Consider the following 60948-nt stretch of genomic DNA (forward strand, 5'->3'; position numbering starts at 1 on the left):
ATTAGCATTTTTATTTATAGCTGGTGGTGTTTTCAATGTGCTGATAAAAACATAAACATTATAAAAACATATGTTAGTCTTTCAGCTTTTAAAAGCAACTTAAAATATTCATTCTTTGCCTATGATAAATGTTGTCTTCCCATTCTCTTCCTAACTCTTCATCCTTGCTCTGCTAGTCTTATGGGACTCTGCAGACAAGAAATCTCCATATACGAGAATCATGGAATAAATGTTCAAGCCGGGGTACCTCAGTGTCACAGTCCTCTTCACCGGGGAAGATTTTCTAAAGCCGCTTTCTTAGACTATCATAGAACTTCAGAGTTGGAGGAGATCTTATATGTCAGTTAGTCTGATTCCTTTCTGGTTCTTGATTTTCATCTTCAACAGCCCATGATAGAGAATATCTCTCCTACCAAGATTTCATTTCTGGATCGTTTCTCAAATTTTGAAATTAAAATCCCTACGTTTCTTATCCATTGGCCTTCTGAGGAAACCTTTTAATAAAAGGCAAGAAAAAGGCAGATGGTATAGGAAATTTTAAGTGCTAAGTCCGACAACCCAGAAATGTCGATGAGAACAGAAAAATGTCCCAAGGCCAGCTCTCTCTAGTCAAAGGATAAAAAAGGGGCTGTCTAGGAAGAACAGTAAACAATGGTAGTAGACAATAACCTCTCTGCTCCACCCAAGTATCACAGAGAAAACCATGGCTACAACTTACCTCTGTCAGCAAAAGCCAAGTGAAGAATACTGACTTCCACCCCTTCCTGACTATAACAAGTTCCCCTTATCATGCGTGTTAGAGAAGGTGCAGCGTGGAGGCAGGACTTTCATCCCTGCTCTGAAGTAACCAGCGTCCCTCTCAGTGTCAGAGGAGGCCTTATGGAGAGCAACACCAGTCTTCCCTCTCTTCCCAGTCAGAGAGGTGTCCATGCAGGTTTAGTAGGGAGCTTGAATTCCTGCGCTTGTTCAGCAATAACGAGGAATTCTATCCCTACTCTGGGCTGTCAGTGGAAGCCGACTAGAGAACCTGCATTTCCACCTCCACAGGACAACAGGACTTCATCCTTCTTTGTCCACAGACGTATCAGAGGAGACTGATTGCATCATAAGATTTTTAAAAGATCTGTAGTCTCACTGCATAATACCCAAGATGTCCAGGGTACAATTTAAAAATCCCTCATCCTATCAAGAGCCAGAGAAACGCCAACATGAACAAGAAAAGACATTCAACAGACATCAAAACTGAGATGACACAGATGGTGGAATTATCTGACAAGGGTTTTAAAGCAGTCATCATAAAGATGTTTAAATAGCCATAACACACTTCTTAGGTGAAAAAATAGAGTTTTAGCAAAGAAAAAGGAGGTATAAAATTAAAACCACATGAACTTTTAAAGTTGCAAACCAGTATTAAGAAACTTTTTTTTATTCAATGATGACTTTAACATCAGAATGTAGAGGACAGAGGAAAGAATCTGTGAACTTGAAAACAGAATAATAAAAATTACCTGAATTGAGTAATGGGTAGAAAATAGACTGATCAGCATTAAATAGGGTTAAACAGAGCTTCAAAGTCCTGCAAGATTATAACAAAATATCTAATATTTACATCATGGGAGTCTCAGAAGTAGAGGAGGAAGAGGGAAGGCCTAGAAAAATAATGAAAGAAAATAATGAGGCCCAAATTTGGCAAAAAAAATATAAGCCGACAGACTCAATAAACTGAAGAAACCACAAACAAAATAAAGTAATCTGTGCCAAGACACAACCTACTCAAATTTCTTATAGCTAAGGATTAAAAAAAAAAACAAAAAAACAAAACTGGAAAACAGAGACAACACCTACCTTTATTGGAAAAGCTATTGGAATGACAGGACATTTCTCACTAGATACCAGCCCTGAAAGAAAAGAACTATCAATCCCAAATTCTGTGTTCATTGAAAGTATTCTTAAGAAATGAAGGCAAAATCATAACATTCCCAAATGAATGGAAACTTAGAGAATTTTTCACCTAAATATCTACTACAGTGGATAACTAAATGAAATTTTTGAAACAGAAGGGAAATGATGAAGGAATCTTGGAATATCAGAAAGACAGAACAATGGTAAAATTAAAATTTGGGGTATGTAGACTTTTCTCCTTTTGAGTTTTCTAAATTGTGTTTGACAATCCAAGACACTTAACATTAATAATTGCTAATTGAACTGAATATGTGTATTTATTGAAAATCTGCATATACAAAAATCCAATGTTTTAAAAAAAAAATTCAAAGAACTAAAATGTTGAAGTAAGAGAACTCTAAATCTGAGAGCCATGAAGCATAGTATTGCAGTTCAGCTGAAGTATAAATATTTAGAAAAGGAGTAAAGAGTTAAAATTTACTGGCTAATAGTGTAAAGAAATTGTAGTGTTTGCAAAATGCTGAAGAGGACTAATGACTGATCTGAAAAGGGCTGAAAAAGACATGCAAGCTATACACTTGCAACTATTAACTGTAACCTGAGATTCAGTTCCCTGAACTCTAAAACAGCTGTGTTGGACCATTTCAAAGACCATTTAAAATTCTAAGATTGTAAGTTTTGTCCCCCAGAGAATGGAAAGCATCACGTAGTAAAATGAACTGCTGATTTTGTGAGTATATAGCTATGCACAGTAGTTGAGAAGGTAGGTTCAGTTACAACCTGAAAAAGAAAAGGTTATTTAAACTATTTAAACATCCTGAGAAATCTGTGTGTAGGTCAAGAAGCAACAGTTAGAGCTGGACTTGGAACGGTGGACTGGTTCCAAATCAGGAAAGGAGTACATCAAGGCTGTATATTGTCACCCTGACTATTTAACTTACACGCAAAGTACATCATGAGAAACGCTGGCCTGGTTGAAGCACAAGCTGGAATCAAGATTGCTGGGAGAAGTACCAATAACCTCAGATATGCAGATGACACCACCCTTATGGCAGAAAGTGAAGAGGAACTAAAGAGCCTCTTGATGAAGGTGAAAGAAGAGAGTGGAAAAAGCTGGTTTAAAACTCAACATTCAAAAAACAAAGATCATGACATTCAGTCCCATCACTTCATGGCAAAGAGATGGGGGCACAATGGAAACAGTGGCAGACTTTATTTTCTTGGGTTTCATAACCAATTTAGATGGTGACTGCAGTCATGAAATTAAAAGACACTTGTTCCTTGGAAGAAAAGCTATGACCAACCTAGACAGCATATTAAAAAGCAGAGACATTACTTTGCCAACAAAATCCATCTAGTCAAAACTATGGTTTTTCCAACAGTCATGTACAGATGTGAGAGTTGAACTATAAATAAACCTAAGTGCTAAAAAATTGATGTTTTTGAAATTTGGTTTTGGAGAAGACTCTTGAGAGTCCCTTGGACTGCAAGGAATTCAGACCAGTCAATCCTAAAGGAAATCAGTCCTGAATATTCATTGGAAGGACTGATGCTGAAGCTGAAGCTCCAATGCTTTGGCTACATGCTGCAAAGAACTGACTCATTGGAAAAGATCCTGATGCTGGGAAAGACTGAAGGCGGGAGGAGAAGGGGACAAAAGAGGATGAGATGGTTGGATGGCATCACTGACTCAATGGACATGAGTTTGAGGAAGCTCTGGGAGTTGGTGAAGGGCAGGGAAGCCTGGTGTGCTGCAATCCATGGGGTCACAAAGAGTCAGACATGACTGAGTAACTGAACTGAACTGACTGATTTAAACTAGTGATGAATCACAATAATGAATGTATCTGCTTCCTTCCATCTCCACATGTTCTTTCCTAATATTAATTCATCAATCATGATCTAGTCTCTAGCAGTAGTGTGCTAGATGAACTGGCTCTCAGGAGTCAATTGTTTAAATGCTGGAGGGGGTGTAGAGAAATGGGAGCCCCCCCCCCCTACACTGTTGGTGGGAATGAAAACTGATACAGCCATTATGGAGAACAGTATGGAGCTTTGTTAAAAAAAAGCTAGGAATGAATCTACCGTATGATCCAGCAATCCCTCCACTGGGCACATATCCTGACAAAGCCATAATTCTAAAAGACACACATACCCCAGTGTTCATTGCAGCACTATTTATAATAGTCAGGACATGGAAACAATGTAGATGTCCATCTACAGATGAATGGATAAAAAGGTGGTATACACACACACACACACACACACACACACATATATACGTACATATAATGGAATATTACACAGCCATTAAAAGAACAAATTTAAGTCAGTTCTAGTGAGGTAGATAAACCTAGAGCCTGTTACACAGAGTGAAGTAAGTCAGAAAGAGAAAAGCAAATATATATTAATGCATATATATATGGAATCTATAATATGGTACTGATGAAACTATTTGCAGGGAAGGAACGGAGATGCAGAAGTAGAGAATAGACTTGCGGGCACAGTGAAGAAGAAGAAGAGAATGAGACGAATGGAAAAGTAGCATCAGCATACATCCACCATCACATGTAGAACAGGTAGCTGGTGCGATGTTGCCACGTAACACAGCCTGGTTCTCTGTGATATCTTAGAGGGGTGAAATGGGGAGAGGGGAGGGAGTTTCATGAGGGGGATGTTATGTGTACAATTATGACTGATTTGCATTATTGTATGGGCAGAAATCAACACAACATTGTAAAGCAATTTTCCTCCAGTTTTAAAAAAATTTTTTTAAAGAGTCAAGTGTTAAATACCAACGAATTTTGCATGACAGTCGTTAAACCATTGGCAGCAAAAAGTGACCGTGGTGGGAGGATTTACAGCACAAAAGTGGGCAAACATTAAAACAACAGAGGATTTTATTCAGAGAACTGTTTACACCACAGAACAGCAATTCTCCTTGCATAGGCTAGAAATGTACTCATGTACCTCCAGCCTCGTCTCTCACCATGACTTCTGTCCATTCCCCCACGTTAAACTCTTCCACAATGCTCAAGATACGCAGACCTGCAAACACTCCATGCTCCCTCCCTCTTCTCTGCCTAGAACGCCCTCTACCATCACAAACACAACCATCCTAACTGAGCACCTACCGTCATCTCTAGGCCCGCTATAACCACACTCCGCTCCATTTTCCCTAGATAATAATTTCTTGTGATTAGATTTTACCTACTCCAGGAGACTTACCCGGCCTCAGCTGATTGTGTTAAGTATGGTCTGTTTTCTCCCACACTACTCAGCATCATCTTTTTATACCACTTTACGTTGTGTCGACATTCCTTGTTTACTTCTCTGCGCCTCTAACTAAAGGATACGTTCCTTGGAATTAGAGACACAGAGCTTGTGATTTAACACTGCATCCTCAGCTTGTTTGCAGTAGAAGGCACATCGGGATTGTTGAAAATTGTTTTTGAGTTAAAACTTTACTGACACATTTCAGACCGGTATTTGCTTCTCAGTTCCATCATGCTGCTGCTGCTGCTAAGTTGCTTCAATCGTGTCCGACTCTGTGCGACCCCATAGACGGCAGCCCACCAGGCTCCCCCGTCCCTGGGATTCTCCAGGCAAGAGCACTGGAGTGGGTTGCCATTCCCTTCTCCAATGCATGAAAGGGAAAAATGAAAGTGAAGTCGCTCAGTCCTGTCCGACTCTTAGCGACCCCATGGACTGCAGGCCACCAGGCTCCTCCGTTCATGGGCTTCTCCAGGCAACAGTACTGGAGTGGGGTACCATTACCTTCTCCACAGTTCCATCATATCCCATGGTAAATGTTTCCAATTATATGACTGGAATAGGTTGGAAAATAGGATTTGCTATGTGGAAACTCACTTTAAATTCAATTTCATTAGCACAAATCCATTTCATAAGGTGAAATATGGCTCATCAACTGCTGATAAATGAAATGTGCCTGGCATATCAATAAACAAAGATTGTCATGGTCATCAGTGATTGCAGCCGCCACTCCACAGAGAGCTGGTGAGCCCGGAGGGATCTCAGGAAGAAAAGATTACCTGCCATCTAGCAGCCTTCATAGCTTCCCTCATAGCTCAGCCGGTAAATAATCCGCCTGCAATGCAGGAGACCCTGGTTTGATTCTTGGATTGGGAAGATCCCCTGGAGAAGGGATAGGCTACCCACTCCAGTGTTCAGGCCTGGAGAATCCCAAGGACTGTATAGTCCATGGGGTCACAAAGAGTTGGACAGGACTGAGCGACTTTCCCTTTCATCAGCCATCTGACTGCAGTCACTCCCTGCGTGCGCTCTGAGGAAAAGAAACTCCTTATGTGAAGAGGATAGTGTGGCCCCAGAGAGCTGGGGTGCGTATCAAAGGAAAGATTTCAGTGAGCCCAGACTCCTGCATCTTCCCATAGACAGAAAAGTGCTAAACTCCTTCACTTGGGATATCTGCTTTTCTTTAACCGTAATCTTTTGATGTTCTGGACTACTTGTCCTTTGTTGCAAAGCTCCTATATATCCTAGCACCCCCTTCACATCCTTGGAGTAGTTATCTTGGGTTTGTTTGAGATGCTGCCTTCCCAGGCTTAATGTCCTAAAAATTCCCACCAAATAATACATAACTATCAACTTTTAGGTTGTAAATATCTTTAGTTGACATTACATATGCTTGGAGATATATTCATGTCTCTTTGCATGCGTGCGTGCTAAAGTCTCTTCAGTCATGTCCTTAATGCATATTTATAGATAAAGCTCTGCCTATTCATCTTCAAATACATTTTAAACAATGTTCATCATAATTAACATTGTGATTATTAGCACTTTAGTTATTTTGCATTTCCCTGGCACCAAACACCATAGTCCTGGATGCAGTACCTCTGAGCATATTCTAATTGTTGCCCATCTATCTGCTAAAATACTTCTTTACTGTTCATCATTGCTTTTCCTGGGCACATACATGATTTTTAAGATAAAAATATGTTACTAGCATTTTCTTACAGGGAATTAAAAGCATAAAGTAAAAGCTCTCAGTCTGATTTAGTCCTAACCATTCCAAAGTGCTATTATTCTAAGAAACAAAATTATAAAAGAAATCAACTTTTGGATTTTCCCTGGTGCCCAAGAGCATTCTTTTTATTTTATGATTTATTTTTGGCTGTGCAGGATCTTTGTGTCTTTTCTCTCGTCGTGGCAAGCAGGGGCTCCTCTCTGGTTGTGGGGCATGGGCTTCTCATTACAGCGGGGTCTCTTGTTGCAGAGCAGGGCTCTGGGGGGCATGGGCTTCGGTAGTTGTCACAAGTGGGCTCAGTATTTGCTCAGTATTGTGCCCTAGAGCACAGGCTCAAGTTATGGTGCTTAGTTGCTTCGCAGCCTGCGGGATCTTCCTGCATCAGGGATCAAACCCATGTTTCTTGCATCGGCAGGTGGACTCTTCATCACTGAGCCACCAGGGAAGCACCCTGAGAACATTCTTCACGATTTATTTGCAAAAGACACTCACAAATGTGCTGCAATAAAATTTGGTTTGTGTGAGCTGGTTCTCTTTGTTTGCTTTCTGTTTGTTGTGTTACCGATTACCTTCTTTGACCCTCATTTTTGTGGTGGTCTTGCTGCTGCTGTTACTTGCTAAGTAATGTGTGACTCTAGGAGTCCATGGACTGTAGCGCGCCAGGCGCATCTGTGCAAGGGATTTCCCTGGCAAGGATAATGGATCGAGTTGCCATGTCCTTCTCCAGGGGCCTGTCCTGACCCAGGGAGCGAACCCACATCTCCTGCTTCACAAGTGGATTCTTTACTGCTGAGCCACCAGGGAAGCTCATTTTTTATCTTTCATGAAAGCATTTTTCCCAGGCTGCTGCTGCTGCTGCTAAGTCGCTTCAGTCGTGTCCGACTGTGCAACCCCATAGACGGCAGCCCACCAGGCTCCCCCGTCCCTGGGATTCTCCAGGCAAGAACACTGCAGTGGGTTGCCATTCCCTTCTCCAATGCATGAAAGGGAAAAGGGAAAGCGAAGTCGCTCAGTCGTGTCCGACTCTTAGCGACCCCATGGACTGCAGCCCACCAGACTCCGTGAGAGATTTTTACTTCATGTCTTGGCAGACTGGAAATGGATATCCTAAGATTCATTTACTGAGACTGTGCTCAGCTTTCATTGTCACGAAATATTTCTAAACCACTGTGATAAGCAGACCTCGTGCATGTACGCAAGCTCAGCTGCTCACATCGTGTCCAACTTGATGTCTTCTTCCTCTGTAGATGAGGAGGTGCTGCCACCTCTGAGCACTAGGCCCCGTGTCCTTGTTCCAGTTTGCATGTGACAAGGGGAGCCCGACCTTGCAGCTTTGTTCAGCCAGCAGCTGCCAACAACTCAGGTGAGGTCCTGATGTTCTAAAGAGAATTTTGGAGAACTAAAAAAGATTCACACAGAATACAGCAAGACAGAAAGTGAAAGTCACTCAGTTGTGTCCGACTCTTTGTAATCCCATGGGCTATAACCTGCCAGGCTCCTCTGTCCATGGAATTTTCCAGGCAAGAATACTGGAGTGGGTTGTCATTTCCTACCCCGGGGGATCTTCCTGACCCAGAGATCGAACAGATATCTCCTGAATCTCCTGTATTGGCAGGCAGATTCTATACCACTGCACCATCTGGGGAGCCAAATAGACCTCATCTTTATATCTTAATTCACGTTGGCATTGCTTGCAATGAATAGGTCAAAAGATCATTCAAAATATCGTGTCTAGTTAATGAACTGTGATCTCTGAATGAAAATTAACAATAAACATCCAATAATTACACAGCAACAAAAATTAACTTGGAATTTTGCTACGTAAAGGGCATGGGAATAGTTTCCCCAGTCAATTATAATGAATCAGGATTAAAGAGTTTTAAGATAAGAATCTTGAATCTAATTGAGTACTCTAATATTACTATATTAATCACTAACTACTTGACCCTGCTAGTACCCTACCAGGCACTTTGCCTTAGGTTTCTTTTTTAATTTTACAATACCATGAGACAGATATCACCATTTTACCATTTCAGAACTCCTCTTAACCAAGGTCACAAAATTAATAAATAGTAAAATCGTGATTTTATACAGGTCTTCCTAGCTGTAAAGTCTCTGCTTTTCCTATCATCCTGTGGTTCTTAATCAGCGATACCTGTTTTCATTTAATGAATACGTAGTACCAGTGTAAGATGCTGATATTCTGAAAAACTCCCCATAAACACACAAAAAAACCTCGTCAGACTGAATTAAAAAATCAAAACCCAATAATATGCTGTCCAAAAAAGACAAACCTTAGATTCCAAATCTACAAATAGGTTGAAAGTAAAATGGTAGAAAAGCATATAAAATGCAAACAGTTGAACAATAAGAGAGCTGTAGTGGCTATATTAACATCTGATAAATATATTTAAAAATCGTAAATATTACAAGAAATTATTTAAAATATTTCAAGATGTTTTATAATGATAAAAGTCAGGGATATATCACCATCATAAATGTACATGTATTAAGAACAGATTATCTAAATACATGAAGCAAAAACTGAAAAAATTGAAAGAAGTAGATAACTGAAAAACAATAGCTGACTATTTCAATAACTCATTCTCAATAATTGAGATAGCATCTACATAGAAGAGGAGAAGGACAGGGGGTGGGGGAGAGAGAGAGGGGAGAAGAATGAAATTTCAAATTCAGATTGGAAAAAATATATATATCTTTATTGGCAGGTTAATTACTCAGTATGTAAAACCCCAAGGAATACTCAAAAGTACTAGAACTAATGAATGAGCTTTGTAAGGTTACAGAATATAAGATCAAAGTACAAAAATCAACTGTATTTCTACATACTATCAACGAACAATCTGAAAGTGAAATTTAGAAAAAAATTACATTTGCAACAGCATCAAAAGGAACAAAATATGTAGGAATAAATTTAACCAAAAAGGGCAAGATTTATAGACTGAAAACTGCAAACCATTCATGAGAGAAATTAAAGAAGACCAAAATAAATGAAGAATTATTCCTTGTCAGTGTAGTAGTAAATTCAATATTATTAAATGATAATTCTTTCCCATGTTGATCTATAAATGCAAATTAACCTCTGTCAAATTACAGCAGGTTTTTACGTAGAAATTGCCAAGTTGATCTAAAATTTCATAAAAATGCAAAGGATCTATAAGTGCCAAAGGAATTTTGAAACAGAAGAAAAATTGGAAAATTTAAAGTGCCCAATATCAAAACTAACAATACGGTTAACAATAATCAGGAAATCAATATATACATTGGCATTAACAGCAGTGGAACAGAAATGAGTATTTGGAAATAAATCCTTGTAATTATAATTGATTAACTTTCAACAAAGTTGTCAAGGTAGTTAAATAGGAAAAGTCTTTTCCCGTAATGCTGGGGAAATCCACATGTAAGTAAATAAACTTAGAGCTTTGCTTTATACCATACACAAAAATTAACTCAAAAGAATGTCCATCAATTAATGAATGAATAAAGAAGATGAGGTGTAAAAACACACACACACACATACACACACACACACACACACATACATATATATAAATAAAATGAAACATTTTTCAGGCACAAAGAAGAAGGAAATCTTGCCATTTGAGATAACATAGATGCAGATTGAGGACATTTCCTAAAAGAAATAGTGAGACAAAGAAACTCAAATCCTGTACGGTCTTAATTATATGTGTTATCTAAAACAAAAAATAAACAAAGCACCAAGGTCATAGATATGGAGAACAGATTGGCGGTTGACAGATATAGGGGTGAGTTTGAAATGGGTGAAGGAGGTCAAAATTTGCAAACTTCCAGTTGTAAAATATGTCCTGGGGATGGGGTGCAGTGTTACAGCATGCTGTCTGTAGGTACTTCATATCTGAACATTGCTAAGAGCAGATCTGAAAAGTTCTTACCACAAGAAAAAAATTTGTAACTATGTGTGGTGATGACCGTTAACTAGGGTTATTGTAGTAATCATTTCACAATATATGCAAATATCAAATCATGATGTTGTATACCTGCAACTAACATAATGTTATTTGTCAATCATACATCAATTTGAAAAAATTAAATTGAAAATTAATTTAATTAATATATTAAAAATCAATTTGAAAAAAGTATAGACCTAAATGCAAGAACTATAATTTAAAAGCTAACAGATAACTGTGGAGAAAAATGTTATGACACTGGGTTAAATAAGTATCTCTTAGATACTACCCCAAAACATAAGCAACAAAAGAGAAAGAATCATTAAAAACAAACTTTTGCACTTCAAAAGACACCAGTAACAAAATAAAAAGGCAAGACACGGACTGGAGTGAAATGCTTCCCATAGCATACCGACTGGAGTGAAATGCTTCCCACAGCATACCGACTGGAGTGAAATGCTTCCCACAGTATAACTCGCAACAGACCTGTATACAGTGCATACGTAACAGGAAAACAACCAAAGTCACAAAAGAAAAAAGGCTTCAATAGACGTTTCACCTCAGTAGATGCATGCCTGACTAATAAGAACATGAAAGATACACAAAATCAGTAATCATAAGGGAAATGCAAAGTAAAACTACAATGAGATACCACTACACGCTAACTAGAATGTCTATAATCAAAAAGACAGACAATAGCAACTGCTGGTGAGTATGTGGAAAAGTAAGATCTTCATGTATTGCTAATGGGAAGATAAATATAAGTGATACTAATATAGCCATTTTTGAAAACAGTTTGGAAGTTTCTTTAAAAAGTTAAATCTATCATATGTTTTTGCAATTCTTTCCTAAAAATCCACCCAAGGGAAATTAGAACGTATGCCCCTATAGAGTTCTGTATACCAATGTTCATAGATGCATTATTCATAATAACCAATAACTTGAAAGAATCCAAATGTCCACTAACTAGTAAATGAACAAACAAAATGTGCTTTATTCATACAAAGGAATAGTATTCGGCAATAAAAAAAAAGAAGAAATATTGACCTGCTACAACATGGTTGAACCTCAAGAATATTAGAAGCCAGCTGCAAAAGACTACACACTGTATGATTTCATTTATATAAAATACCAAGAAAGAGAAATTTACAGAAAAAAGCATATCACTAATTGCCTGGGCTGGTAGAGGGAAAGCAGAGATTTACAATAGGCTTAGATACATTCAGGCCTCCTGTTGGCTCTGACTGCAAAGAATCTGCCTGCAGAGGAGGAGACCAGGGTTCGATCCCCAGGTGGGGAAGATCCCCAGGAGAGGGAATGGCAACCCACTCCAGTACTCTTGCCTGAAGAATTGCACGGACAGAGGAGCCTGGCAGGCTAGTCCATGGGGTCACAAAGAGTTGGACACAACTGAGCGACCCACACTTTTACTTAAGATAAATTCAGGAAGTCGGGGGAAAGTTTAAGTATTGAGGTGGTAGATATACACTCTGTAAATTCATTAAAAATCACTGGATTGTACACTAACAGTTGGTGAACTTTATGGTATATTTCAATAAAGCCATGAATCTGAAAGTGAAACTGTTAGCTGCTCAGTCGTCTCCAACTCTCTGTGACCCCGTGGACTGTAGCTCGCTAGACTTCTCTGTCTGTCCATGGAATTCTCTAGGCAAGAACACTGGAGTGGGTTGCCATTGTCTTCTCCAGGGGATCTTCCTGACCCAGGGATTGAACTGGGTCTCCTGCACTACAGGCAGATTCTTTACTGTCTGAATCACCAGGGAAGCCCCAATAAAATTATGATAAATATTAAATGAGCAAGGTTCTTCAACCTTGGCTGCACATTTGAATCATTGGGGTCGTTTTAAGATATACTCATGCCTGGAGACCTTGCTGTTGTTCTTATCGAGTCACTAAGTTGTGTCTGACTGTGGCATGCCAGGCTCCTCTGTCCTCCATTATCTGCTGGACTTTGCTCAAATTCATGGCCGTTGAGTCGGTGATGCCATCCAACCATCTCATCCTCTGTCATCCCCATCTCCTCTTGCCCTCAATCTTTTCCAGCATCAGAGTTTTTCCAATGAGTCAGTTCTTTGCATCAGGTGGCCAAAGTGTCGGAGCTTCAGCTTCAGGATCAGTCCTTCCAATGAATATTCAGGATTTATTTCCTTTAGGATTGAGTGGTTTGATCTTCTTGCAAGTCCGAGACCCCTTATTATGATATAATATTCTTGGGATCAGGGCGTAATTAATTTTTTAAAGCTTTTCCAGTTATTTAAATGTTCAATGGTTGAGAACAACTACAATAAAGGCGTGTTCTTCCTTGAAGCCTTAATATATGGTATTCCAACTCTCTATTAATCTATTCAACAATTTATAAAACATTCATTACATCTCAGGCACAGTGTTTGACACTGAGGAGACAGAAAATAAAGAAGATCTCATCTCTGTCTCCATGAACTAATGAACAAGAAAGATGTACAATCCATTCATTATAACAGTATGATAAATTTTATAACAACAGTAAGTACAATGTTAGTGGCAGTGCAAAGAAAAGAATAATCAAACCTAAATAATGAAAGTAAAGGTCAAACAAAAATATACAAAGCATAGAGTATTAGAGGAAAAACAAGTAATTCAGTATAGCTGGAAAATTGGGGAAAGAAAAAATATATTGAGAGAACCTATAAAGGAGGGTACAGCAAAATTACGGAGCACATCAGACTATACAACGGGAAGCCAGTAAGAGAAAGGCCTTCAGAAAGAGCACTCTATCAGCATCATAAGTAATGAATTGGAAGATTTTCACTTCTGGTCAAGGTGGAGCAATAAGACCCAGATACACACACACACACACACACCCCTGTAAAAAATCAAAACTGTACAAAATATATGAAACTATAGATTTCAGGACAATTGGTGACCAGGCAACAAAAAACAGGCATCCCTGAAATACAGGAAACAAATGAAGTGAACTCAATCATTGCTTCAGCTTACTGCCTTGGAAAAGTTCTAGTTCATGGTGTTCATGGTACAAGGAATCCAGGTAGAGTCCAGAAGACTTCTCAGTTGAGGACACAATGCCAAGAGTCTGAAGAGAACGACATAGATCAAGTTTACAGGCATGAGCACTAGAGAGAAGAAAGCTGCACACAGAGAGAACTCTGGAAATCTGCAGAGTCCTCTTTGGATTCCTGCTGAGTACTGACCAGCACATGCATTTGTGCTTGTTGTTCAGTCACTCAGTTGTGTCTGACTCTTTGTGACCCCATGGACTGCAGCACGCCAGGCTTCCATGTTCATCACCAACTCCCGGAGTTTTCTCAAATTCATGTCGATTGAGTCGGTGATGCCATCCAACCATCTCGTCCTCTGTCATCCCCTTCTTCTCCTGCCTTTAATCCTTCCCAGCATCAAGTTCTTTGCATCAAATGGCCAAAGTATTGGAGCTTCAGCTTCTAATAAATATTCAGGGTTGACTTCCTCTAGGATTGACTGATTTGATCTCCTTGCAGTCCAGTGGGCTCTCAAGAGTCTTCTCCAACATCACAATTCAAAAGTCTCAATTCTTTGGCACTCAGCCATTTTTATGGAACAACTCTCACATCCATACATGACTACTGGAAAAATCATAGCTTTGACAAAAGTAAGTCTCAGCTTTTTAATATTCTGTCTAGGTTTGTCATAGCTTTTCTTCCCAAGAGCAAGCATCTTTTAAATTCATGGCTGCAGTCACCATCTGCAGTGATTTTGGAGGGCCCCCCCAAAAAAAAGTCTCTCACTGTTTTCACTGTTTCTCCACCTATTTGCCATGAAGTGATGGGACCGATTGCCATGATCTTTGTTTTTTGAATGTTGTTTTAAGCCAGTTTTTTCACTCTCCTCTTTTACCTTCATCAAGAGGCTCATTAGTTCCTCTTCACTTTCTGCCATAAGGGTGATGTCATCTGCATGTCTGAGGTTATTGATATTTCTCCTGGCAATCTTGATTCATGCACAAAAAGAGTGCATGAAAATACTCTAGGAAGCAGGAAGTAAATGTTCAAAAGCCCTGGAGAAAAGAAAAAAGAAAATTTTGAAGAGCTAAAAGATTCGTGCATAATACAATAAGGCAGAAAGTGAAAGTCGCCCAGTCGTGTCCAACTCTTTGCGACCCCATGGACTGTAGCCCGCCAGGCTCCTCTGTCCTTGGAATTCTCCAGGCAAGAATACTGGCATGGGTTGCCATGCCCTTCCCCGGGGATATTCCCAACCCAGGGATCAAACCCAGGTTTCCTGCACTGCAGGCATATTCTCTACCACCGGAGCCACCAGGGAAGCCCAATCCACAGTAAGGCAAGTGCGCTGGAAAGAGACGAGTCGAAAAACTCAGGCATCAGACTTTACTAATAACTTCAAAATTCTTGAACAACACATACTTGTTTCACTTATTGACTAGCTATCCATTTTCAATACCCTATTCCATTTTTTAATGGCTGATTTTTTAATTCATTGCATGTATTGATGAGAATTTTCCATACTTCTAAGTGTTACAAAAATCTATGGGAAAAAAAAGCACAATTACAAATCCAAAGATATTATAATGGGTTTCTTCTAGTCAAGTATTAATTCAGATTAAAATCAAATGTGACAAATTTCCTGCCCTGTTGTTAGCCAAAATACTTCCCTTTATCTGGGCCTTTAAAGCTACTTTATAAATAGCTATATAATCCAGCTGAGAGACCAGACAGAGAAAATACAACACAGTAATCTACTCAAAGTTACTCAACAGAAAGAATTATTTTCTCTTGGTGAGAGACTAAGAGAGAAAAAACTGGCAATATCCAAATCTGTAGGAAGCTGCTGATTGGGTAGTATTCACAACAAGGAAATATTGAAGAAGAAAAAAGGCAAATTTCCTAGAAAAAGGAGACTAACATGAGCAAAGAGTTACTGCACATATGCAGGTGGGGTGTATGTATGTGTGTGAGGCTGGAAAGTTGGAAATTATGGGAATGTGTAGCAGTATCAATGTAAGACTGAAAACAAATTGTATGGGTCACAGGTCTCTGGATTCTAGTCTGAGAGATTTAAATTCTAGTCTTCACAATCTATAGATTCAGTGCAATCCCTATTAAGCTACCAATGGTAAATTTCTCACAGACCTAGAACAAATAATTTCACAATTTGTATGGAAACACAAAAAACCTTGAATAGCCAAAGAAATCTTGAGTAAGAGGAAGGGAACTGGAGGAATCAACCTTCCTGACTTCAGACTGTGCTACAAAGCTACAGTCACCAAGACAGCATGGCACAGTACAAAGACAGGAATATAGATCAATGGAACAAAAATAGAAAGTCCAGAGATAAATCCACACACCGATGAATACCTTATCTTTGACAAAGGAGACAAAAATATACAATGGAGAAAAGACAATCTCTTTAACAAGTAAATGCTGGGAAAACTGGTCAACCACACGTAAAAGAATGAAACTAAACACTTTCTAACAGCATATACAAAAATAAATTCAAAATGGACTAAAGATCTATATGTAAGACCACAGACTATAAAACTCCTAGAGGAAAGCATAGAACACTCTCTGACATAAATCACAGAAATATCCTCTATGACCCACCTCCCAGAATAATGGAAACAAAAATAAACAAACGGGACCTAATTAAACTTAAAAGCTTTTACACAATGAAGGAAACTACAAGCAAGGTGAAAAGGCAGCCTTCAGAATGGGAGGAAATAATAGCAAATGAAACAACTGACAAAGAATTAATCTCCAAAATATACAAGCAGCTCATGCAGTTCAATACCAGAAAAGCAAACAACTCAATCAAAAAGTGGGCAAAAGAACTAACCAGACAGTTCTCCAAAGAAGACATACAGATGGCTAATAAATACATAAAAAGTTGCTCAACATCACTCATTATTAGAGAAATGCAAATCAAAATCACAATGAGGTATCATCTCATGCTGGTCAGAATGGCCACCAACAAAATGTCTACAAACAATAAATGCTGGCAAGGGTGTGGAGAAAAGGGAACCCTCTTACACTGTTGGTGGGAATGCAAACTAGTACAACAACTATGGAGAACAGTGTGGAGATTCTTTTAAAAACTGGAAATAGAACTGTCATACAACACAGGAATCCCACGGCTTACACACTGAGGAAACCAGATCTGAAAGAGACACATGTACCCAATGTTCATCGCAGCACAGTTTACAATAGCCAGGACCCGGAAGCATCCTAGATGCCCGTTGGCAGACGAATGGATGAGGAAGTTGTGGTACATATACACAATGGAATATTACTCAGTTTTAAAAAAGAACACATTTGAGTCAGTTCTAACGAGGTGGGTGAAACTGGAGCTTATTATGGAGAGTGAAGTAAGTCAGAAAGAGAAACACCAATACAGGATATTAACACACATGTATGGAATTTAGAAAGATTGTAATGATGATCCTATATGCAAGGCAGCAGAAGAGACACAGGTGTAAAGAACAGAATTTTGGACTCTGTGGGAGAAGGCGGGGGGTGGGATGATTTGAGGGAATAGCATTGAAACATGTATATTACCATATGTAAAATAGATGACCAGTGTAAGTTCAATGCCTGATGCAGGGCAGTCAAAGCCAGTGCTCTGGGACAAGTCAGAGGGATGGGGTGGGAGGGAGGTGAGAGGGGCGCTCAGGATGCGGGGACACATGTGCATCTGTAGCTGATTCATGTCGATGTATGGCAAAAATCACCGCAATATTGTAAAGTAATCATCCTCCAATTAAAATAAATTAATTAGTGTAAAAATAAATGAATAAATTCTAGTCTTCATGAGATTGGATAGCCACTGAAATTTTTTAAGGCAATTAACAAACTTCAGGTTCAATATATCATTGATTTAAGGCATATGATTATCATGCATCAACTTGCCAATTGTAGAACACTAGTTGTAAGATACATCACAGTATCAGAGACTGTAAAATATGAAAAAAAATGGAGTGAAGTCCTGACTGAAATTTCAGAGATGGTAAAGTATGGCCAAAAAAAAAAAAGGTGGAATTTGGGACTGATTAAAATTGTTAGCAATTGAAGAAGCCTGGTAACTTTGGATGTCTACTCTAATGAAAAAAAAAAAAAACTTGGTAAAATCTGCCTTTCATGTTTTAGATCCATTTCTCTCCATAAATCAAGGTGTCAGAAGTGTGTATAATTTCCTCAGTTCTTCGCAACAAAGATTTGAAAGGGCAGACCAGTGTTACAGCTTGGTTACAGCTCAGAGCTTTATTCAGTAAACAAAGGATAGTACACCCTCAAGGTGTGAGGACAGGCCAACCCCGAAGGAGAGGCCTCAACACATCTTGCCTCCCTCTTTTTATACATTTTTCTCTCCCCCCTGAGCCTGCCCTATGCAAATTAGGGCTGGCCAGGAAAGGGGGTGTTCTTTTTTCACCTGAGTTTCTCTCTCTGGTCCTCGCATTTTTCCTTTGTTCCCTTTTCACAGGCTTTCCCCTTTCCTTGTCTTTCTTTTTAGCCACCGCCATTTTGGACTCCTTTCTCTTTTCTAACTACCTGACACTCCCTCCTCAAGAGATAAAAGGCCCAATCTTGGGGAAATGGGGTGTCAAGGTCTCTCTGGCTACTTCTTGCTGAGCTGGGATGGCAAGGGACGTTGGGCCTTTCCGTCTTGCTAGTCTCATGCCTCAGAGTCCTTAAAGCAGTGTCCATCTAAGGGCAAGTGAGTTTCCTTGGCTAAGACAAACCAAAGAGAAATAATAGCGTAGTCCAGACCAAATGCAAAAGTTATCCTAAGAAAGCTTATCTTCAGAGACTTAATTTTGGGGTGTTCTTTAGAATGGCACTTATTTGTAGTCCCGAGTAGGTATCAGAGATCTCCCAGGGACTGGCAGGTCCATCACATGTCCTCTTCAGCTTTCTTCCATGGCTTGACTCATGAGTAGTGAGTCCAGGAGTCATGTCCTGGTACCTTCACTGCTGTGGGGGTAGAAAGTATTAAAGGTAGGGGCTCTTCTGCATGGACTGGAGTTGGGCCTTTAGGAGCCCACCTTTCCAGACTTTAACTAGGACCTGAGTTCCTGGAACATATAGTGGTGGCCCTTCAGAATCTTTGGGTCCTGTTTGACACCCCATAAGCATATTTATTGTTGGAATTGCCCAACAGCCATGGTATAAAACCAGAGGGTCTGAGCCTCCGGGTCTAGGAAGAGTCTGAAAAAAAAGTTCTCCCATACAGCATCTCGTAAGGGCTAAGACTGACCTGTTTCTTAGGGGCAATATGGGTTTCTATCACTGATTTTAAGAATTGGTTAGCTCTTTCCACTTTTCCTGAAGACTGAGGTCTTCAGGCACAATGGAGGTAATAAGTAGTGCCCGATGCTTTAGAGACCCCTTGGGTGACTTTAGAAGTAAATGATGTCCCATTGTCACTTTGTAGTGACCTGGGCAGGCCAAATCTTGGGATAATTTCATGGAGCAGCTTTTTTACATTCTCCTCAGCCTTCTCAGTCCACCTTCAATCCATCCTGTGAATGTATCTATCAAGCCTAGTAGGTATTTATGTCCTTGAGAAACTGGCATCTGGGTAAAGTCTACCTGCCAGTCCTGGGTGGGTTCCTCACTGTTGTTGGATGGGCTAGGCCAGCTGGGGCCTTTGAGTTTCTTGAGGATTGTTTAATTGCCAAGTGGGACATGAAGAGAATACCTGCCTTAGAGTCTTTTGGAGGCCTGATCCTCTGAAGGACCTTTTTAGTAATCTTTGGAGTAAATGAACTTCCACTGGATGTTCCCAAGCCAAAAAAGGAACCTCTCCTTTTGGAACCACCCCAAATGATCTTCTTGAAAGCCCTCACTCTTAGCTTTACGAGTCTCAGCTTCAGTATATGAAGGAGTTTCTGGCAAATTAGTCTGTGGAACTAAGGTGGCAGCCCCTATTAGGTCATGGTTCTGTAGCGCTGCTCTCTTAGCTGCCTGATCAGCTGCTTGGTTCCCTCGTGCCACTTCCATGCTCCCTTTTTGGTGTCCTTTACAGTGGGAAAACCTCAGCGAGGAGAAGGACTGCCTCCAACAGTCTAAGGATTTGATCAACATACTTGACTGGGGACCCTCGGGTGGTCAAGTGGCCTGTTTCTTTCTAATGCGCAGCAGGTGCACGTAGCACCAGAAAGGCATACTTGGAGTCAGTGTAAATGGCTACTCTTTTTCCTTTTCCCAGATCTAAAGCTTGAGTCAGAGCCACGAGCTCAGCCGGCTGGGCTGAAGTAGCTGGTGGTAAAAGTTTAGCCTCTATGGCCTCAAAATTGGAGACGACTGCATATCCTTTTTCCATCCAAGACAAAGCTGCTTCCATCAGTGAACCAGATTTCCTCAGGATTGTTCAGAGAATCTTCCAGCAATCCCTCTCAGGGTTTTGCGCAGGGGTCCAAGGTCTCTAGGCAAGACTGAAAGGGGAGAGAGCCTTCACGGGTAGGCAGGAGGGTGGCTGGGTTAAGCACCTCACACGGGAGTAGAGTCAGGCCTGGATTTCCCATCAGCGCTACTTGGTATCTGAGGATCCTTTGATCAGACATCTACAAATGGCCTCGCCTGTTCAGGAATTGTTTCACTTGGTGGCTAGTGAAAATAGTTTACCTCCAAGAGAAAGTTTTGAAGCATCTTCTACCAGGTCTGCAATAGCTGCAAGTTTTCGAAGGCAGAGAGGCCAGCCTCGCGTGGTTGAGTCGAACCTCTTGGATAAGGAAGCTACTGGTTGGGGCTCACGTTCCAACCTTTGAGTTGACATTCCCAAGGCTATTCTTTCTTTTTCGTGGACATATAGATGGATTGCTTTCACTGGGTCTGGCAACGTCAAGGCGGGTGCCTGGATTAAGGCCTGTTTTAGTGTAGCCTCTGCCTCCTTTTGAGGAAACATCTTGTCCCTTTAAGCATTCATATAAGGGTTGGACGATTAGGCCATAGTTGGGTATCCAGATTCTATAATACCTGGTGAGCACCGGGAATACTTGCAATTATTCTCAAGCTATGAGAGAGGGAAACTGGAGGATTCCTTGTACTCGGCCAGAGGACAGCCTCCTTGACCTGTGTGTAATCTGAACTCCCAGGTAAGTGACCCTTGATTGGACCATCTGTTCCTTAGCCAGGAGACTTTATATCCCCTCTCAGCCAAAAAGTTTAGAACCTACATTGCATGTTGATGAGCATTTTTCTCACCTGGAGAGCAGATTAGTAGGTCATTTATATATTGCAATATTTTCCCATTAGGTCCCAGGTCCAGATCCAGAAGATCCCAACTAAGAGCCTGTCCAGCCTGTCCAGGTGGGGGCTATCTATGAACCCCTCAGGTAATACTGTCCAAGTCATTTGTTGGTGTTTTCTCCTGGAGCCTCCCATAGGTTTTGGTCTGTCCCTATTGGAGAGGCCATAATGGGCTTTTCAGTAGTAACCAGGAGCTGTAGGGCTCTAGGGGCTGAGAAGCTTCCCATCACAAGGGTGGTCCCCAGCTTAGTGAGTATATCTCTTTCCAATAAGGGAGTAGGGCACTCAGGGACCACCAGAAACTGGTGGGAAAATATCTGTCCATCCCAGCAACAAAGAAGTGTTCAGATGCACTTTTTATAATTGCTTTTCCTGTAGCACCCCAAATGCTACAGGTCTGAGGGGAGAAGTTTCTGGAATAGGAGTTCAGGACAGAGTAGGTAGCCCCTGGGTCAACCATGAGCTTCTCAGACCTCCCTGCTACATCCAGTTGCACCCTGTTGCCAGCCCCGTGATGGTTATCTGTGACAGGTGGACTGGATGGAGCGGGCCGCTTCAGTCCTGTTGAATCATCGTGAGGGAGGGGTTGGCACCTGACCTTGAGGCTCTTGGGTCCTGAGGACAGAGAGCTGCCCATGTCTCGAATGATGACCTTTGTAATAAGACATTTTAGGAGACTTCCCATGATTTGGACACTCTTTGGTGCAATGTCCCTTCTGTCTACAGATTAGGCATTTGTCTTGTGCCCTGTCCTTCAAGGACTCGGGGTTTGCCATAGGGCTTCCCTGGAGGGCGGCCAGCATCTGGGCATGCCTTGTCTCTTTCCTTCTCTCCCTCTCCTGGGCCTTGGCCCCCCTCTCCTGTTCTCTATTATAAAAGGTATTGGTGGCTGTCTGGACCATCTCATCTAGAGGCAGCAGGGTCCTGCTGCTGTAGCTATTGTAACTTTATCATTATGTCTGATGTACACTGGGACAGGAATTAGTCCTTTAAACTCACCTGTCTCTTGTAAGAGTCTAGGTCCAGATTGGTAAACTTTTGGAGGGCCTCTTTTAGCCTTTTGAGAAGGCAATGGGATTTTCATTGGACTCCTGAGTTACTGCTGAGACTGGGCACAGCATCACAACTAATAGGCTTCCTACTATTTCCATGGGTGAACTTCCTTAGGGGTGAGTCTCTCTAAAGCTTATCCTACCCAGTATTACTGCAACCTGAGAGCCAGGTGTCCCTAGGTCAGGGTGCAGATCTCCAGGCAGGTTGAGGCAGGTCAACCTCCTGGAGATTGAATCCCTAGGCAGGTCGAGTCTGGTTACCTCCCCGGAATTGGGTTCTTGGGCAGGTTGAGGCATGTTGACCTCCTAGGATCCCTGGACTGGCAGATCCCCAAGCAGGCTGAGGCATGTCAGCCTTCCAAGGACCAGATCCCTGGACAGGTCGAGGCAAGTCAACCTCCAGGAATCCCCAGGCTGGAGTTGGGTGTCCCCGAGGTCTCCAGCATGACTAGTGCTGGGTAGGATTAAGGGGTTGTAATCGTAACTCATTGCTGGTTTGCCCACACTGGAAGGAAATAGATACCATGATGGAAACCAATCCAAGCCTATGCCCTGAAACCGTAAACCTGGTAAAATAGCCACAAGCCTAATCCTCTTATTGCTCTGAGGGAATGTGAAGTCACTGATTTCCTTCCCTAGTCCTCTGTAAGAGCGTTATAGGGTGCCTCCAGTGGCAAACATTTCATTGTCACAGACCCATTCTAGGTAATAACAGAAGTAATGATAAAGGAGTAGGTTATCTGGTCCTGATAAGAATATTTAAATAATGGGCTGAGTGGAATGATGTTGCCTATGGAGGGGGTAGGCTCGTGGTTGTAGGGGTTGAGCCAAAGTGGCCTAGGGACAAAACGATAAGAGACAAATGTTCCATAAAGTGGAGTGGAGATTTGACCCAGGGAATATGTTTGTAGCCTTAGAAGAAGGATGGTGAGGGTTTGAGCTCAAATGGTCTGCAGGGCTAACCCCCAAAGTGGCAAACAAACATTGTACCTGGAAGCCCAATCGCCCTTGAAAGTTTGCCACCAACCGATGGACTGGTAGCAGGCATTGTGTGCCTGGCACCCACCCTAGTGGGTCAACTGAGAGGTGCTGTTGTCACATATGTGGGAAACATAGAAGATGAAGGCCTGAATCTCTAGAGTGATTGGAAATTATACAGTATTTCCTTCCCAAGGGCAAGCCATTTTCTAGTTTTCCCACCAGAAAATTGCAGAGGCAACATTGTTCGCCCAGACGGGGTTTGTGAAAAGAGCATCCTTTCTAGAAATAGAAAGCTGATGACCTACCCAATACTTTGCAAACAAAGGCATAGATGGAGGGAGGAGCTGAAGGACAGGGGGAAAAGCAACGGGAAGAACGTGCTGAGGAATCCCCTTCATAATTGCCTGACCTGTGCCCACAGTTTTCATTGGCCTGATCCTTGGCACAAGGGAGATTAAGGACAGAACCTGCACCCACTTGGATAACAGCTACTGGGACACAGTGGTTAGTGGTGTAACAGGAGGGAAAGGCGCAGGGCACAACTTTCGAAAGAATGACGTAGCCCAAGGGCACAACACAAACCAATTAGAATTAAATGTGTTGAAGATGGCAGACAAGTCAACTTTGACTAGATCTCGATCTGCAATCAGCAAGCTAAATGACATACCCAGAGGCTCCATCACAGTTTCAAAGCACTGTTGAAAGACCAAGGAGTGGGCAGTGGCCCAATTTCAGGAAATTTCTACCCCTTCCCCAAAATAGTTGGAATGATCCTCCCACTCATTAGCATATGAAATTACCCAGCCCATAAAAACTAACCATGCCACGTTTCACAGCCGCTGCACTCACCCTCTGCAATAGCCAACACTCTGTGGAGTGTGCGTCTCTCTGAATCTGAATAAATCCACTTCTTACCTGTCACTTTGTCTCTCACTGAGTTCTCTTGGCAATGAAACAACAAGAACCTGAGTTTCACTAGATCCTGAAACTGGGTACCAAGGGCTTTGGCTGGGTTCGAGTCCTAGCCACGTGGGTTCAGTTCCCTGAAAGGTTGTTGCTGAGTCCTGAAAGATGCCGTGATTCTTGGCCTTCGGAGAACAATTCAATCCAGGGCCTGCGGTGAGGCCGCTCAGAGCTTTTGTGTAATAAAGTTTTATTAAAGTATAGAAGAGATAGAGAAGGCTTCTGACACAGACATCAGAAGAGGGCAGAAAGAATACCCCGCTGCTAGCCTTGAGCCAGATGCTATACAGCTACTAGCAGTCTGCTAATTAGAGAGAGGAAATGTCTCAGAACTCAGAGAATGGCACCAGGCCCCTCACCCACAACATGCCTGCTTGAAGGGTGTTCAAGGAAACAAGAAAAGAGAGATTGTAAAGGAATTAACATATGCCCTTTCAGCCATAGGGGCGAGGACCCCCACCTTAAATGGAAGTTTTCTGGATTCTGAGACTGAGCCGTGTAAGCTTTCTGTCTCGTTTGTTTTTGCTGTGCCGGTTTCCAGCACGCTGGGCTTCTTGTCACTTCCATGCACTGGGTTTCTGTCGCGCTCAGCTTCCACCTCGACAGCTTTCAGAGTTGGGCTTCTGCTGCGCTTGGCCTCCGCCTCGCTGGGGCCAAGCTGGGGTAGCTTCAGAGGGCCAAGCTGGGGTAGCTTCAGAGGGCCAAGCTGAGGTAGCTTCGGCCAAGTCAGATCTGAGTCACAGCTCCAGCTATGTTGGGAGAGTGTGTAATTTCCTCGGTTCTGTCTCTCTGCAACAAAGATTTGAAATGGTGGACCAGTGTTACATCTTGGTTACAGCTCGGAGTTTTATTTGGTAAACAGAGGACAGTACACCCTCAAGGCATGACGGGAGGCTGACCCCAAAGGAGATGCCTCAACCCATCTTGCGTCCTTCTTTTTATACATTTCTCTATTCTAACTACCTAATAAAGGGACTCTATGTCTTTGAAAAAATGAAATCACAGTTAATGCAAATTATTTGTTGCAGCATTTACAGGTGTTTGTAACTCAGGAGTTTAGATGGTGCATTTAGTGAGGTCAAGGACTTCAGGATTATCTGAAGTAGGTCAGATAGTCACCAAGAAAATCATATTTGCTCAAGGCCACAGTCTGTACTCGTACACTAGATGTCTATTTAGCACTGTAAACTATCTATCACAAAAACACCAGACCAAGAAGAATCACAAAATTACAGAATTGAAGAGCTGGGAAGGGTCAGAGAAATTATAAAATCAAAATGCCCCCAGTTCTCACAGCCTGCCATTGGACTTCTACATTCTTTCCTGCTAAACTGTAACCCCCATGAGGACAGAGACTGTCTTTTTCACCATCATAGCCCCCTGAATAATATATGATCAGTAAATATTTTTGAACAAGTAAATGGGTGTTCTTGTGGGGGAAATTGTGCCAGCTATATCCAGTAGTGGCGCTAGTGGAAAAGAATCTGCCTGGCAATGCAGGAGACATAAGAGACATGAGTTTGATCCCTGGGTTGGGAAGAACCCCTGGAGAAGGGAATGGCAACCCACTATAGCATTTTTGCCTGGAGAATCTCATGGACAGGGGAACCTGGTGGGCTATACTCCATAGGATCTCAAAGAGATGGACACTACTGAAGCAATTTAGCAAGCATGCAAGCTTTCATTAAAAGTGGGAAGTTCAGAGTCTTCCCATTTGCATAGTGAATTGGAGCCACTGAGGCCTGAACATGAATGGAGATATGGCAACTCAGTACTGTGAACTGGGAAATGCATTTTAATTACCCCAGGCATTTTCTTTTTGCAAACAAATTGCTTCTGTTGTTATGACAATATGGGATCATGAACCCATTCACCTTAATGGTGGGTAATAAGGCCTATAAAGCTAGTCATAAAAATGCTTTGTTTGCAGTGCTGTTTTTAGAAACTCCTATCTTATGGAAAAATCTTTCTCATTATTGAAAGCTTTTTAGTTATTTAAGAATCCTGGAAATGAAAGGATTCCCATGAATTTAAGAACATCCTTCTTACCTTAATTAAGGAATCAAAGTATTTGAAGACAGTGGTAAGAATTATTTCTAAATCTACTTAAAATCTATATAAACTATACATTTTTTTGCTGGTACCATAAAGTAGAATTTAATCTGGAAATGGCTGAAAATAGTCTGAAAAAAGACACTGTATGTACAATGAGGTAACAGTCTGAGACAATAGACCAATAATAGTTTCAAGGAAAAATATTTTCTATTGAATGATATTTCTTCCATTAAATATATATATATATATATGTAGTTACTCAGTCATGTCTGACTCTTTGCAACCCCATGGACTGTAGTCTACCAAGCTCCTCAGTCCATGGAATCTTCCAGGCAAGAATACCGGAGTGAGTTGCCATTTCCTTCTCCAGGGGATCTTCCCAACCCAGGGGTTGAACCCGGGTCTCCTGCATTGCAGGCAGATGCTTTAACCTCTGAGCCATCAGGGAAGCCCATTAAATACATGTACATTATTTTTTAAAAATGTCACCTTAGAAAATGAAAAGGTAGAATTTAAGAATAGTGAATGCAAATTAAGGGAAGACTAATAATCTAGTTTTACAATTAGATTAGCACAAAATTTAAAGGCAGTGCATTCATAGCTAATGAGGCTAAGTATGAGTTGCTACAAGTTGAGAAAAATAATCTGGAAATATGTATTAAAATTTAAAGTTTGCACACTTCTGAACTAACAATACTATTTTGGGGGACTCTCTCCTCCTCTAATAAAAAATACACATATTGGAAATTCTCTGGCGGTCCAGTGGTTAGGTCTTGGAGCTTTCACTGTGGTGAACCGAGTTCAATCCCTGGTACCCTGCTTGAGAAACTAAGATCCCACAAAATGAAAAATGTTAGTTGCTCAGTGGTGTCCAAATGCTTGTGACGCCATGGACTGTAGCCAGCCAGGCTCCTCTGTCCATGGAATTCTCTAGGCAAGAATACTGGAGTGGGTAGCCATTCCCTTCTCCAGGGGATCTTCCTGACCCAAGAATTGAACCCAGGAATCCCACACTGCAGGCAGATTTTTTTTTTTTTTACTATTTGAGCCACCTGCAAGCTGAGGGCCAAAATACAAACAAAACAACAACAAAAAAATACATGTACCTAAGATAAATGGATAAAGGTATATGTTGATTGTTATAGCATTGTTTGATGCTGCAAAAGAAAAGAAAGAAGGAAAAAAAACTAGAAATAAATCGAATGTCTATAATTATAGTTAATCAAAAAATATTATTTGACTATAAAAAATTAGGTTATGATCTTAATACTGGAGGAATCCTTTGATTTAATAATAAAAAGTTATGGAGTAGTATGAAGAATATAGTCTTTTCTGTGAAATCAATTTTTAAATAAAAACTAGATGTGCATATTTGTGTGTTTATAAAAGCATGGAGCTTTTAATATTGATTGCCCAAGGTCGTGGCAGTACTAAGAGGTGATTTAAAAGGGAGCTTTAGAGCTCCATAATCTACATTACTTCCTCAAAAGCCTCTCTACAGATACATAAAAAGAAGGAAAGTGCTTCCCTGTTAGTTCAGTGGTAAATAATCTGCCTGCCAGTGCGGGAGACACGGGTTCCAACCCTGACTCGGGAAGATCCCACGTGCTTCGGAGCAGCTAAGCTTCTGCACCACGCCCGCCGAACCGCAGCTACCGAGGCCGCGGCCGCAGCTACCAGGCCCGGCGCCCTGGAGCCCAAGCTCTTCAACAGGGAAGCCTCCACAACGGGAACCCCAAGCGCAGCAACGGCAGGGCAGCCTGGGAAGCAATGAAGACCCAGCGCAGTCAGGAATTAAAAATTACAAAAAAAAAAATTAAAAAGAAAAAGAACTGGAAAGAGTGTTCCGGCTGTTTGCACACAGCTCCAAGAAAAGTCACCTGTTCCTTTCTGCTGCTGCTAAGTCGCTCAGTCCTGTCCGATTCTGTGTGACCCCATAGACGGCAGCCCACCAGGCTCCCCCGTCCCTGGGATTCTCCAGGCAAGAACACTGGAGTGGGTTGCCATTTCCTTCTCCAGTGCATGAAAGGGAAAAGGGAAAGTTAAGTCGCTCAGTTGTGTCCGATTCTTAGCAACCCCATGGACTGCAGTCCACAAGGCTCCTCCGTCCATGGGATTTTCCAGGCAGGAGTACTGGAGTGGGTGACCATTGCCTTCTCCAAATCTGCGTGACTTGAAGAAAATCAGTCCGTCTGCTCTGTAATTTCAAAACCTAATCAAATCACTACTCCTAAACAATGCTGCATGGAAATTCTGAAGTCTTCTTAGCTTCAACAAAGTGAAATGGATAAGAGACAGCTTTTTCACATACATCTTTTTTTTTTTTTAATTAAGTTACCATGCAATATTTTCAAAACTTAAAATGATACTCTAAAAACGTTGTGGTGGAACTAATTAGGAACTTATACCACTGTGTGTTGAGCAGGGGAAACGGGGAAGGAGTTTAGGAGGAAACTGTTCAGTGTTTGGGAGGAGTGTTCAGTTGTAACTACCAAAAGTAATAGAAATGTTAGTTGTCTTATAATTGGTTTGTTCATGTTCCTTCATTGTTTTCCCCAGCATTTTTTTCCCTTCTCTCTGAACTGTACCCAAAGTCTAGACATTCTTAGCTGTTAGGACTAGAAACAGCCAAAGTTCTTCCTCAGATCATTCTATAGTCAATTCTTTTTCACTTTCTCTTTGAAGTTTATCTTCCAGCATTTGTTTCCAAATTCACATACTACATTTTTTCATATAAAGTACCTGTTGCTAATATAGTGGCAAACTGGATTTAGGATTAGTCTTCCAGAAATTATGAATTTGCCCAAGCTATTGTTCTTTCATTGCCATGACCATTTCTCCTTACAATCAAAGTGCCCACCATGGAACAAAGTTTTCTCTGTGCTTATTATCTAAGAAAAGTTACATAATTTAAGCTTCAACTCTCATGCAAGCAAATCAGGAAGTTTATGCATACATAGTATCTTGTGAATAACTTCAATATATCTATTGTATCATGTGCATGTGCATGTGACTGTATCCCCATAAATGTAAGCTTCAATAAGGCAGGCATCGCGTCTTTTATTTCGTCATTTTCCAGTGTCTAGCAGAGTGCTTGACCTAAGTACTATTAAATGTTCACTGGATACATAAAAGTATAAACAAATGAACATTTAATGAATGCCTACTTATTCCAAGAATACAGTTATTTGGGCTGCCCTGATAACTCAGCTGGTAAAGAATCCACCTGCAATGCAGGAGACCTGGGTTCTATCCCTGGGTTGGGAAGATCCCCTGGAGAAGGGAAAGGCTACCCACTCCAGTATTGTGGCCTGGAGAATTCCATGGATTGTATGGTCCATGGGGTTGCAAAGAGTCGGACATGACTGAGTGACTGAACTGAACTGAACTGAACTGAATCAGACACTTAAGATACATCTTCAGTGGACCTCAGTTTTTAAAATATTCAAAACCAAATACTTTAGAAATCTTTCAGTTCAGGTCAGTTCAGTCGCTCATCTGTGTCCGTCTCTTTGCAACCCCATGGACTGTAGCATGCCAGGCTTCCCTGTCTGTCACCAACTCCCAGAGTTCACCCAAACTCATGTCCATTAAGTCGGTGATACCATCCAACCTTCTCATCCTCTGTCATCCCCTTCTACTCCCACCTTCAATCTTTCCCAGCATCAGGGTCTTTTCAAAAGAGTCAGTTATTCTCATCAGGCAGCCAAAGTATTGGAGTTTCAACTTTCCGTATCAGTCCTTCCAATGAACACCCAGGACTGATCTCCTTTAGGATGGATTGGTTGGATCTCCTTGCTATCCAAGGGACTCTCAAGAGTCTTCTCCAACACCACAGTTCAAAAGCATCAATTCTTTAGTGCTCAGCTTTCTTTATAGTCCAACTCTCACATCCATACATGACTGCTGGAAAAACCATAGCTTTGACTAGACAGACCTTTTTTGGCAAAGTAATGTCTCTGCTTTTTAATAAGCTGTCTAGGCTAGTCATAACTTTTCTTCCAAGGAGTCTTCCAAATGTTTTTTAATTTCATGGCTGCAGTCACTATCTGCAGTGATTTTGGACCCCCCAAAAATAAAGTCTGTCACTGTTTCCATTGTTTCCCATCTATTTGTCATGAAGTGATGGGACCAGATGCCATGATCGTAGTTTTCTGAATGTTGAGTTTTAAGCCAGCTTTTTCACTATCCTCTTTCACTTTTATCAAGAGGCTCTTTAGTTGTTCTTCACTTTCTGCCATAAGGGTGGTACCATCTGCATATCTGAGGTTATTGATATTTCTCCCAGCAATCTTGATTCCAGCTTGTGAATCATCCAGCCTGGCATTTTGCATGATGTACTCTGCATATAAGTTAAATAAGCAGGGTGACAATATACAGCCTTGACGTACTCCTTTCCCAATTTGGAATCAGTCTGTTGTTCCATGTCCAGTTCTAACAGTTGCTTTTGACCTGCATACAGTCTGTAAGTAAATAATAAATCATCATTATTATATTAAAATATATAACATGTTCAGTTAGATTTTTCTTTCCCCAATTCTCATGGTAACTTCCAAAAACTTCTGAAAATCTCTTTAACAGAACTTGCTTGGCATAGCAAAAAGGAGAGATATGTGTGTTCCAGCCACTGAGCAGGGCCTTGCCTCATTAGCTCACCTAGGTATGGTTTCTCTTTCTTTAATTTGCTAAGTCTTTCTACACCCAAAGGAAGTAAACCACAGTATCTCTAAAGATCATTTCCTTCTCCTTACATTTTATGATTTTATAGTTTAAATTGTCACTTTTCAATTATAATTCTGCTTCAAACTGAAAAAAAAACCATCACCCTGCTTTCTCCTATTGGCAAGGCTTGTTTATATAAACAATCTTAACAAATGCTCATGTGATGGTTCTCAACAAGCACAAAATAGAGTAGCTATTGATACCAATAGATTTATTGCATATGTTCATCAAATTAATCTAATATTTGCTCAATTTTCACCTGACTTTGTTCAAACAAATACTGAAATGTCTTGGAGAAATCACACACACACACAGAGGCACAGACACAATATAAGCATCCTTTGTGTGGTTCTACCCTTCATTAGTTTTCCTCTTCCATCTGCAAATCAAAACCTCTTCACACAGGATATTTCACTATACTCTTCAGGAATAAGATCCCTTTCGGTCCTGAGAATGTGGAGGGAAATGAGTGTTTTCAGCAACCTGTCTCTAAGCTAAGGATTTCCCACCACCTGCTGCTTTCTGCACTTCACAGCTAGTGTTCCAGCTCGCTTTCCTGGGAGGAGAGGAGGAGACGGGAAGGGAGGGGTGGAAGGTTGCAGCGTGCAGGAGGCGGGATTGAGGGACGGGAGGCCGGGGCAGGCGTGGCCCGGCCTGACTGCGGGATAAATACGGAGAGCGGGAGCCGGGGCGCAGAGAGGACTCCCGGGGACGCCTGAGCCGAGCAGCACCGAGGACAGCGACTGGCGGCGCGGGCGCCCTGCGTTCTCGTCTCCCGCAGCCCGGGGTTTCTTACACACACACACACACACGCGTTCACGCTCGCGCACGTGCACAGACACACACGCGCCTATACCCTGAGGCTCTCACCCCATTCAGCGCTGACACACACATACTCCACGCAGACCACCCACTCCGCTCTACGATGGCAGAATCCCACCTGCAATCATCTCTGATCACAGCCTCACAGTTTTTTGAGATCTGGCTTCATTTCGACGCTGACGGTGATTATCTTTTATCTTTTTAACTGTTCGAAGAACCTTGTCCCACCCTTTTCCTTTCCTTGAGCCTCCTGATCCGATTATCCTTCATTTCTTTTCTTTGCTTCTTCACCCATCTCCCTAATCTCTCTCCAGTTGGCTGCCAACCATGAACTTTAAAGTTTATGTGATGTTTCTATGTTATCCCAAAACCTTGAAAGTTTTTTTCTTTCTCCAAGGATGATACTAATAGAAGGTGGGGGGCTGGGGTGGAGGGTAGCGAGAGCGAGAGACCCTACCCTGCAAAGTTTCTACGGCCACACTCATCACCCCAACCATCCTCCTTTGCCCTTAGTGGGTCTCTCCCAGGAAGAGACCGCTGCCCTGTCGTGTATCTTTTGCGGGTTAATCAATATTGAGGCCAAGATAGGACCTCTCCGTTGGCCGGAAAATAGCTGTTGTGGAAATTGAACGGGGAAGAAACTTAGAGTGCAATGTCTAACAATTGGGGGCTTCTTTGTCTTTACAGGAAGTGGTTACCTGGAAGGAAAGGAGCTTCAGAACCTGATCCAGGAGCTCCAGCAGGCGCGGAAGAAGGCTGGTTTGGTAGGTTGAAGTTTGCAAGGGAGGAAAGAGACCTTTGCCCTTGAATAAATATTCTAGCATTCTGATAAAGAACTAGCGAAATCAAATGGTTTCCGGAAACGTAAACATTTATTTACTGAAAAGGGGAGAAAGAGTGCCTTTTGAAATTGTGTAGGGAGAAAGAGAGGGAGAAGGAGGGGGAGACACAAAGACAAAGGAGAGAGAGAGAAATTCCTTAAAGGGAAAAAGCCCTACAATATGAAATCAGAGCTTTTAAAAGATTGTGTACTTGTATTTTAATCGTACTTAAAAGGAAAGTGTGGGTGAGACCTGTTAGCAGATCACCACCTCTTCTATTGAGTTCAGTTAGGTAATTTTTAACCTCTCTTTAATAGCCTGAAAAGTAAAGGAGTAGAAATACATTTCTGCCCCTTGGAGGTCAGGAAACCAATCTGCAGATTATGGATCTCTTATTCTATTGCCAATTATTATTCTTGTAATGTTGATGTGGTTGGAGTGAGGAGAAAATGTCCTTCCTCACTGGGGGTTAATTTGTACAACTTTGCAACATAATAATGAGCAAGAAATTTAGCAAAAAGGGGATTCATTTCTGTTGTGAGGAAGAAAATCAAAAGTTAGAGATGTAAAAAGTAATTTTAAGAACTTCACACATTTTAAACATGCAAAGTGATTCTCTAATGGGAAGCAATTAGTAGCATTTTTAAAATAAGCTATATTTGTAATTTAAGCTATCAGTTAATTTTTACTAATTATGAATAACTTCCTTTAGGCATAAATTAGCCTGTTACGAAATGATATTGTCAGCATAGAGATTTTACATTATATATAAACAAATATATATGAAGATACAAAGATATATCTTTAGAGGAAAATATAATTGTGTGAGCTTTTAGCAAATCACCACCTCCAGCACTGAGTTATATACATAATAGTATACATAAATATGGGCTTCCCTGGTGCTTCAGATGGTAAAGAATCTGCCTGCAATGCAGGAGACCTGGGTTCTATCCCTGGGTCAGAAAAATCCCCTGGAGAAGGGGATAGCAACCCACTCCAGTATTCTTGCCTGGAGAAACCCTTGGACAGAGGAGCCTGGCGGGCTGTGGCCCACAGGATCACAAAGAGTTGGACAAGACTGAGAAGTATGGCGATACATACATATGTCTATACATATTATTCACTAATAGTCACCTTTTTATTCTTTCTAAATTGAAAATTGTGTGGCACACATCTCCGTACAACATATCAAAACAACACGTAGCTTTCCAGGCTCCTCTGTCCATGGGGTTCTCCAGGCAAGAATACTGGAGTGGGTTGCCATGCCCTCCTCCAGGGGATCTTCCTGACCCAGGGATTGAACCCAGGTTTCCCGCATTGCAGTCAGATTCTTTACCATCTGAGCCCCAGGGAAGCCCAAGAATAGCCTATCCCTTCTCCAAGGGATCTTCCAACCCAGGAATTGAACAGGGTCTTCTGCATTGCTGCAGGCGGCTTCTTCACCAGCTGAGCTATCAGGGAAGCTCCAAAAGAATGCCAGAGGACACTGAAGTGATGTATAATACATTAAAAGCTATCAGTTGCTAAAATCCAGTGATTTAAATCAAATTGATTTAAAACCAGAGAGCACTCTGGGACCCTGGGTCAGGAATATATCCTGGAGAAGGAAATGGCAACCCACTCCAGTATTCTTGCCTGAGAACCCCAGGGACAGAGGAGCCTGGCAGGCTACAGTGCATGGGGTCACAAAGGGTCGGACATGACTGAGCACGCACACGGCATTCTGGGAATTGTTTTACCAGGTTTGATATTACATAAATTTGAAAGTGTAATAGGACGGGGTCAAATAAAATTGAAAATGTTTTATACTCTCTCCATACCATCTTATACATTACCATGTAAATAAATTCATGCAATATTATCATTATAGATCTAGGTATCTTTGACTAATAATACAAAACATTTTCTTCTATAGTTAAAATACATATATCTAAAATATCTGGTTGGGAAATCTTTCTTACCATAAAACTTCTAATTAAAACCTTTAAAGATGTTTCCAGCAGCTAAATGATTATATTTTAATTTTCCTAGAAGTAATTTTAATATTTATTTTCAGCTTAGAAATTCAGGCATTTAGAAACTCTATACATGTTTTCAGATATTTCTTTTCCTCTTCCCATTTTAATACATATACTTTTTGTAAACAATGACTTGTTAGAGTTTGTTAAATTTTAGATCTTAATTATTTTTTTCTACTGCTAAGTTTCCAATCTTAGAATATTGGAAAATGTTATTGTTGGATTATAATCCAATAATACCAAATCTGAGCACAGGTTCAGGATTATATTAAGTTGCTTAATAGCTTGATTATTGTAATATAGGTTTGAATAGTTAAAATCTAAATCAAGATATGAATTGAAACATTCATGTACTAGACAAATATTTCACTATTGGCCTCACTGTATTAAATCAACTTTTATCTATTTTTTCTTCTCTTTTTTTTTAGAACTTAAAGGTTGAACTTATAAACCAGGTTTCTTTGCATTTCTTGCAACAGGATAACAGATTTTACTGTATTAATGGAAAAATTATTTGGCTTAGCATATTAATAATGTGAAATTTCAAAATTTCACTAATATTAACTGTAGGTGAATATAACATTAATGAAATATAATAACTCAATATACTTTCAGAACTAGCATTTAAAAAATTTACATTTTTTTATAAAGCTTTATTATCATTATCATTGTAAGTATGTTTTGCACTGTTTAAGGTAATAAAGGCAAGTTGAAATTAATCCATATTGGAAGGGGTTTTTTAAGCCTATTTTAAGCTGCTTAACTACTATTTGTTACCTTCTATTAAAGATATTTACCTTTAACCAAAGTAGGATTTTTTAACACTGGTAATAATAATATTCAGCCTCAGTACAGTCCTCACACTCTATTAAGATATTTATCCCTAGAGCAAATGTGTGTGATAGATGCTCTCACCATCTTGTTAGTTATGATAAAAACTAAGACCTTAATTTACTTTTCCAAGGACACAGAATAGGACATTCATAAAGGCTGACCTATTTTACATTGGCTTCAGTTAATGCAATAGGGCTATTTTAAATGGGCTATATTGAGGACCCAAGGGTATAAATCCAACTTCCTGAATACTAGTTCTATCTCTGTTCAGGTCATTAGTTTACTGTTCAGAGCTATCTATTCTGTCAATATGTGAAGAGGTTATGTAAGCAATAGAATAGATTGAAAAAGATAAGTCAAACGAGATGAAAGCTTTCACCGTCCCTCTTCAATATATCTTCTGTACGTAACTAAATGGGAGCAAGAACATCCTCTCGTTAGAAAATGGAAACAAGGAAACACTGGCGAACTGCTCCCTAAATCACTCTTGGAGGCAAAGATCTTCAGCATATAGTCAGTAATCCAAACTAAGGTCATCAGATTGCCTGTTTCTAATGAAAGTACAAATTGGTCAAGTCATTTTCATTAATCTGACACAAATTTTTCTGATTTTTAATTTGTAAGAGCATTTCCAGCTTCTTCCACCCTGGAAACTGTCTGTTTACAAATGCGTTGCTTTTGAACATTCACATTTGCTTGTCCAAATTGAAAACACAACACTAACTTCCATGGATAAAGCATGTTACAATAAGAAATATGTTATAGGATAATTAGTACAGCAATATAAAATAATCTTCCCGGAAGCAAGTACTGTTAAGGTACAGTCACAAGGATCACTATATTTAAATTCACTAAAGGCTATGAACAGAATAATTCTGACTACATTATTAAAGGATAACATATTCTCAAAACTAATAATAGAAGGTAAATCATAATGACTGATTCAGAAATTATGTCTTTCATTTCAAACCAGTAAAACTGGTACATTAGTTATATCCTAATTTTCATGAAAAGGTTAATCAACATGCATAATTCTAAATGGTTCTAATTCCAGTTTTTCTTTGTAACAAGTTATTAACATGATAACAAGCATACTGTTTGTTTTTTTTAAAAACCTTCTTCTTACCTGGCTTGTTATAATTTTAGGAGTTATCACCTGAGATGAAAACTTTTGTGGATCAGTATGGACAAAGAGATGATGGAAAAATAGGAATTGTAGAGGTAAGGAACTTATGTATTGTTTTCATACAGTTTTAAGAAGGGAGCTTTTTGAAGTTGTATTCAACCCAAACATGATAGGCAAAACCTGTTCTAAGAGGCTTATTTTACTTAAGTAATATGCTATCTTTTGTTCAGAGATATAAAATCAAAAACTGCTCAGAAATGAAACAGACCTAAGAATTTTCATAATCCAAGCCGAAATTTAATATATTACAAAACTAAGACCTAAAGAAGTCAGATGATTTGTCTCTGGCTATGCAACTGTCTGCTGGCCCTGGTGCAGTTAGAGATTCAGGTCCCCAACTTCTGGATGAGTACTCGTCCCATTACCTTACCAGCCTCAGTTCAATAAAATGCTAACCAAGAACCGTGGTTCACTGGTATTTCTTATTAACAGTGTAGACTTTTCTGTTAGAATATAAAATGAACTATTTGCAGTCCCTAAAGATGATCTTATGGCAAAAAGTTGCATCTTGTTTTCTGAAGTTCCATTTTAAATTGCCAGTTGGCCATGTAAAAACACAAGAATTTAAAGTGGGTGAATATTTTATGATGTGTAGGTATAGTTTTCTTTTAAGTCTTTAAAAGTTGAAACTTGGATATCAAATCTTATCTTTTCCTAGTGGGGACAATTTTTTTGTCTATGAATCAAGGAAGCAAAACTTTGACTATACATTAACTCTTTTGCATTCTTCAGATATGTGAAATAGTACTTTTTTACTTTTATAAAATCTAATGTCTCAGCTACTTTCTTTATCTCTGCAACCCATTAGAGAAATTGAGTGGATAACTTTGTCCAGAAAAGTTAATAAGGTCATAGTTTAAAATATATCAAATAATAGACATAATTATGTTCTTTATATAATGTTCTTAGTGTATTAGATTGGGAAGTATTCTTAGTCATAATTTACCTTTGATTCAGAGAACTAACCTGGTTTTCAAAAACTGATGTTATAGGACACCAGTGATGTCAATGTGAAATATACTTATTTTTAAACAGCTACTACAAATAGAGTTAAAGAAGGACATACTATTATTATCTTTGTAATTAAAATATTTCCCTGGAGTATACACTTTTCCCTTTGCCTATGCATAACTCATTATTATATAAATAGATAAATTAATAGTAATGGGACTTATAGACTAACATAGAGGCCAACTAATCAAGATATGAATTGTCAAGGATAAAAAAACAACACTGAAATGAACATAAATGAGATGACATAAATCTAATTATTCAAAACTAGTCCGAAATTCTGAAATCAGTGAAATTATAGATGTGGCTATTTGAGAGTCTGGCATACTTTGTGACTCTAGGACAGGGAAGACTGTCATCTTGTATTTAATGCATTTCAACTTAAAGACTCCAGTGGACTCGGCTATTTTTAATTTCTTCAGTGACCCTAGGTTACAACAGTAGCACAAAAAGCATGGATCTTATTCACATAGATTCTATATTTTTAAAAGGACAAGATGAATAAATCTATTTTGAATCTATATATTACTGCATATTATATGGGATAACCATTTATGAAGTATTATTTGAGGTCCAATCTGAATGAGAAGCTAGGAGTTACTACCAGATACCTTTTCCTAGAGATTTGATGTAAGGAATTTCCATGAAGCTTGGGAAAGAAACTGTTACATGAAAGAAAGGGATTTCTGTGTGAGGAAAGATAGAGATAGTTAACAAAAGAGAATGAAGAAGTTAATGAAGACTGCAATGAAGACATGAGGAACTTTTATAGCAATGACAGTAAGAAAGAGAATTTTCATTTATTTGTATGACATTACACAATTTTGGAACCCACTCCAGCACTCTTGCCTGGAGAATTCCTGGACACAGGAGCCTGGAGGGTTATAGTCCAGGGCAGAGTCGGACACGACTAAAGGGCCTGAGCATGCACACAATTATGGAGTGTTTTCAAACATGTGATCTCATTTGATCCTCATAACAAAATAAAATAAATTTATAGCTGAGGAAAGTTGTAGCTTAAATAGAATTTCAGCCACTTTCCTCTAAACCACTCAGCTTTTTTTTTTTTTTTTGCAATTAATAATCCACATATTTTCTGCATTAAAAGAAAATATTTTCAAGCTTCTGTTCATTGATTACTTATGGCAAGGCTTAAATTTAGCCAGGTTGAACGGGGATGCACTAAGTATAGAGCAGTTATTGGACCCAAACACTTGAAACATGATTTGGAAAGAACTGTCAATCGGTGAAAGCAGAAAGAGTTTAAAGGAAGAGAAGGGAACCCACATAAGACTTAATTAGAAAGTTTAATTATTCCAGGACATGCAACTTACTGTTGCATGGGACCCAGAAAAGTTAACCAAGATTTCTCACTTTAAGGGTAAAGAAATCGAAGCTCAGAAAGGTTGAATGATGTGTCTAAGATCCCACCGGCAAGGAGTGACAGATCTGACTCTGATTCCAGAATTCTTTTTATTAATCAGAGTTATCAGCCAAGACACAGAAGGAAGTGAAGAGGGTCAGTACTTGGAGAAACGAGAAGGGGAGAATGGGGGAACAGGGAAGAGATTGCTGCTGTAGTTCACAGGCAGGTTGATCGTACTTAACCTGGTTAAGGAGGAGGGATGAGAAAAAAGGAGAGATTACGAAAAATCATTGGAAGAAGGGAATTGAAAGCTACAGATTACTTGTACAAAATGGAGAAACGGAGAATGGGGAATGCCTGAATTTATAATGTGCCCTCTGGTGTCACCAGTAAGTTGTGTTAAGTCAAGTTCATCCTTTCTGTTTTCCAATCTGACACATTTCACTTGCTAAGAAATCCTATATATAACATGGAACATAAATACACGAATTTCAGCCAGCTTTGAAGGAATAAAAAAAAAAACAGGTTTTCCAAAATTTATAATAATTTACAGATTCCCATCAGCTCACATCAAGTACATGAACTTTCATGTTCAAAGGGAAAATAGATTAGATTTGCTTATGTATTGCCCACTTAGTAGGTGTATTCAGGGGCTCGTCAAAATCTAATCAAAGTAAACCAAATGGTATTTATGTGGTAGTCTGCTTTCCAGGTCAAATTGACTTGGCTTTAATTGAAATGTGTTGTTCAAAAGATCAGAAAATATAGTGGTTAACTTTCAAACTTTTGTTTTAAAGAAGTTGACTGACACTTTCCAACAACATGCTCTTACTACCTAGACATGTAAAAACATGTAAAAAGAAGGGTAATATACGAATATGCTTTCTTGTGAACTTTTAAGTTTCATGTCTTTTAAATAGATTTTCAAATTCACACAAATACAGCTTGATAATAAAGAGATTGTTGATACAAACTCAAAACAGGAACTCTGAAATTCTGAGATAATTTAACAAATACCATGACAGTCAAAATGTTCTAAATTTATTCAGACTAATAGCTCTATTGCAGAGAAGATTGATTAAAATAGTCAAAGAGGGAGACTGATTTAGCAGATAATAGAAATTCCTTCTCTGGTGCTCACATTAAGTATAGATGTTTCCCTTAGCGGGATGTCAAATCTGCAAACTTTTCACCTGATCGCTTGGGCACGGTATGAGAAAATAGCATCCTCTCGAGTTTTACTGTGTCTATTTGTCCAGGTCAGTGCATCCACCGGAAAAATAGATCTGAAAGCTATTTCAGTTGTAAAATTGTAATAACCCTCCCAGGGAAGCAGGCCTTTTTCTAGACTTTCCTTCTTTTTTCTTGATAGTGGGATTTAAGCATGTAAGTTTAACCATAATAAATGTAATTTTTTAAATAGTAAGCTAGTTTTCTACCTCAGGCTTCCCTGGTGATTCAGCAGTAAAAAATTCACCTGCAATGCAGGAGGCTTGCAGGAGATGAGGGTTCAATCCCTGGGTCAGGAGTATACCCTGGAGGAGGAAATGGCAACCCACTCCAGGATTCTTGCCTGGAAAATTCCAAGGACAGAGGAGCCTGGCGGGCTACAGTCCATGGGGTTGTGAAGAATTGGACACGCCTGAGTGACTAAGCATACACAGTTTTCTACCTCGGAGTTCAGGGAAATGACTGACAATAGAATCTTATTTAGAACTTCATTCTTGATAGATTTTTAAAAATAGTTTATCAAGACTGAAGATTTTAATGGAGGGTGATAGTTAAAGGACAAGAGTCTCAAAATCAAAAAATCAGACTGATTTCAAATCTGGCTCCAACTATAAGCTATGTGATAGCGGGTCATTTACCTTCTCTGAGCCTGTTTCCTTGGCTGTGAACATGGATGACATATGAATATCAACATCAGATAACACCTGTCAAAAACAGATAAGCCCTGGTACACTAGAAAAACTCAACAAATGTACTTGCTATTATTATTAAAAATAAAAATATTTCATTAGAAAATTTATGCCATTTTTTTAATGTCAATCTTTTCCCTACTCTTATAACTTGTCAAATTCAAATTATTAAATTCAACTAGCCTTTAATTTGTGTGAAAAGATTATTTGCCTTTTAAATTTTCCAATTTCCTGGACTCACTTCTCATTGGCTAGAAAAATATTTCTTTGGCTTCCAAACCAAGAAAGTGAATGTTTTACTAATATGTGTTGAAAGAATCTAACATGCACCAAGATTGTCTTCAGAAATTATGCCTTGTGTGTGCTTTAAAAGATATACCTCAGGCATTTATATTTCTTGTAAAGTTGTTCTTCACATGTCCTCTCCCAGCACCTAGCATAGGTAGGTGCTGTAGTTATCACTACAGTTACCACTAAGTTATCTCTTGCTTTGAAATTGTCTGAAACAAGATTTTTCATTATCTGCCTCCCTGTAAAATTATTGCCAGTGACTATGACTCCCCAGCATGCGGTCTAGTGCCTTGCAGGTTCTGAATCATGGCCACGTGAGCCACAGCAAGGGATTTCAACCTAATCCAAAGCACAGTCAAGAGCTCCATTATGGCTAGTAATAGAAGAGAGGTGGTGAAGATCCCTGTTCTGGGACAGGTTGGTTCCTTTGGGGACCGTATCTGAGTTGAAGAGAAGCAATGAGGAAGTTTATTAGGAAGTGCTCTTGGAATCAGTGCCTGTCCAAGGGAAATAAAAGAACAAAGCTGGGCAGAGCGAGACGTTGGGCTGTGATACAGTCTCAACTTTGGCTGACCTTACAGTGAGCTCTGAACTGGGACAACCCTTCAGAGATGTCCCAAGTTTTGAGTGAGAGAGCTAGGTTTTATATCCCCATGTGCCTCTTGGGATCACAGCTCTCGTAAGCCCAGGTAATCTCCCCAAGAGACCTGCCAGCTGAGACCACAACAACACTCCTAGCACCCAAAGAGAACTCTAGATGGCAGTCACAGTGGCCACCCCAACCCCTATCCACAGCTTAGTAGCAAGCTATTTGAATTCTCACAGTCTATGCTGATCCTGGATGGTCAACTGCCTTCATTCGTTGGTTGAGTAAAATATCTATGGAAATTCTTGCAGGTGCCAGGCAAAGAAACATTAATTAAGTCACAGACCCTTTCCTCAAGATGTACATAGACTGAAAGAGAAGACAGGCAAGTAGAGAGAAATTTTTGCCTTCCCACTCTCAGTGACAAGCAATCAATTTTTGTAAATGAAGCTTTGAAAGATTCTCCTAGTAGCCACAGTTATCTGCCTTCCATTCATTTCCTTGCTTCTCTTAACTCTCTTCTCCAACCCATAATAAAGTTTTGAGAGTTTATAAAAAAGCAGGCAGGCAGATTGAAAATTAAGAAATCACCAATAATCTTGGAACAAGTAATACAGGATACTACTGTTGACAAAATAGAGGCAACAACAGCCCTACTTAACAGCTTGTATAAAAGACCTGTCACCTTGTAGACATGGTCGTAGAGTCAACAGCTGGAGAGTTACTGCACCCAACTCTGAAATTTGAATATTGATTCGTATGCTTTCCCTAGTGGTCCAGTGATTAGGACTAGGTGCTTTCACTGCCAAGGGTCTGGGTTCAATCCCTGGTCCAGGAACTAAGATCCCACAAACCACATGATGTGGCAAAAAAAATACACACAAAAAAAGATGATTTGTTATGTTATTTGTTTGTTGTGAAGGGGCTTCCCTCATAGCTCAGTCGGTAAAGAGTCTGCCTGCAATGTGGGAGACTGGGGTTCAATCCCTGGGTTGGGAAGATCCCCTGGAGAAGGAAATGGCAACTCACTCCAGTATTCTTGCCTGGAGAATCCCTTGGACAGAGGAGCCTTGTGGGCTACAGTCCATGTAATTGCAGAGAGTCAGACACGGCTTAGCAACTGAGCACACAGCCACATCCACACATACTTACTGCTTCTTTCTTAGTGGCTGGTTTGTCTTATGACAGTGTTTTATGCGTTTAGGACTCATTGCTAATGTCTATAAAATATGATGGCACTGATAAAAAATAAAGGAAAAAAATATGATGGCACTGTATTGAGTTTAACATTAACAGTTCAATTAAATTAAAAGATTGACTATGTTGCATGTAGATATAATATTTATTTTATTATAATTAAACCAACTAGGACCAAAATAGCAGGGGTGAAGAAATATACATTTATACTAAACATGAAGAACAATTTTACCTTCTCTATATGCGACATTCTTAGAGACCTCTGGACTTTATGCAAGTTATGTGAAGTTTAACTTTTGAAACAAAAGAGGTTAAAATTTCCCTAATTTTACATGTGGTCCTTGCTTGCTAGTTCCATCTTTTAGTTTTTCTGTTTTTTATCTATTTGATGGGTTTTGATAAGTAGATTTTTAAGAAAAATTATGATTTTGTTCAAACCAATGTACAGTAATTTTGAAAATCCAAGCAATATAGAAAATCACAATGAAGATAAAAAATATGCTCACTACAAATCATTTTAAGTAGGTATTTTTAATGAAGTAAAATTATTAAACAATTACAAACATTTATGTCAAGTACCTAACATGCTGAGCACCACACCAAGTATTCAGGGGATGCAGACAAAGAATAGTCTTTGCCCTCCTGAAATGAGTGGTCTATGGGTAGGTCTACCAAAAGCTTACAAAGTGGTATCTGACAATTTACATACCAATAAGGAAAGAGTTGGCACTGGCTATTTCCTGTTTCCTAAATTAATGCTTGCATTAATGCATAACCATACTAGTGACCTTTGTTTGGAAATAAGAAAATGTTTTCTGACAGTCATACCAAACATCTTAACAGGATATCTGGCTCTACCCCTTACTTTCATCCCATTATTAGTGCCTGAATGATTCTAATTTGAGATATTATTTCAAAGGCCTAAAAACAAGATAAGTTAAAGGACATATACAGCATAAAGAAGCTGAGGTTACTTGCATATAAGATAGAATGATGCATTTTATATTTTAAATTTTTTAATGGACCTAAAAGGACAATTTTTTTTTAAGTGTGAGAGTCTTATATAACTTGGTAGATTTTGACATGTATGCTGACCTAAAGGTTAATCTAGTCCACAGGTTTTTTAGTCTAAAATTCACAGATGAGGGTCCATGCCTGTACTTCAGGGGATTCACCAACTTCTGGAAATTAGATGAAATATAGTGTTGTAGGTTCATTCTTTAATGGTGAAGATGCAGTGATTCTAACAGATTCTCAAAGTCATTTTGAACCCAGTACATTTAAGAGACAGTGGTTTCTATTTCAACTCCTCATTTTAAGTGAGGAGCATGCTAAGATCCAGAAACGGCTGAGGGATTTGCTGGGGACCACAGCTAATTAGCAGCTGCCCAGGAATAGAGCACACACCTTCATTAGGCCGCCAGTCCAGCTCCCGCGCCCCCTGCGCACAACAGATAGATTGTACTCATCTCAAAATGGGATCTGGAGTCCTTCCCTTCTCCAAAAAAAAAAAAAAAAAAAAAAAGGAGCACTGAAGTTACAAAATGAGATCTTCGGAGAAATGTCTTCGGGTCACTCGAGGGAGATCATCAAATAAAATTTAAGCCCTGGACTCAAGCAACAGATGTCCTTTTAGCAGACGCCAAACATTTGAGAACTGATATTCCCTATTACCGTTCAGCCCCCACTGCTCACTGTTAAGTGTCTGTTCCCATCTCTCTCTATTGTTTTACCATTGCCCTGAGTTTATATTGCATTGCATCTCTTAACAAGCTTTCTCCTCCGACTTCAGAATTCATTTTTGGCCTGTGTCCTCTCCGCTACATTCATCTCTCTCAGCCTCTTCTTTTATGAAATGTATGGTCCCACGTGTGCCATCCTCCGGGCCCTCGCAGGAAAAGGCCTGATCTGTGGCACAGGACAGGTGCAGGGCCCGAGCCACCGGGAGGAGCCTGCTCGTGTGTCTAGCGATGAGAAGTGTCAGCCACCCTTCCTTTGAGCTTCCTAGGCATGCCTGCTGCAGCCTTCTCGCTGACCCGAGAACCGATCCCTCGAGGGCAGCAAGCGCTGCAAAACACGATGGCGCTTTGTAGGGACCAAGTACCGAAAGGGAAAATCGATGGCCATGCTGCTCCTCGCCTAGTTTTCCGGGTAATAAAATTATGGTCAAGCAAAACTAAGAGCAGGAAATGAGGGAGACTTGCGTTCAAGCGCCTTTGACCAGCTTCGTCCACCTTTTCCAGCTGGCCCACGTGTTACCCACAGAAGAAAACTTCCTGCTGCTTTTCCGGTGCCAGCAGCTGAAGTCCTGCGAGGAATTCATGAAGGTACGGGAAACCTCTGCCCCGAGTGGCGTCTTCAGATACCGGGAAGCAGGGACACTGACCTTTTCTAACGTGTTTGGTCTTCCTTATCCAAAATTATTTACAGACATGGAGGAAATATGATACTGATCACAGCGGCTTCATAGAAACGGAGGAGCTGAAGGTAAGCAAACAAAAATGTGCACATTTTTCCCTTTCAAATACAACTATGAGTTTTGTAGTTTAAAAAAAAAAACAAACTTCCCACAAAAGAAACTAACGTTAAGCAATGGCACATTTTCATCCACTCTTCCACATGGTTAATAAAATACCACATCAAAAAAGAGACTGCACGTACTTCTTGAAATTCTGTTCAGCAACTGACATTTTCTGTGGTGTGTACAAATTGTTAATAAGGGAAAGATAGATGATAGAGAGATAGATATATGATGGTATACTAATCCAAATAAGTCAGATTATTTCCGTTAAAATTTGACATTTTATTTCAGAAGTTAAACAACTATATAGATGTCTCTTTAAAGATAAAGAAACAACTCTTGGACACCAATTGTGTGCCAGGCACTTTATACATATCTTATTTAATCTTCATGTGAGTTCTGCGGGATTAATGTTACCTCAGTAAGGAAAAAAGGGAAGAGAAGTTAAGTGATGAACTGAAGGCTACACGGAACAGGACATACAGCTGTGATCTGTGAACTAGTTTGCTTCCAAGGCCCCTGGCTTACTGTATCTCAGTAACAACAAGAAAAACAAAGTCTTCATATAATCAAACTTCTGAAAAACTGTAACTTTGAAAATGAATTTAGCAATTCATATCTCAGAAATGTACTTAGGAGCTGGTAGGAGAGGAGGGAGATAGGAAGGAAAAGGGAAAGAGATCTGAAATCAAGTCTTGTCTCTGGACAGATCTCTTTATCATTCTGCCTCATTTTTTCATCCTTTATTTGAGGGTAATAACACCTACCTCTCAATTTACTGTGAGGCTCAAGTAAGATGTTACATCTGAAAGATTTTGTGAAATACAGGTAATATAAATTGTATTATTCACGAACTCAATAATTTACTAGACTTTCAGAAATACAAAACCATCTTTCTCTCATTTCTCTAAATTGACCTCAATACTTCTCAGTCTGAAAGACTCTATTTTCTCTATCTTTAGGATATAGAATAACTAAAAGAAAAACAAATATTGAGCACCTGCTATGTGGCAGGCATAATACTAGATGCTTAAAATGTATTTTGACATTTAATCCTCAAAGAAAATTTGCAGGGGAGGTATTATAATTCCCATTATACAAACAAACAAACTGTAATTCAGAGAAATTAGATAATTTTCCAAGAGTACTCAGCTGCTTGGGAAAAGAACCTGACTTTGGACATAGAATATCTGATAACAGTAATAATTTTTTTCCCCACAACATCAAAAGTTTTCAGCTTTAGTCACCAAGAGTTACCTCTTATGCTGTTATGTATGTAGGGAAACATGAATATCAAACATGGTTTCCTGGTCATAGTTTAACATTGTTTGAGTTACACGTATTTGATCATTGAGGGCTTCCCAGGTGGCACTGGTGGTAAGGAATTTGCCTGCCAACGCAGGAGACTTAAGAGATGTGGGTTCGATACTTGGATCGGGAAGATCCCCTGGAGGAGGCCACGGCAACCTACTCCAGTATTCTTGCCTGGAGAATCCCATGGACGGAGAAGCCTGGTGGGCTACAGTCCATGGAGTCACACAGACTGGAACAACTTAGCACATATGTATAATCACAAAATTGCTAAAGCATATGGAACTAACAACACTTAAAAATGCAAACATTTTTCATGTGAAATCACCAAAAACTATATTTTTCACAAATTTGTAGTTCAGCAACCCACAAGGTGACAGTTAAATTACTGTGTTTTTATTCTACTGGACCAAAAAAATTCTTTTAAAAATCATTTCAAGTTTATAACGAAACTTTAGCTCATTTCCAATACTGACCTTCTTTGTTCTAAATTTTATTCTCAGAAGAGATTCTAAATAGAAGTACTTCTCTCTGGGGAATTTTGAAGATAAGTTGGCATTCTTTTTTAATGGATCTTTCAAGAAAGCTAATTTTAAGATTCCATAATGGAGTAAAACATTGCTTGCTCTCAGACATGACTTTGAATCTCAGCGTCCTGAAGTTTCTCCCAGGCTATTTTTGTGACCACCATTTTAGTCTCTGATGAGGATTTTTAACCCAATTAGTCTCTGACAAAAGCCTCATATGGTTCAAAAATAAAATTCATCCCCAACAGATAACTTTGAATTTTCCATGCTTCACTTTGAATTTTAAGTGGAATGTTTGAAGTGAAAATAAATTTATGAAACCAAGAAAAAAGTCTCCTTCCTTGAAAATAATGAAGTTAGATCATCCCAGCAGAACTAGAAAATTTGGGAGGGAGATAAATGACATCAAAGCTGAAGAAACCCAATCCTTCAGTAATGTCTTAACATATCAGCTCAGTTTTCCATAATTGCAGTAATTCATTTTCTGAACAAATAAAGACATTGCAAATGAACAGCACTAGACAAAGTGAAAAACTATTATATTCTTAAGTACTTACATTGTCGTTTATGTGGCAAGCTTTTGAAAGCTTTTATTTGATTTATTTCTCTGGTAAAAAAATTAAAATCACTCCTAAACTCCAACTGTCAAATTAATAATCATCTTTTCTTTCATCCTTCCCATATTAATTTCTACTTTGATGTGATTCATATCCTTCAAGAATTAGGTAACGCCTGCAGCTAACTATTTTAGTTTGAACAGTCAGGTGAAACATTCTAACCAAGGTGCTTTGGACTGCATCAAACCTAAAAGCTAATCCAGCCTCTAGTGAAGTGGCTATACACTGATACAGAAATACAGATTGTAAGGGCAGAAAATGCACTTGAAATTAAGGGTAGATCTCCACCTTGTATACTAATAATTGTTCACATACCTCTGAAAGGTATAGGGAATCCATTCTCTTTTTTGGGCTTCCCAAGTAGCTCACAAGCAAAGAACCTGCTTGCCAATGCAGGAGACATAAGAGACGCAGGATCAGTCCCTGGAGGAGGGCATGGCAACCCACTCCAGTATTCTTGCCTGGAGGATCAATCCCGTGGACAGAGGGGCCTGGTAAGTTACAGTCCATAGGGTCACAAAGAGTTGGACATTACTGAAATGACTTGGCATGCACCCAGGCATAGTGTTTCTTATTTCTTGGAGAAGAATCACATGAGTATCTGTGAAGATACCATTAGGAAGAAATGCATCCATTGGGCTAGCTGGCTTTATAAATTTTTACTCTGAGTCCTACATGGTGCATAATCTAACTTCTCTTTAAATTGAAATCATAAATGCATAGCATACCATAACATGGTCTGACCCATCAGTTCTCAATAAAAGGCAGATGTCATGCCTCTCAAAGGCAGCATCACTGCTGGATGCCAAGAGGACCTGTCTTCTAATGTTCTCCATTCATCCAGTCCTATTCTCAAAAAGAGGCTTTCTTTGTATTCTTGGGGTGTTCCATTCCAAGGCAGGCTGTAAAGAAAGCAGATTGTTATTGATGAACTTTATCTGTTTTTTGTCTTAACAGAACTTTCTAAAGGACTTGCTGGAAAAAGCAAACAAGACTGTTGATGATACAAAACTAGCTGAGTATACAGACCTAATGGTAAGACTGATCTTGAAAAGATTATACCCAAGAGCCTATGAAATATTACGGTGTTCTGGCTAATTCCCAAGACTACACAGGATGAAATGAATAAACCATGGTGTGGGCATTATATGCATACATATATCATTTCACTTGAAAAGTGAAATACCTATGAAGCTTCTACCTTGTAAGGCTAGCTTCAAGGCTTCCTGTATGAGCGTTTCCTTTCTTGTGGAGTTAAGTAATTTTCATCTATCAAAAGATCACTTACTTAGAAATTTATTCTGTAAGGATTGATTCATATTTTCTGCTCATACTCTTTGATGCTGTAAAAGAGAAAAACAAAGTAAATATTTATTTTCCTATTATTATTTGGAAAGTTTCAGGATGTGCTATGTAGTGCCAGACAGCATATCTCCCACATCTTGATACATACAAACACATATTTGCAAGAAAAATAAACAATGATGTTCCAGAAGTCTAGCGTAAGATCACTTTTACTCTATTTTATATTGCTGTGATAAACTTTGGTAATTGACAAGTCATAGAATTGAAATTTTGCACTGAAAGTTTAATAAATGCTAGTTTCTAGAATTTTGCCGCCTATATAGGTAATTGATTACTCAAACTTCTTTATTTTGAATTTCCTTCTCTATGCAACAAATATTTTTTTTAATACAAAATAATGCTTTCTGTCTTTCAGCTGAAATTGTTTGATTCAAATAATGATGGGAAGCTGGAATTAACTGAGATGGCCAGGTGAGTTTAGGAACTATGCAAATATTATCATTATAAGCTGACGTTTGTCAAAAATCTAATGCAGTTATATAATGTTTTTCTCTTAAAAGATTACTACCAGTGCAGGAGAATTTTCTTCTTAAATTTCAGGTATTTCTCTTTTTCTCTACCATACATAACATTTCTCAAAAGGTTAAAATGTGGGATATCTGCCAAGGGAAGCACAATGAAATATAATTGTAGCATTTTAATCTTTGCCCTCTTCTCTATCATCTAGGGAGTCAAAATGTGTGGGAAAGAGTTCAATAAAGCTTTTGAGTTATATGATCAGGTAAAAAAAAATTGTTTCTTATCTATAATTTGATTTTTTAGAAAAATTTGGAACATGCTCAAAAAGGGAAAAAGCCTCAAACTCAAGGTTATATTTAAAGAAACATGAGCTATTAAAATTACTCAGCCAATTTATTCTTGTCATAGGAAATGAATTACGTTATATCCCAAATTAGACGAATTTGATTCAAATCCTATGCTACAATTTATCTCCTGTGAACTGTGAAGAAGATACCAAACTCCTCTGATCCTTAATTTCCTCATTGGTAACCAAGAGATAATAATACTCAGTTTGCAGGGTAGAACGAGGGTTGAGCTAGATGAAAATATCCTGCAGGGATTCTCCCACGTAGGGTATAGTCAGATCACGTGTGTGAGGAAAGGTTGTGCATGACGTCAGCAGTTAACACGCTTGTTCCTTCTAATTTCTCTCCTCCTGGACCAGGCCAGTCCCCTGGAGGCCCTAGTACAGCTGTCCCACTGTGATAATGGCCCGCCTCTGTTACCGGCCGGGAATATACTTTCCCCACGCCTGTGTCCTCCCTCCAGCAAAACACTTGTGATTAATTTCTTACTTCAACGAGAGGTAGTGATATTGTTAACATACAGGGAAATAGTAAATGCAAAATCGCTTTGAAAATTTCAAAGCATTTTACAAATGTAAGGTGCTGAATGAGAGGAAATTCGTATCTGTTTTGGAACTTTGGAGCAGTTAAAAATTTGAGGGTCTGACCTACGAGGTTAGTATATCTGCCAAATTTGCAGTAGGCAGATTTTCTGAGGATTTCAATTATTTCCATTTTACTATCTTTGCCTTTTTAATGGATGAGGTTGCTTACATATTATTTTATTACCCCTCCCATAGGATGGCAATGGATACATAGATGAAAATGAACTGGATGCTTTACTGAAGGATCTGTGTGAGAAAAATAAACAGGTAATCTAGTTACCTTGCCATTTCCTTCTTAAGCAAACTTGATGGATCCATCCAGATGCAACCACACATCTACTTTGGAGAATCTACTGTAAAACTTTATAGAGGAGAAGAAGTAGATTTCAGTTCTTAACTTGATTTCATACTGGTCTGAATCAGTGTTTAACTGTGATAAATAGATTTGAAAAGTTACCTTGTGATTTATTTACATTTGTATAGAAGTTTAATCCAGCTCTTCTTTTTTTTTTTTTTTATTTATTTATTTTTTTATTTTTGGAGGCTAATTACTTTACATCATTACAGTAGTTTTTGCCATACATTGACATGAATCAGCCATGGATTCACATGTACTCCCCATCCCAGTCCCCCCTCCCACCTCCCTCTCCACCCAATCCCTCTGGGTCTTCCCAGTGCACCAGGCCCGAGCACCTGTCTCATGTACCCAACCTGAGCTGGTTATCCGCTTCACCCCAGACAACATACATGCTTCAATGCTGTTCTCCTGAAACATCCCACCCTCGCCTTCTCCCAGAGTCCACAAGTCTGTTCCATACATCTGAGTCTCCCCCTCTGTTTTGCATATAGGGTTATCGTTACCATCTTTCTAAAGTCCATATATATGTGTTAGTATACTGTAATGGTCTTTATCTTTCTGGCTTACTTCGCTCTGTATAATGGGCTCCAGTTTCATCCATCTCATTAGAACTGATTCAAATGAATTCTTTTTAATGGCTGAGTAATATTCCATGGTGTATATGTACCACAGCTTCCTCATCCATTCGTCTGCTGATGGGCATCTGGGTTGCTTCCATGTCCTGGCTATTATAAACAGTGCTGCGATGAACATTGGGGTGCATGTGTCTCTTTCAGATCTGGTTTCCTTGGTGTGTATGCCCAGAAGTGGGATTGCTGGGTCATACGGCAGTTCTATTTCCAGCTTTTTAAGAAATCTCCACACTGTTTTCCATAGTGGCTGTACTAATTTGCATTCCCACCAACAGTGTAAGAGGGTTCCCTTTTCTCCACACCCTCTCCAGCATTTATTGCTTGTAGACTTTTGGATAGCAGCCATCCTGACTGGCGTATAATGGTACCTCATTGTGGTTTTGATTTGCATTTCTCTGATAATGAGTGATGTTGAGCATCTTTTCATGTGTTTGTTAGCCATCTGTATGTCTTCCTTGGAGAAATGTCTGTTGAGTTCTTTGGCCCATTTTTTGATTGGGTCATTTATTTTTCTGGAGTTGAGCAATCCAGCTCTTCTTAATGCATTGTAAAACAAGCAGTTCTGTCTCATATTTTATTACTTGACAGTGGTTAATTCACTTCCACGTTTAACTGGATTATAATACTGTCTATGTCCTATTTAGGATCTGGATATTAATAATATTCCAACATACAAGAAAAGTATAATGGCTTTATCGGATGGAGGGAAGCTATACCGAACAGATCTGGCTCTCATTCTCTCTGCTGGTGACAACTAGGGTTGAAGACCATGACCACTCATTAGTGATACATTGTCTCTAAAAAATAATTGTGCACCATAAGGACGTAGGCTGTCTTTTCTTTTGTATCTGTAAATTTAACTGCATATAGATAATTATCCAAGATCTGTGGCACACTCTTTTCAGATTGTTTCTATACTCTTTGTAATGTACAGTTTTTGTAACCATATGACTGAAAAGGAGGATGTCTATGCTTAGGCCAGTCAATACACCCAATGAAAAAAAAATAACCTAACATATTCTTCCTTCCATACATGTCGTTGGACAAGACTTCCCTCAGAAATCCACCAGGATTAGTCTCTAAAATCCTAGTCTCTGATATTTGTCACTATTGAATAGAAGGATTATACATAACAAGCTAAGCATTCTTATTTCAGACAATCTGAAGTCTGCCCAACAAAATAGTTCTAAGCTGTATTTCCAATTGGAAGAAATGTGCTTTTGCATCTAAAATACCAAACTACCAATCAATAGTTAATCACGGCTCTATGAGGTTAATAGTCTCACTTCACTGGGCAAGAATTTAGTGAATCAGCAATACTTCTACTGCTTGAATTCTTGTCAGTCTACTGGTTCAAGTTGATTTGATGACAAGGAAAGGCAGACAATGCATAGATCTACCTAATTCTACATTTGTATTTGTATTTATAAGTCTACTGTCAAAGAGTATGACCTCAACCCATTTTCTAACTGGTTTCATGTCTTGCAGCCTATAATTATTCTAGGAAACTGCTGTTTTATGTCATAGTCTATGTACTATCAGATTAAATTATATATCAAGTATCCTGGTGTTTACTTTGCATACTTCTTGGATTTTCTTTCTGTGTAGAACTGTTCTTCTCCACCAAGGGTAACTGCTGCCTCTGAAAATAATTTTTTTCTGGATACGACAGCCCTGTTTTTACTACATAAGTGAATTTTAAGGTAAAATTCACGGCACCCTGATTATTGAATGTTACATCAACAATTTTGTCTATTCTGTGAATTCTATATTTCATACTGATCAGCATTCAAACTAGTTCTATTTCTATCTGCAGATAGTTTCAAATGAGTTAAAAAGAACATCTGGAAAGAAATTGCTAATGCAATCATTTATCTTATTTAGCAAGGGTAATTCTAAAACATTCTCTTGACACACATTCAAGCCACAGTTTCATATATTTGTAGCTAGAACATACTATACTGGCTATAGTTGACATGTCATGCTTGGTGATTTCTCATTTTTTGATTGTGAAGCAGGGAACTATGAGAGATGTGTCTCTGAAATTTATAGTTACTACCAAAGAGTCAATGGTTCTGGATCACTTTGAATGTTGCCATTCTATAAATTCAGCACTGATTTTCTCAATTCATATAAATAACAAAAAGTGAGGTATTTCTTTCCCCCAAGAATGAACAGAAAAGAGATTGCCAAAAAATAAAATTTATCATATGATTTCAGTGGTAGACTGGCTTTGCTTTTAGTGTGTAAATGGAAGCACTGGACTTAGGCTGAATTTAACTACTAAGAATAAATAAAAATGAAAATAACTTTAATAATTTCTTGTATTTCTGTTTTCTTCCTCAAAAAAGTCAGTGAACATGTAACCCATGATCAATCCATGGGAAATGTAGGTTACCAAAATTATTACACCCTAAGACATCTAATGGGCTTCCCTGCTGGCTCAGATGGTAAAAAATCTGCCTGCAATGCGGGAGACCTGGGTTTGATCCCTGGGTCAGGAAGATCCCCTGGAGAAGAATGGCACCCCACTCCAATATTCTTACCTGGAGAATCCCCATGAACAGAAGAGCCTGGTGGGATACAGTCCATGGGGGCGCAAAGAGTCGGACATGACTAAGCAACTAAACACAGCACAAGGCATTTAAATAAATGTACAACTGCCTGACTCATTATTATTGAATTATGGGATGCCTCATTGAATTAATAGGTGTCTCTGACATTAAGATTTACAAAGGAATCTCAATAAACATAATCAAATATTTCTTCATGAAAGATGTTCTCTAGAGAAGTAGGAAGAGTATGCAGAATTTCCCTACATTTCATCTGTGGGTGAACAGCTGTTCATTGCAAAGTATACACCATAACTAGACCAAGTCTGGTACTCTTACAATAATAGCGAGGAAACAGAAAGAAAAGCAACAACAAAAATTCTGATAGGAGTATGTCTGAGGGAATGTCTTAAGAGTGCTGACAGTAATACGGGCCACAAATTGAGCACCAGGCCCATCAGGGTGGACTTTAACTCCTAAGCACTCCCAGGGAAAATTCTTACAACTCAGCTAAATTAGTCACAATTACATATAGGTGACAGGCCAGCCTCCTGGATCAGAGAACAGAACGAAGAATGGAAAATGAAAGAACAAATGTAAGATAGCTTGTATAACACCTACCTCGTATCACGAAATCCATTCCAAGTATGTTACCAGTCTAAATGGGAAGTATATGCAGACAGCAAGAGAATATCTCTAATACTTTAAGCATGGAAAAATTCCTTAACCAATTATGAAAAAGCAGACTGAAAAATTGAACTCTATTAAAATTAAGAACTCTGTTCCCAAAAATATACTATTAACAGAGCAAAGTTGTTTGTAGCTTGAAAAACCAAACACCAGCGTGTGAAAAGGTATTCATGTTGGCTCACAGTCTTGAGAGTTTCCCAGGTGAAACCCCAAACTGGCTCCAGTACACAGAGGGCATGAAGGGACCTAAGAGAGAGGCAGACCACTCCAGGCTGGTAGGTGGCAGTTTTAGTAAGGAAGGAAACTGACATACAAGGCTCGGCTGGGGTATTAAGAGAGTAGACCCCCACACTCACCCACCCGAATCTGAGAGTTTCCATAGAGCCTTAACCCTGGGTTCGGTCATGCATTCAAGCCAGGTGGTCTCACAGTATCTTACTTAGTCGTGGCTGAAATAGCTCTGATGTAGGAATGTCAAATGGACATTCCAGGAAGGAGGGAGTGAGGAGCCTGGACTCAGCTCTTGGGTCAACCTGCAGTCAAGTCCACTTGATGACGTCCTTCAACGATTTGTAACACTGACAAAGATACAAATATATAAACATTGTTTTCAAAAAATAATGTTTATATTTAACACAACATAAAAATGTGTAAGAAAGCTGAGCAGGCATTTCACAAATAAAAGGATATCTAACTATCCAAAATAAAAATAAAATAATCAGCTTTATTAGTAGTCAGGAGAAATCAAAATAAGTGGAATACTACCATGCACTCACCAGAGAGGCTAAAGTTAAAGAGATTTTTGAATGCCAAGTATTGGTGAGGTTGTGGCACAGTGAACATGTTTACACACTGCTTGGTGGGAAGTTAAGTTGTGAAGACCTTGAAAAGCCATTTGACAGTATCTACTAAATTTGAATGCACATATACTTCATGGGCTTCCCAGGTGGCTCAGTGGTAAAGAATCTGCCTGATGATGCAAGAGACACAAGAGATGCAGGTTTGATCCCTGGGTCCGGAAGATAACCTGGAGGAGGGCATGGCAACCCGCTCCAGCTCCGGTATTCTTGCCTGGAAAATTCCATGAACAGAGCCTGATGGGTTGCAGTTTATTGGGTTGCAGAGACACGACCGAGTGGCAAAGCACACACACACTTTACAATCCAGAAATGTCACTTTTAGGCTTAGCAACCTAACAGAGAAAGGTGTGTGTGTCTTCCAAAAAAAAAAAAAAAAGGCATGTTTAAAGCAAGAAGCATTGTATTTGACATAACCCAAACTAGAAACAATCCAATGTCTACCAACAGCAGAACAAATAACCTGGTACATTCCTATGGTGAAATGTTATGTAACAATGAGAATGAGCACAGGGCACAAGCCTACACATGGACGTCACCAGATGGTCAACACCAAAATCAAACTGATTATATTCTTTGCAGCCAAAGACCGAGAAGCTCTACAGAGTCAGCAAAAACAAGACCGAGAACTGACTGCGGCTCCCACCATCAGCTCATTATTGCAAAAGTCAGGCTCAAATTGAAGAAAGTGGGGAAAAACACTGGGCCATTCAAGTATGACCTAAATCAAATCCCTCAGGACCATACAGTGGAAGTGAGAAATAGATTCAAGGGATTAGATCTGACAGAGTGCCTGATGAACTATGGACAGAGGTTCACAACATTATACAGGAGGTGGTGTCCAAAACCATTCTCAGGAAAAAGAAACATAAGAAGCCAAAGTGGTTGTCTGATGAGGCCTTACAAATAGCTGAGAAAAGATGAGAAATGAAAGGCAAAGAAGAAAAGGAAGGATACACCCATATGAATGCAGTGTTCCAAAGAATAGCAAGGAGAGATAAGAAAGCCTTCCTCAGTGATCAGTACCAAGAAATAGAGGAAAACAATAGAATGGGAAAGACTAGAGATCTCTTCAAGAAAATTCGAGATACCAAGGGAACATTTCATGCAAAGATGGGCTCAATAAAGGACAGAAATGGTATGGACTTAACAGAAGTAAAAGATATTAAGAAAAGGTGGCAAGAATACACAGAAGAACTGTACAAAAAAGATCTTGATGACCCAGATAACCATGATGGCTCAATCACTCACCTAGAGTCAGACATCCTGGGGTGTGAAGTTAAGTGGGCCTTAGGAAGCATCACTACGAACAAAGCTAGTGGAGGTTATGGAATTCTAGCTGAGCTATTTCGAATCCTAAAAGATGATCCTGTTGAAGTGCTGCATTCAATATGTCAGCAAATTTGGAAAACTCAGCAGTGGCCACGGGACTGGAAAAGTCAGTTTCCTTCCCAAAGAAAGGCAGTGCCAAAGAATGTTCAAACTACTGCACAATTGCACTCATCTCACACACTAGTAAAGTAATGCTTAAAATTCTCCAAGTGAAGCTTCAACAGTCCATGAACCGAGAACCTCCAGATATTCAAGCTGGATTTAGGAAAGGCAGAGGAACCAGAGATCAAATTGTCAACATCCACTGGATTATAGAAAAAGCAAGAGAGTTCCAGAAAAACATCTATTTCTGCTTCATTGGCTATGCCAAAGCTTTTGACTGTGTGGATCACAACTGTGGAAAATTCTTAAAAGAGATAGGAATATCAGACCACCTTACCTGCCTCATGAGAAATCTGTATGCAGGTCAGGAGGCAACAGTTAGAACTGGACCTGGAACAACAGACTGGTTCCAAATAGGAAAAGGAGTACATCAGGGCTGTATATTGTCACCCTGCTTATTTAACTTATATGCAGAGTACATCATGAGAAATGCTGGGCTGGATGAAGCCCAAGCAGGATCAAGATTGCCTAGAGAAATATCAATAACATCAGATATGCAGATGACACCACCCTTATGGCAAAAAGTGAAGAAGAACTAAAGAGCCCCTTGATGAAGGTGAAAGAGGAGAGTGAAAAGTTTTAACTCAACACTCAATAAATGAAGATCATGGCATCTGGTCCCATCACTTCATGGCAAATAGATGGGGAAACAGTGGAAACAGTGTCAGACTTTATTTTTGGGGGCTCCAAAGTCACTTCAGATGGTGACTGCAGCCATGAAATTAAAAGCCACTTGCTCCTTGGAAGAAAAGTTATGAGAAACCTAGAGAGCATAGACATTCCTTTGAGAGCAGAGACATTCCTAGAGAGCAGAGACATTCCTTTGCCAACAAAATCCATCTAGCCAAAGCTATGGTTTTTCCAGTAGTCATGTCTGGATGTGAGAGTTGGACTGTGAAGAAAGCTGAGCACTCAAGAATTGATGCTTTTAAACTGTGGTGTTGGAGAAGATTCTTGAGTCCCTTGGACTGCAAGGAGATTCAACCAGTCCATTCTAAAGGAGATCAGTCCTGAATATTCATTCGAAGGACTGATGCTGAAGCTGAAGCTCCAATACTTTGGCCAACTGATAGGAAGAGCTGACTCATTGGAAAAGACCCTGATGCTGGGAAAGACAGAGGGCAAGAGGAGAAAAGAGTGACAGAGGATAAGATGGTTGGATGGCATCACCGACTCAATGGACATGAGTTTGAGCAAACTCAGGGAGATGGTGAAGGACAGGGGAGCTTGGCGTGCTGTAGTTTATGGGGTCGCAGAGAGTTGGGCACAACTTAGCAACTGAACATGACAAAGCAATTTCTATATAGATAAAATCCAAAAATATAAGAATACATGTTTTATAATTCTAAACAGAAACTTCAAAAGCAGCTTAACTTAGGTGTTAGAAGTCGAAATACCAGTCAGTTTTAGGGAGGAAAATGGAGTCACAGTGGGGAACGTAAGCAAGACTTCTGAACTCCTGGTGATATTTTGTTTCTTACCTTCTTAGTGGTTATACAACCAAATTCTCTTTGTGAAAATTCATGATTTGAGTATTTTTAGTAATCACAGTGAAGTGAAGTGAAAGTCACTGTCTGTCCAACTCTTTGCAACCCCATGGACTATAGAGTCCATGGAATTCTCCAGGCCAGAATACTGGAGTGGGTAGCCTTTCCCTTCTCCAGGGGATCTTCCCAACCCAGGGATTGAACCCAGGTCTCCTGCATTGCAGGCAGATTTTTTACCGTTTGAGCCACCAGGGAATCATAGGTCACTTAAAATTATTTTTGAAAAATTAATGGTGTCCAAAGCCTCCCTGAAAAAGCCAGCTATATAAACATAAGGAAAAGCACATTCATAGGATGAATAAACTGCTAGTGCAAAGGCCCTAGGCCAAATAATTCTGAGGAATAGAAAGAAAGCTGCTGTGAGTCTGGGTGAGGGGAGAGGGTGTATAACATAGAGGAGGCGAGATCACCTCTACCAGCGTAAGCAGTTGAGATTTTTGTATTAAGCACCATGTTTTCTGTCTCCAGACCCAAGGATTATTTTACTGTACACTTGAGAACTGCAAGACCTTGGAAGGAAATTGAAGCTAAAGGGATTGAGGCTGTGAATGAATTTATGAAAATACAAAAAACATTTTTATGTTCAGTTACAACAAAATAAAACTGATCAAGAACCAATCCCCCCCCTGAAAAGTTACTGGGCCTTTTTCTTTTCAAGGCTTTTCTAATAGAACTGTATCTCATAAAGACCTTACTGTTGTCTCCTTGTTTAAATGATGATCCCAAGAACCTGGTCCAATTGAGCAGGAAACATAAGCTTAACTTAATCATATGACCTTGGTCAAGTCCTAACTTCCTTGAGCTTCAGTTCTCTTTATAAAATGAAGGGGTTGAAGGGGCAGAGTCCAGATGGAGGAGAGGGAGCACATGAAGTCCACATTTCTGCACCACCAAGACACTGCCAGATGCTTGTGGGGACCTCAACACCCAGGCAGATGGGTTGAACCCCTGGGCAGTAGGGCAGGACTTGTAGGGAGGGAGGGGGAAGAAGCGGAGGCCAAAGGTGGTCAGCGCCCCTGGCGGCAGCTGGAGGAGGGGAGATATCCATACACTGGAAGAGGCACACTTACCTTGAGGGGCCAGCGGGGGCAGGAAAGGACCTGGGGTTTGGAGGATCAGAGGGGAATGTGGCTCACATCCCTCCACCGACTCAGCCTGGGGGGCCTGCTGAGGCCCTGTGCCTGGTCCTCCACCTTCCAAGGCTCCCTGTGCTCACAAGGGTCCTGGGGGGGCATAGAAGGGGGGCAAGGAGGAAGAGACAAGCTGGATGGGGAGCGACCCTTGGGGAACAGATATCAGAAGTCACTGGCTGTCCCCCAAGCATCCAGCCCAGGGCAACCTGTGGAGGCCCCAAGCCTGATAACTCCACAGACAGAGGTGCTTTTTTGTTTTTGTTATTGGGTTCTGTTTCACCTTCCAGTTGTTTCATATATATATATTCTCTAATATATGTTAATCTTCTCAATTTATTTGGTATTCTTTGTTACTGTTGTTATTTTAATTTTTTGCCACACTGCACAGTCTGCAGGATCTTGGTTCACGGGCCAGAGGTCAGGTCTGAGTTCTTGTACTGGGAGTGCCAAGTCCAAACTACTGGACTAACAGAGAACATCAGAACCCAGGGGATATTAATCACGGTAAGGTCTCCTGGAGGGCCACAGCTCAACACTGAGACCCAGCTCTACCCAACTGCCTGGAATTTCCAGTGCTAGAAACTTCAGACCAAGCAACCAGAAGACAGGAACCTATCAAAAAAAAAAAAAAAATGACATGACAAAAAATTATGTTACAGACGAAAGACCAAGGTAAAAATCTATAAGACTAAATACATGAAGAGGAAATAGGCAACCTGCCTGAAAAAGAAATTTAGACTAATGATAGTAATGATTGAAAATCTTAGAAATAGAGGCACAGATTGAGAAAATATAAGAAATGTTTAACAAAGACTTAGAAGAACTAAAGAACAAACAGAGATGAACAGCACAACAACTGAAACGAAAAATACAGTAGAAGCAATTAATAGCAGAATAAATGAGACAGAAGAATGGATTAATGAGTTGGAAAGTAGAATGGTGGAAATAACTGCCAAAGAGTGGAATTAAAAAAAAATTGAGGGGAAAAAAATTGAAGACTTTCTTAGAGATCTCTGG

The 60948-nt window shown here is 39.8% G+C and overlaps 1 protein-coding gene and 1 long non-coding RNA gene across 3 annotated transcripts; one reads left to right on the forward strand and one right to left on the reverse strand.

The window, feature by feature from the left end:
- The first annotated feature begins 31567 nt into the window (after positions 1-31567).
- On the forward strand, positions 31568-53220 carry CALB1 (calbindin 1). Of its 2 annotated transcripts, XM_020870026.2 has the most exons (11): positions 31569-31890; positions 32396-32472; positions 36528-36602; positions 45181-45264; positions 45368-45424; positions 48871-48948; positions 49634-49689; positions 49779-49818; positions 49946-49999; positions 50864-50935; positions 52303-53220. In XM_020870026.2, exons 1-11 carry the CDS (start codon positions 31812-31814, stop codon positions 52414-52416), a joined length of 786 nt encoding a protein of 261 aa, XP_020725685.1. In that variant the 5' UTR covers positions 31569-31811; the 3' UTR covers positions 52417-53220. The 2 variants fall into 2 exon arrangements, with proteins under 2 accessions (XP_070333524.1, XP_020725685.1); XM_070477423.1 differs by lacking the exon at positions 36528-36602 and having other exon boundaries at positions 31568-31890.
- On the reverse strand, positions 45498-50868 carry LOC110122505 (uncharacterized). Its single transcript, XR_011491539.1, has 2 exons — positions 49202-50868; positions 45498-48815 (listed from the first exon to the last, which is right to left on the reverse strand). It is a non-coding gene; the product is annotated as an uncharacterized lncRNA (long non-coding RNA).
- Positions 53221-60948: the final 7728 nt, after the last annotated feature.

This window comes from Odocoileus virginianus, chromosome 15 (assembly GCF_023699985.2).
Source record: "Odocoileus virginianus isolate 20LAN1187 ecotype Illinois chromosome 15, Ovbor_1.2, whole genome shotgun sequence".
Lineage (NCBI taxonomy): Eukaryota > Metazoa > Chordata > Mammalia > Artiodactyla > Cervidae > Odocoileus > Odocoileus virginianus.

Excerpts from the sequence above, each read along its gene's own strand:
- CALB1 (XM_020870026.2), top strand. The coding sequence starts at position 31,812 with ATGGCAGAATCCCACCTGCAATCATCTCTGATCACAGCCTCACAGTTT. Across the intron at positions 45,425-48,870 it reads TAGAAACGGAGGAGCTGAAG|AACTTTCTAAAGGACTTGCT; the intron begins GTAAGCAAACAA and ends TTGTCTTAACAG. Across the intron at positions 49,819-49,945 it reads ATTTTCTTCTTAAATTTCAG|GGAGTCAAAATGTGTGGGAA; the intron begins GTATTTCTCTTT and ends TCTATCATCTAG.